This window comes from Molossus molossus, unplaced genomic scaffold (assembly GCF_014108415.1).
Source record: "Molossus molossus isolate mMolMol1 unplaced genomic scaffold, mMolMol1.p scaffold_m16_p_8, whole genome shotgun sequence".
Taxonomy (NCBI): Eukaryota; Metazoa; Chordata; class Mammalia; order Chiroptera; family Molossidae; genus Molossus; species Molossus molossus.
Genome location: NW_023425402.1, coordinates 90,623,033 through 90,695,121, shown reverse-complemented (window position 1 = coordinate 90,695,121; position 72,089 = coordinate 90,623,033). Strand labels below are relative to the sequence as shown.

At 42.9% G+C, this 72,089-nt stretch overlaps 2 protein-coding genes across 3 annotated transcripts; one reads left to right on the top strand and one right to left on the bottom strand.

Annotated features, from left to right (window-relative positions):
- The first annotated feature begins 23,639 nt into the window (after nt 1-23,639).
- LOC118620768 (40S ribosomal protein S15-like) lies at nt 23,640-23,924 on the top strand. The gene has a single exon (XM_036247771.1). The coding sequence runs from the start codon at nt 23,640-23,642 to the stop codon at nt 23,922-23,924; it is 285 nt and encodes a 94-aa protein (XP_036103664.1).
- An 8,961-nt stretch (nt 23,925-32,885) lies between these two features.
- HECA (hdc homolog, cell cycle regulator) lies at nt 32,886-71,815 on the bottom strand. 2 transcript variants are annotated; one of them, XM_036248201.1, is made up of 5 exons: nt 70,728-70,920; nt 50,077-50,200; nt 41,349-42,389; nt 35,873-36,096; nt 32,886-33,284 (listed from the first exon to the last, which is right to left on the bottom strand). In XM_036248201.1, the coding sequence occupies exons 3-5, from the start codon at nt 42,274-42,276 to the stop codon at nt 33,120-33,122; spliced, it is 1,317 nt and encodes a 438-aa protein (XP_036104094.1). In that variant the 5' UTR covers nt 42,277-42,389; nt 50,077-50,200; nt 70,728-70,920; the 3' UTR covers nt 32,886-33,119. The 2 variants fall into 2 exon arrangements, with proteins under 2 accessions (XP_036104094.1, XP_036104093.1); XM_036248200.1 differs by lacking the exons at nt 50,077-50,200; nt 70,728-70,920 and adding an exon at nt 71,495-71,815 and having other exon boundaries at nt 35,873-36,027.
- Nucleotides 71,816-72,089: the final 274 nt, after the last annotated feature.

The window sequence follows — 72,089 nt, the reverse complement described above, 5'->3', positions numbered from 1 at the left end:
CATGGAGGGACCTGGAGAGTATTATGCTAAGTGAAATAAGCCACTCAGAGAAAGAAAAATACCATATTATCTTACTTATGTGTGGAATCTAATGAACAAAATAAACAAGCAAACAAAACAGAAACAGACTCATAGATAAGTTGGGGGGGCTGAGTGAAAAAGCTGAAGAGATTAAGCAAAAAGAAAACCAAAAATCCCACGAAACTCATAGACACAGACAACAGTATGGTGATCACCAGAGGGAAAGGGGATGGGGGAGGTAGGAGAGGGTAAAGGGGGATACAGGTGATGGAGGAGACTTGACTTTGGGAGGTGAACACACAATTCAATATACAGATGATATATTATAGAATTATACACCTGGAACCTATATAATCTTATTAACCAATGTCACCCCCCAATAAATTTAATATAACTTTAAAAAAAAAAACCTAACTCTAGAGAAATACAAATATAGTAACTAACAAAACAAAATTTTAACTTTGGTTTATGAAGGGACAAAAAACATATGATAATACCATAAATCGAAGCATTGGTTAAATAAAGGTCAATGTTCTAAAACAATTCTTAACTCTTCAAAATTAGTGAAAAAGTTGGGAGTTTTGTTGTTCTAATGAAATGGTGGTCACCAGATTACCTCTGGGTAAAGAGATTCATGTTCAATCCACTTGTTTTCTTAACATTCTTATCCAGGAATTATTCTCTGGAATAAAACCAGTACGTCTAGTCGAGGTAAAAGGTACAGGAAAGCCCTAGTCTAGGAGTCTGGTTATAGGAGCCCAGTTCCTGTCCTGCTACCACATAGCCAGGTAAACTTGGAGAAATTACTTAACATCTCTGGGCCTCAGTTCACTCTATAAAATGAGAGCCTTGCACTAGATGTCTGAGGGTTTTGGAGTCTCTGATTGTTTAAGAGACTTAAAATCCTTAAGAGACTAATGAAGTTATGTAGGGGTTTCTACTTTCCAGGGAGGGTTTGTTTTATGCTGAGAGATCACCTTCTATTCTAACACATCACCTTGGTCACCTCTATTAAAAGTCAGGCATGGAGCCCTGGCCGGTTTGGCTCAGTGGTTAGAGTGTCGGTCTGTGGTCCGGAGAGACCCAAGTTTGGTTCCCGCTAAGGGCACGTACCTCAGTTGCAGTTTGTCCCCGGCCCTGGTTGGGTTGTGCGGGTGGCAGCCACTCGATGTGTCCCTTTCACATCGATGTTTCTCTCTCTCTTCCTCTCTTTACCTTCCACTCTATCTGAACAAAAAAAATGGAAAAATGTCATCGGGTGAGGATAAAAAAAAAAAAAAGTCAGGCATGGAAAAGGAAACAAGAAATGACTCAAATTTAAAAAATTTTTTTTTAATTTTAAAAATTAGATGAAAGAAGCATTAAGGGGACAGTCACAAATTTTTGGATTTTTTTCAGCAAGTCCTTCCACGCATGATGCTCTGTGCTAGCCCTTGGATGGCAGAGGTTACAAGGCTAAACAATGGGTTTCAGGACCATCCATATCTTGAACTTGATCTGCTCAGAAACAGAGTGCTTGATCCTGTCACTGGGAGCCGGGGTTCCTCCCACTTTATGCACAGGGACTCATTACCAAGAAAAAGGGCTGCAAGAGACACTGAGAGAGCCCACTTAACCACAATGTTCAACAGTGAGAAAGCAGAAAGGAAACCTTCATGAGCATTTTATTACAAATGATACCCAGATCTCTAAGTGGAAAAGCTTGCGTTCCTGGTAGAGAAGGAGGGTTTTATGAAATGCATCTGTGACTACATATGTGTGTGAGGGCACGCTTGTGTGTTAGAGTATGTATGAGTATTTGTGTGTAATATGTGCCAGTGTATGTATGTAGTTTTGTGAGTGTTGCATGGATGTAGTTCTATGTGCATGTTTGTAGTTGTGTGTGACTATATTTATGCATAATAAATTGATGCAAGCCTGTGTAAATGTGTGTAGTTTTGTGTGAGTTTATGGGGTGTGCGTGATGGGACTGGGAATGGGATAGCTGAAATGCTGCAGACGTGGTTTTAGTCCTGTGACTAGCTTGTCTTTTATAGGATCATGTCTTTTTGCAGACTTTTGTTTGCACAACTAATCCTCTTTTGCTTATAGTGTCCCAGGGCTCATTCTCTTTTGGCTGACAATCTGCCTTCAGAACGAACAGGCAGGTGGGTGAGGCTACAAGGGTAGTGGCAACTATTCATGAAATAATGGCACCTACCACCAGCGCAAGGTGACATCCACCACTGACTCACAATGCTCATCCTCAAGCAAGGCTATTGGTATGTCTTGATAAACCCTCAGGGCTATTCACATAGGATAGCTCCAGCGTGAACAAGGAATACAAGTGGTACCAAATAGGTTAATTTGATTCTGGTTTTTCTAGATGAGAAGTGCTCCTCAGGTGGCCACTGCTTCTAAAAAGTTGGCATCCTTGGAGGCAGAGTGACAGTCTGCTTAATGTCTGCTACTGTCATCTAGCTGAAGCCAAACCCCCTGAATATTGAGACCATTTCCCTGAATTAAAAGCCAAAGAGAAAGTGTCCAATCTATTTAAACTTTAATTGGTGAGTCAGAGATAGCAAACCAGAGTTGATTGCAGATGGTACCAGCCAACCAGTCAGGATCATGACTCGTTCTTTGCACAGAGAGATGTTTTGCTGTGATACAATGCATCTCCCCCAAATATCTACTATTGACTAGCTGTGCTGTCGTAGCTGAACCAAGTGGCTGCTCCCTTGCCGGTTATTAGGAAATTGGTCCAGAAGTCCTCTGATTCAGCCTGGGAGTAATTTAAAGCAACATCCAAAGGAAGGAGAGCGAGAGCTTTTTATAACAAATCAATTGCCTGCCATACAAGTAAACGGATGATCTTCGAAAGTTAAGGGAACAACTAAACATAAATAAAATTCAAAGACAAGAACAGAAGGGAGAAGATAGCCACAATAAATACAATAAAGCATGAATGTCCAGAATACAAACAGAAATCATACAAAGCTACTAAACATAAATAAAATTCAAAGACAAGAACAGAACGGAGAAGATAGCCACAATAAATACAACAAAGCATGAATGTCCAGAATACAAACAGAAATCATACAAAGCAATAAGACAAGACAATTCAAAGGAAAGTGGGGAGAGGCAGAAGGCGCAGCCCATGCAGGTGCAGGTGATGAGGGCATCAACGTCATCATTTTAAGACTCTGCAGATTCATCCTGGGTCTCTTGAGCCCTAAAACAAAATGATTCCCTGCGACTTGGTCTCCTTCAAGCTTTCGGTTTTTTAAAAAAAAACAACTATGAGAGATCTGTTTTGTTATTTCAGCTAATATTTTGACCTTTATCAATACCTAATATAATAAAAATATCAAAGATCAACCATGGTTAAAACCAGACAAATAAGTTTTATCTTGTGTGCCAAGAAGTCTGATGGTCCAGCAGACTTCTCGCTAATCCTACCTTAGAAAGAGGGATGGTGGCGACATTCCTGTCAGGCATTTGTCGGACACGCATAGGATGGTGCACAAGTGAATTCATCTCTCCGAGGAGTTACTTTCTAGCCTCTTACATTTAAAAAAGACACAGCTATTGCCTCTCTCTTTGAGGTGGACAAAAGTTCGCTAACATGACATATTCATCCCATGAATTAAAGGACTAGCAAAAACTAAATCCCAATGGCTCAAGGTTTCCCCAGCACTTGGTATAAACATTTGTGAGTTTGAAGTAGATAAAGAGAGGAGGCACACCATTGGTTGTCTTAGTCCATTTGGGCTATTACAACAAATATCATAGACCAGATGCTTGTACACAACAGCTATTTATTTCTCACAGTTCTGGAGGCTGGCAAGTCCAAGACCAAGGTGCGTACAGATTCCATGTTGGGTGAGAACCTGCTGCCTGGTTCATACGTGCCACCTTCTTACTTGTATCCTCACATGTCAGAAGGGGCAAAAAAACTCTTAGGGGAGGGGTTTTTATAAGCGCACACATCCCATCCATGGGAGCTCTACCTCATGACCTTACCACCTCCCAAAGGCCCCATCACACTGGAGGTTGGGGTTTTCACATGTGAATTTTGGGACGACACAAACATTCAAGCCATCACCTTGGTGGAGACTCAGCTGTCAGGAGATAGAGGGTAAATGTGGTGACCGTGTTTTCTAAACCCCAAGCAGAGGCACCATCTGACAAGGGCTAATACTCTTTTATCAACAACAAGACAGAACATCAGAAATTAAGACTGACCAGGAGACACCAGCACTTAGGTATAAAAATGACAGTTCTGTCACCAGTTCAAGGTATGCTCGATTTTCACTAACTTGGTTCCCAGATGGGGCTTCAGAGAGTCAGCCTCTTTGGTACTCGAACCTGAGTTACAGGAGGCAAGGGCCTGCCCGCGGCCTGGGCTCCCAGACGTGTCTGCAGGGGCCAGACAACTGACTTCTGACCAGCTCATTGTAGACCAGCGGCTGCGCAGCCTGACGTCTCCACGCTCAGTCAGAGCCCGAAGGCCTTTACTCCGACGCTGCCTGCCAGCAGGGACAGACAGCAGCAGCTGCCTCCACGCCGATGCTGGCTTCTGGCTTCGTGCTGCTGCCCGCCCCAGAAAGCTGCTGTTTGCGGAGGATCTGCTCTCCTGCCTGCCCAAACCCACAGCCTCCACGCTGCCGCGGCTTCAGCACAGAGAGAACAGGAGTGCCACCTACTGAGGCGCTAGAGACGTAGCCAGCACCTCGGCCAGCCCAGGCCTGCGTCACCCAGCAACGGGACTGAAAACCACCTTTGTACAGCAATTAAGGAGGCCTCATCTTTTGCCAACTTTAGTGATTGTTTACCACGGTTAGGCTGCAAAAGTCTCAAGGAAGTTAATTCAGCTCTGAACAAGCAAAACTAAATTGCAGTTGGGATCCAGGCTGTATTCCACTTGAGCGAGAAGTGGGCAAGCAGCGAATGCAGAGTCTAACACCGAGCACAGTTTGCAAATACGTATCCTGTACCAGACACCGGGTAGACTCTGCAGCTAGGAGTCTGAATGAGCGACACTAGAGAAACAATAGGAAAGTGATCAATCTATACCTGTATTCCACAGCTGACAAAATACACTCAAGGAAGCCAGCCACAATTTATTGCACAGGAAGCATGTCTCAAAGTATAGACTTGGGGGTCTGAATTTTCCATTTATCCCTGGGTTCTATCACCACTGTCACTAAGTTTACATTAAGAAGTCCTGAGGACTTCTTTAAATTTTTTTTTTTTTTGAGTCACCAGTGAACAAATAACATATATGGAATTTTGTGCTCAAAACAGGTGCTCTGTTGATGCCCAAAGCATCTCCTTGGCCTGCCTCTCAGAGATGTTGCCAGGACAACTCTCAAAGGGCTGAATCCTTTCCCTGTGTTCGTGAACTCCTCTACGTGTGCGAATAGCACATTCCTGACTGTGCAACAAATTACCTTTTTAAATATTTTTAGTGTCTGATGACATCAGAAAAGCTTACTTACAATCCGTACATACATACTATACAAGTTAGTAAGATAAACACCCTATCAACTCAAGAACCCATCACAGTGACTTGGTCACACATTTGCATCTGGGTAGCAGAACCTGAGCACCCCCTGGGGGTTCCCTTCCCTACGGAGAGACCCTGGTGCTTAGTCACTGTGTTTAGCCACCATGCAAACATATTCAGACGAGCTGTGCAGGTGTGTCTCCTCTCAGAGGGGAGCAGGTAATTACTAACTACAGGAAATGGGTAAAGAAGTGTCCTGTTGGGTGTGAGATTTATAGATATAAGGCAGAAAGCAATGTTCTCAAGCTAAACTAAAATTTTTTTAGCTACCACTGTCAGAATTATATTTGAGGCCTTGCTAAAGTTTTGGGCTTTTACGATGCGTTTACTCTTAAATACAGAACAGGTGGACAATAACTTAAGGATTTTGCATTAAGTATTTATGTCAGCTCATATTTTCACACATAAACATACAATCATCCTGTTTCCCATTCATTCCAACCCCCTTCTTTTCGCAAGAAGTAGTTTTGAAAAGATGTCTCCATTTGATTGTTCAGCTCTGGACTAATAGGCCTTTCCTTATGCTTTATTCTGTGATTCCCTTAGTCCAGCTCAAGGGGGCGCTGAGAGCTGCCGTCTGGGGTTACGCTCCATGGTTATCAGTTAGGTAAGCTGCTGGCGTGGTCCCACTGGACGGCTCTCAGAACCTTCCACAGACGCTAAGGCCACTCCAGCTGTCTTTGTCGCTAGAATATCAGCAGTATTCTGAGGATAGGCCTCATAGATTGTCTAGTCTCCTTCTGAGAGATACAGACTGGTAAGTACTGGCCCTGGCCGGTTTGGCTCAGCAGTTAGAGCATCAGCCTGCAGAGCAGAGTCCCGGGTTCAATTCCAGCCAAGGGTACGTACCTCGATTGCAGTTCGTCCATCCCTGGCCCTGGTTGGAGTCATATGGGTGGCAACCAATTGATGTGTCTCTCTCACATCGATGTTTCTCCCCCCACCCCCCCACACACACACACTCTGCCTGAGATGAATGTAAAAAAATATCCTCAGGTGAGGATTTAAAAAAAAAATCTGACTGGTAAGTACTGGGCAGGACACAGAAACTGAGTCTCAACTTTCATTCATCACTCCTTTCCTCTATTCCTCTCCCTCCTGCTCCATCCTTTAAGGTCAGCAAGAAACTGACCCAGTCAAAGCTGCTCAAGGCTTAGGGATAGCCTTGGTAAAAATAGACGTGAAATGAAACAAGGTAAATTAAAATAACCATAGATGCTTATATAAAAAGGAACCTTATAACCAAGTACCCACCAAGATGAGTAGATAAAAAGCTGTGGTACATTTACACAATGGAATACTACGCAGTTGTGAAAAATAGGAGGATCTTTTACCTTTTGAGACAGCTGGATGGACCTGGAGATTATTATGCTAAGTAAAATAAACCAGTCAGAGAAAGACAAATATCACCTGGTCTCACTTACTTGTGGAATCTAATGAACAAAATAAACTGACAAACAAAATAGGCCCAGAGACATGGATGCATAGAACAGACTGACAGATCTCAGAGGGAATGGGGATGGAGAAGATGGGAAGAGATTTAACAAAGAACATATATGCATATATGCATAGCCCATGGACACAGACAATAGTTCATTTAAGGCCTGGAGTGGGGCGGGGACTATGTGGAGAAGGGTGGGAGGGAGGTGGATAGGAGACATCTGTAATACTGTCAAAAATAAAAAATAAATTTAAAATAAATAAACCATAAACTATATTAGATTACCATGAAGATTTATACAACGATATAGAAAAACACAAAAAAGTAAAGTTCTATATGATCCCAACAGAGCACGCTCTCCTTGATCATAAGAAAACCAAGTAATTTTAGAAGCTAAAGCTGTTAAGTTTACAGAAGTGCAAAACACTAAAAACAAACAAACAAAACTCCCATTCAATCTCTTACTCGGAGATTCAGCTCCCACTACACTCCCTGCCGAAAAGTTATCAGCACATTAAGCACCTCTAGCGAGGGGAAGTACTAGCTCCCAAATAGTTCATTTGATGTTTAGATGATTCTTTTGCATATCAACCAGAATATGACATAATAATAATAGCTAACATTTGTTAGATATTCTATTTTGTATATATAATATTGCTTATTCTACTCAATAATGCTGTGAGGAAGATACTAATATTATCCTGTTCTCCAGATGAGGGAACAGAGGCCTAAAGAGTTTAAGCAACCTGCCCAGGGTCATCCAACAAAAATGGAGACAATGTAGAATTTGAACACAGGCTGTCTGACTCGAGAACCTCTCTAAATTATTGGGTTTGCATAGCATAGTGATTCCTGTTCCCTCTAACATCCACGGATTAGTCTTTGGTCTACCCCTTAAGCCATGAGAACATCTGATTCCTCTTCCCCATGAAAGCCTTGGTACTGAGCAGGGAGGAGGTACTGTCCCTTCCCCTAGCTAATCACCCAGGTCCTTCAACATGCGTCATGTGACATGGTTTTTATTTCCCTTGCTTTCCAGGCCCTCTGATCTGACATGCTCCATTTGGTCTATGACCCTCTAAAATGTGTTACTCCAATTCTAACACAGCCATGTGCTTGCCCAGTGCAGTGCAGAAAGAGATGCCCGCCGCCTGCATTATAGACCAGCACTGTCCGATTAACTTTCTGCGATGATGGAAACGTTCTAGAGTTGTGCTGTCCTACTCAGTAGCCACAAGCCACTTGTGGCTATTGAGTGCTTGAAATGTGACTATGACACTGAGGATCTAATTTTTATTTTACCTGATTTCATTTTACATAGCCACATATGTTAAGTGGCTACATAGTGGAGAGTGTCCTTCTAGATTCTACATTTCTACATCATGTCCTGCTCCATGTTGAATGAAATGTTCTCAATATGTATGTCATCCCCACCCAACAGGTGTGCCTCAGTGGTTGAGCATCGACCATGCACCAAGAGGTTGCCAGTTCAATTCCTGGTCGGGCACATGCCCAGGTTGTGAGCCCAATCCCTGTGGGGGCATGCAGGAGGCAGCCAATCGATATTCTCTCTCATCGATCTTTCTCTCTTTCTCCCTCTCCCTTCCTCTCTCTCTAAAATCAACAACAACAACAAAAAGTATGTCATCACCAGCCTATAATATGAAGTTGACCTTGGGGATCTCTGAGCATATTTTACATTTATCTTTGACAAATGCCACCTCATGATCATTTCAGTCTATTATGATCATTCCCAATCTGATTTTTGTCATTCAAAGTATTTAAGATCTCTCATGCTTTAGAGGTCACCTGCAAGTTGCGTAAGCATGTTGCTACATCTTTACACAACAGAGTTAATGACGTAATAGTAATAAATGTAGGTAACATTTATGAGGGCTAGGTGCCAGGGGCTGGGCTATGTACTCTAGCACTCCACCTACATCTCCACATCGAAACCCAGGGGTCTGGCTCCACCACTCACATTCATACCTATCAACTATGCTGCCTTCCACACTGAGGAATCATCCATGCATACACATGCTTACACACACACACACACACAGAACACTAGAAGCTTTCTCCCACTTAGACATCAGTTATTAATCTACACATTGTACACCATCATTCAGTCACAATTGTCCTTGCATCCAAGACAATATTATCATGTTCATAAGAATTTACTGAGACTTCCTGTCAAATCTCTCATTGAAGTCTGTATTCACAATGTCTGTAAGCACTGCCTTGAACTACATAATAACCTTTTGGAGACAGCACAGGAACTTAGTCCTGGAAGTAGAGAATACCGCATGGCCAGGAAGCCAAGTTGAGACTAGGTAGCCAGAAGAAATGCTAAATAAACTGATTCAAGAATGTCACCACCCCTCCACTCCCTACTCAAAGACACAGAGGTGGCTGATATCATCTCCCTTCCAGCTGCCGATGTTGAAATTACTGAGCTGCATTTGCAGCTGATCAATGTTTGCCGCTATGCGAACTTCCTAGGGTGGCGGTAATGAGCAGTCTGGCATCTTGTCCCCACAGTGCGGGTGTGGGACGATAGTTATCAGGCAACACAGCTGGAAAAGGAAGTCACCCAACTCCTAAATGGAAAATTCCACACGCCTGCCTTTTTCAAAAAGCCCACCCGCTTTGTCCCCAGCTTATAAAAGTGGCCAAGGGGACCTTCCTTTCAAATGTGCTGCCTCCCTTGTGCTCAGGTATAAGCTTAATAAAATCTGGAAATTTTTCTAGGGCTTCTTCTCAATTTCTATCTTGGGGAACCCAGGAACCCCAATGCCAGCAACATTTCCTGAAATAGAATGTGATCAGTGTACCCTGATTTGTTCTAGAACGCATCTTGACTGTTGGAAATACTCAACATTTATTCCTTGCTTAGTAATTCACTTGATCAAGGGCACATTGCCATGGCCATCAAGAAAAATGTAAGAAAACTAATGAAAATTTTATTTCAGCAAGCTGTCTTGCTTATCCAACAGGGTAGAGAGATGCATTTAACCTTTAGAACAAAGAACAGTTTGTAATGAAAAGACTTCGAATGAGAACATTTTAAAAAGATACACATGTCTAACAGGAATTTTTTGCCTGTTGCCCCAACTTCAACTAAAGTCTCAAGGCAGAGTATAAGTAAAAAACCACCCTCACATTATAAAGGGTGAAGTCTTTGCAGAACTTGCTCAAGGGGTGGCCTTGAACCACCATCAGTGGTCTGTCAACTACCTGTAGCCTATATTTGAGAAAATTTGAATGATAAAGGACACAATGATGGGCGAAGACATCTTTGCCGAGAGCTGTCTGCTGCAGGATTTCCTCTCCTCTCTACCAGAGAGTGTGTAGTAAGGAAGACTTAAGAGATGGCTAGAGAATGACTACTAGAGAGGTAGAAAGAAAATCAGGAGAGTGCATTGTCATGGAAACCAAGGAAAGAAAGCGTTTTAAGAAAAGGGAGTGGGCAGCTTTCTCAAGTGCTGCTGAGAGGTTAAGCTGAGGAGTGAAAGCCTTTATTGTATTTAGCAATAATGGGACATTGGCTTCTTTGATTAGAGCAATTTCCTTGGATTGTAAGGTTAGAAATGAAATTGCAGTAGGTAGAGTACTAACCAGAAAATCCAGACAGTTCTTCCAATTAGGCTGTGAAGAGGGAGAGAGAGAAACACTGGTACCTGAAGGTAAATGTAAATTCCGGAGGAGGATGTTGAAGATTTTAAATCACCAGATAAAGTGCTCAAGGAAAATAAACCCGCAGCTTTATATGCGCTACACGGAAACCACATCCTGGAGTGGAGTAAAACTATAGGTCTTGAAGAACAATATGCATATATACATAATTTTTAAATAATCTTTAAAACAAAGATCAAAGTTTATTTGTTTAAGTCCTGCTTAACAAAAAGTAAAATGAAATAGAAAAGGAGGCAAATAATTCTTTAAAATTTGACATTCCTAAAATATCTAATTTAGGCAACCATGGAAGACTCCATCAAGGTTTTTTTATTTGGTACGTGCCCCTAGCGGGAACTGAACCCAGGACTCTGGTCTGCAGGCTGACGCTCCAACTGCTGAGCCAAACCGGCCAGGGCTTTTTTTCCATCAAGGTTTCTAAGAAGTCCAGGACTGTTTCAGCTAAACCAGAGGCCACACAATTTGCACCACTGAAATGGCCTTGGGTTAGTTCAATAAAATATAATGTGCGTATAACCACATACACACGAATATGATCTCTGCTGGTTAGATTACTGATAGAGTCCATCTCAAACAGGTTTCTAACCTGTGCTAATGTCACTAAATACAATTAAGAAACTTTGAAATGAAAACTTCATATAGGGTTATTTCAATCAAAAGAAAAGAATCAAGGTAAGACCACATATCACTACTGGGCGAGAAAGCAGTGGTCTGGGACGGGTACTGAGGGCGGAGGCGGGCCATCACGCACCCGGAAAGGTTAGCTTGTGCTGAGCAGGAAGCACTTGATTTTCTATGGTGCTTTCAGCTCTGGGGCTAGTCTTAGGCCTGTCTCCAGTGTGCCTGTTCAATATTTATTCCAAAGTATTTGAGTTAGCCTGGCCAATGTGGCTCAGTGGTTGAGCATCAACCCATGCACCAAGAAGTTGCCAGTTCGATTCCCGGTCAGGGCACATGCCCAGGTTGTGGGCCAGATCCCCAGTGGGGGGCATGCAGGAGGCGGCCAGTCGATGTTCTCTTTCGTTGATGTTTCCATCTCCCTCTCCCTCTCGCTTCCTCTCTCTCTAAAATCAATAAAGGGAAAAAAAGTATTTGAGTTAGCCAAGTTGAGAGGGGGGTCATGCTTTTTGTTTTCTGTTTTTTTTTCACATAACAAAAATAAATAAATGAGTCTATGAAGAGTCAAAAGAGAGGGAAATGTGGAAGAATCAGGACTGAGAATCTGAGATTCTGCATGGAAGAAAACAACAACATAAGAAAGGTATTAACATGAGAGAGGCAAAGAGACAGATGTTTAAAGACAAGAAGGAAGGACTACAGTTACAGGTACTGTGAAGTTTGGTAATTTGGTGGCAAGAAGTTGAAGGCTTTTTCATTTATTGACTTTAATTTCTTAAAAAAAAATTTTTTCTTTATGGATTTTAAAGAAAGAGGAAGGGAGAAGGAGAGAGAGATAGAAATACCAATGAGAGAGAACATCGATTGGCCACCTCCTGCATGCCCCTCACTGGGGATTTAGCCCACAATCTGGTCATGTGCCCTGACCAGGAATCAAACCAGCGACCTCTTGGGCCACACGGGCCAGGCTAACTTTAATTTCAACGTGAAGTAAAAGGCAAGGCTGTCACCTGTGAATGAAGAGGGGTATTGTGGGGGTAGGTTTAAAGAGAATAGCCAGGAGATTTTTTTTTTTTTTTTAAGGAATAAAATCTGCCCTAGCTGGTTTGGCTCAGTGATAGAGCATCGCCCGTGGACCAATGAGTCTCGGGTACGATTCCGGCCAAGGGCACATACCTCGGTTGTGGTTCATCCCTGGCCCTGGTCAGGGTCATACAGGAGGCAAGCAGTCAATGTGTCCCTCTCACATCAATATTTCTCTCTCTCTCTCCCTCTCTCCCTTCCACTCTATCTGAAGATAAATAGAAAAATATCCTCTGGTGAGGATTAAAAAAGAATAAAACTTGCCCTGGCCGGTTTGGCTCAGCGGTTAGAGCGTCGGCCTGTGGTCCCGAGAGACCCGGGTTCGGTTCCCGCTAAGGGCATGTACCTCGGTTGCAGTTTGTCCCCGGCTCTGGTCAGTCGTGCGGATGGCAGCCACTCGATGTGTCCCTTCACGTCGATGTTTCTCTCTCTCTCTGTTCCTCTCTCCCCCTCCTACTCTACCTGAACAAAAAATGGAAAAATGTCCTCGGGTGAGGATAAGAAAAAAAAAAAAAAAAAAAGAATTAAACTTGTCATGAAGAATTGAACAGTTGAGACTGGACAGAGACCAGGAAGGTGGAATGTTCCCAAATGCATGGCTGTGGGGGTTCTGCAGCAGCTGCTCAGACCACATGAGTCACAGGGAAGGTGTAATGTCAGTGTTTTGTGAGCCAGGACACAAGGAGCAACCAGGAGAATATTGGCAAGATAGGACTTGAAGCACCAGGCTGGACTGCAGTACCCATCACTCAATAAATCCCTGTTAACAAGAACAAAAAAGAAAACTAGAAACCTCATAGTTACTCTTCTTCCCACCAAACTTAATCACCCTCTTGACTTCCCATTCTCAGTAGCTCTCCATTCTCTCCACTTCCACTCTCTCACCACATGGTCACCAGTATCCTAACTCATCTCCCACATCCGCCATTGATCACAGCAACCAGAAGTATTTTCTTAAATATCCCAATTTGCCTGTGGCCAGATCCTCCATCATCCAGGATCTTGCCAAAATGACTAACACAAAGGGAAAGAGCAAATGCACCACTGTCCGTTCTCTGGGCCTTTTAGAAAACACCAAGTTGTTCCTTTGGCCCACACATGTGAACCTAAAAGAGAGATGATGTTGTAGACATCAAGGGAATGGGAACTGCTCAAAGAAAAAGACATGGCGCACACATGTTCCCGTGGCAAAACTAGTTGAGTCTACAATGTTACCCAAAATGCTGTTGGCATGCAGTCAACAAACAAGTTAAGGGCAAGACTGTTGCCAAGAGAATTAATGTATATATAGATCATATTAAGCTCTAAGAGCTAAGATAGATTCCTGAAACATGTGAAGAAAAATGTTTAGAAAAGGAGGGAGCCAAAGAGAAAAGTATTTTGGTTCCAGTGGAAGAACCAGCCAGCTCCACCCACAGAAGCCCACATGGTGAGAATCCAGGGGAAGGGGCCTGAGCTGCTGCGCCCATTCTCTACAAATTCATGGCATAATAGGTGAGAAATAAATTTAACCAAAAAAAATCCAACACTCCTCCCCACCCCCGGAACTCATCTTGCTTCAGAATCCTTCAGTGGAGTGTTAGGATCTTTGCTAAACACCAAGATACTTCAGCCATGCTGCAGGTGACATTGTTTTCTGTTATTCCCACCATCAAAGCCCTACGTGTGACATGCTCCAATTAGTAAATGTCCCTCTTCAAATGTATGGCCCAGATCCTAGACATCAAGACAGAATTAAACATGCGAGGAAGTAATTAGGGGAAATGCCTGTGAGACACACTAGGGAAGGACACAGGGAGGCTGGCAGAGCTGTCAGACCCCCGTGCAGTCTGCCCCCGAGGGTGGAGTGCGGGAGCAAGGTGACAGAAAGGGCAGTCTCAGGAAGGTGTGGCAGGCCACAGGGGGGAAGGAGGAGGAGGTCCTCGAGCGGGAGACGGCCACGCAGGGTTCCGTGTCTCCCAGCGTGGGCCTGCCTTGACCACTGTGCTGTGGTCGGCCACTGGCTGGGTGCGACATGGCCTCAGGGCAAACACAGTGCTGGGTTTCAGCACACAGCAGCTGGGCCCTTGGCTGATTTTGCTTCCTGTCCTTGGAGGTCTGTGGGGTGCATTCTTATGACCACCACACACAGCTTCCCGTTGCCCTTTGGCGAAAGTCTCAAATTCCTAATAAAGCTTCAGAGCCCCTCTAAACTCTGACCTTCACCCACCGCCCCAGCCTTACAATACTGTTTCACTGCACCAGCTACATCAGACTTCTCTCAACTCCAGGGACACAGCAGGCTCACCTTTCCTCAGCAAGGCCTTGACCCATTCTGCATCCCCTACCAGGCCTGCTTGTCCTGACTCCGTCTCCACCTTGCCTAGTGTGTTTGTACGCAGCCCTTGTTCCCGTCTCTTCTGAAACACCATCTCGCCAACGCCCCTGTGGACAGCCTTCCGACTGGGTTACACCTCCCACGATGCACCCCTGTGGTAGTCAGTTCTCTCTTTGAGAACGGCCACATGAGCAAGCATTTGTCTAGTGTCTGAATTCTCTGTGAGATGAAGTAGCTCCATGGCAGCTGGGCCCATCTGTCTTGCTAACCACTGGACCCCAGGGCCTAACACAGAGCCATGCTCAAAAGACGGCCAAGAAAGCATCGTGACTGACCAGTAAAAGTGAGCAGGTGGGAGGTGGCTGCTAGCGAGACATCAGGGCAGTCAAGGGCCGAGAGTGCCAGGTAAGGTTGAGGGTTAGGACGAAAAATTTAGTGAAAGACCTAAAACAGGAGGATTAAAACAGAAAGTCAAATAAATTCACTTATTTTGCAAAGAGAAATTAAGGCAAAGATCATACTAACAACGTGATCATTTTGCTGAACGGAGAGTGAATCTAGGGCCTAGATTCAGATATTATTTAAAGAACATGGCCCCGGTAGACTGTGTCAGTCAGGACTAAATTTAGCTGCATATAGCAGAAAACATAAATATGAAGCTCTGTCATCTGGGATCCCAGCACGGACCAGATGGCATGGTCAAAGGGTGTCACTGAAACAAAGTTTAAGAAAGGCACCATTTCAGAGGCTGGGCAAGGTTAAGGAGCCCCACAGGCGTGGTGACGCTCCCTAGGGTTAGCAGCCGTGGGAAGCCATCACCCCCCGCAGGCCGCGGGGACAGCGAGGCAGCAGGGTGCTGGAGCCCATCAAGAGCTGGCACAGGAGGGGAGGCTCTGAAGCCCCTGGCATCCCGTTCTCCCCGGAAGGAGGAAGGACTATAGTCAATAGTAGTTACACTGAAAGTTGCTGAGAGAACTCTCGAAAGTTATCATCATCAAAAGAAAAAAAAAATTTTAACTATGTATGGTGACAGATGTTAACCAGACTGACTGTGGTCATCATTTTGCAATATACACACATATTGAATCATATTGTGCACCTGAAACTGACAGGGTATATGTCAATTTTACCTCAATTTTTAAACGAGTAGAAAGGGGGGAATGCCAAAAGGGCACATTCCAATTGAGCAGGACCCCTTTAAAGAGTCCCCAGTAGCCTCGCCCAGGCCGTCCACATATATCTTTCGTTACCCATAGCTGCAGGGAGACTAGAAAAATGTGTGCAGTATTTTGGCTGGGCATGCTGCTTCATAAAATAAAACCATGGATTTCAGTGAAGAAAGGGTAGAATGGATATTAAGTAGACCCTCCTGAAATGATTGAAGAAAGATTGCCAGGGATGGGTTTACTGAGAGACGGTGTGAGTTTTCCGATGGAAAATTGTTTTTGGCCTCATATACAGACTTCATAACCTAACAACCATTTAGGTCACATAGGTTCCTTTGATGCAGAACCTTTCTAGACTACAGGGACCATTTGCTTACATCTTGCTATTCACATAATTCTCAAGGCACTTTTTTCAATTAACGATCACATTCCTTAGTTGATTGTAATAAATCTTTCTTTTGACTGATAAAAGATGAAAACTCTTCATTCATTCGTTCAATCAGTATTTAATGAGCGCTTACTATGTGCCAGGTCTGTTCTAGATGCTGAGATACAGCAGTGAACACACTAGACCAAAGTCTGTCTTCGTGGAGATTACATGCCAGTGAAGGAAAGAGACACCTAATCTGATACATAAATACAACATATTGTATTTTAGTTGGTCTTTAGCACCTTAGAGAAAAATAAAGCTGGAAAGGGGAAAGGGAGTATTTCCATAAGAGTTTCAATTTTCAACAGTCAGAAAAGCTCTGAAAAGAAAACATGAGTAAAATCCTACAGGAGGGCATGACGCCCAGATAATTTGGCAGGGGGTGGGCAGGGGGAGGGAGTGGTTCATGAAAGAGAACAGCAACAAGTAGAAGAGGTAGTTCCCTGAAGGGTATGGCAGGCAGAAGAATATCCCCCAGATGTCCATGTTCTCATCCCCTGAACCTGTGAATACAGTGTTACATGGCAAAGGAGAATTAAGTTGGCAGATAAAATCAAGATTGCCAATCAGTTCAACTTAAAATAGGGAGAATATTCTGGGTTATTGGGTGGGCCCAATGTACTCTCAACGGTTGTTAAAAGTGGAAAAGGGAGGCAGAAAGTGATATCAGAGTGATGCGATGTGAGAAGGACCCAACCTACTATTGCCAGCTTTGAAAATGGAGCTGGGAGGGGATGCCAATGGGGGGAGAAAAAAGGGAGGGACATTTGAAATACTTTCAACATTAAAAATATATGAAAATAAATAAATAAAATAAAACGTATTCAGAAACCAAAAAGAAAAAGGAAGGAAGGAAGGGAGGGAGGGAGGGAGGGAGGGAGGGAGGGAGGGAGGGAAGAAAAGAAGGAAAAAAGGAAGAAAGGAAAAAAGGAAGGAAGGAAGGAAGAGAGGGAGGGAGGGAGGGGAAGAGAAGAGAGGAGAGAGGAGAAAAGAGAGGAGAGGAGAGGAGAGGAGAGGAGAGGAGAGGAGAGGAGAGGAGAGGAGAGGAGAGGAGAGGAGAGGAGAGGAGAGGAGAGGAGAGGAGAGGAGAGGAGAGGAGAGGAGAGGAGAGGAGAGGAGAGGAGAGGAGAGGGAAGAGAAGAGAATGGATGAAAAGGGCCATGAGGAAGGAATGTGGACAGTCCCCACAATCTGAAAGCACAAAGAACCAGATTCTCCCCAGAAAGACATGCAGCCAGCCAACACCCTGATTTCAGCTCAGTGAGACCTGTGTCAGACTTCAGCCCGACAGGATAATAAAGGTGTGTTGCTTCAAGCCACTAAGTTTTTGTCATTTGTTACAGCAGTGACAGAAAACTAAGATAAGTGGTGACACATCTGGTACACAAGGACTAGCAAGGAGACATCAGGAAACAATGAGCAAGGGAAAGAGTGGTAACACACGAGCTTAGAGAAATAACTGGGAGCCAGATCATGCAGTTTCTCATTGGCCATTTAAAGGATTTTGACTCTTGCTCTGAGAGGAAGGGGGAAGCATTACACAGATTTTAACAAGGCTCTTATGGTGAAAATACACAGTGGTCAAGGCCAAAGTAGTAAACAGCGACTCGAAGGCTACTGCAATGAGCTGAGCAAGAGAAAGCGTACCAAGAAGTAGTACTGGGTTCTGCGAAGTGACTGGGTGCTAAACATATTTTCATGGCTAAGTTCACAGGATTTCCTAGAACAGTGGACACAGAATATGAAAAACAAGAGTCCAGGATAATTACAAGGGTTTTGGTCCAACCACTTAGACTTACCAGTAATTGAAATGGAGGAATGCAGGAGGAGCAGGTTTGGAGGGAAAGATCAGGAACTAGAGGTGGACATGTGAAGTCTGAAAGGTCTGATAGGCATTCTGCTACACTGTATTGTTCTCTCCCCCATTCCAGATGAAAGAGCACACTTCCCTGTCCCATTGACCATGGTTAAGCATGGGATTTGTCAACAGAATGTGAGCAGATGTGATATGTGCCATGTTTAGGGGCATCGAAAATTTCTACCTGCCTTCTTGTTCCTGTTCTCTGCTGCAAGAGAATAGCTCAGACCAGATGGAGGTGGTACCTTCAACCTGGAGTCCAAGATAGAGAAGACAGGCAGACAAGATCCACCTATGAAACAAGGAGAAAATATGAACCCAACCCTGGCCTGGAGCTGAGATGAAGCTGAACTGCAAACTCATAAAGAAGAAATAAATGTTTGTCAGGGTAAGCCACTGAAATTTGGGGGTTATTTGTTCTTGAAGTAATCCAATCTAGAGTTTAGCAGGGAAGCCTAGAATGTCCCACTACATGGTTAGCATCTAAAGCCAGGAGACAGGATGCATCACCACGACAAAGTTTGGATGGAAGAGAAAAGTGGATCGAGAACGGGGCACTGGGGTACTCCACTGTTAAGACTGGGGAGATGAAGAACCAGTTGAAGGCCTGAGAAGGAGCTAACTGATCAGGCAGGAGGAAAAACTGGAACGACTCGTGTCCTGGCAGAGTGAGTGATCGCTGTATTAAATGCTATGAATAATTTAAGTGTGATAAAGACTGAGAAACGATGTCTGATTTTAACACAAGGAGGTCACTGGTAAACTTCACGATAGTTTTAATGGAATTATCCAATAAAAACATCACTCTTTGTGATCATATTCACCTATTCATTCATTCATTCATTCATTCATTCAATAATTATTTCTGAGCATGTACTATGTGACAAGCACTCTTCGAGATATTTGGTATATACCAGTGAAACAGACCCCCCCCCCCAAAAAAAAACAACAACTATGCTTTATAGGGCTTAGATTTTAGCGGAGAGACATACAATAAACAATAAGCATACTAAATGAGTCAGAAGGTGATAAATGCAATAAAAAATAGTTCAGGAAAACCAGGAATACCAGAAGGGCTGCTATTTTAATAGGGTAGTCAGGGTAAGCTTCATAAAGAAGATGACATTTGATTAATAAAGAGCTGACTTTCTAATCCAAGACTCTACTGCAGGGTTTTATTCCTCCTTGATGCCCTTGGTTTACAGCCCTCAGCTGACAGTAACCAATCAAGTATATCTATAAGATGTGTGACTCCAGGGCAGCGGTTCTCAACCTTCCTAACCGTGACCCTTTAACACAGTTCCTCATGCTGTGGTGGCCCCCAACCATCAAATTATTTTTGTTGCTACTTCATAACTGTAATTTTGCTACTGTTATGTCTTAGGCGACCCCTGTGAAAGGGTCGTTCAGCCCCCAAAGGGGTCGCGACCCACAGGTTGAGAACCGCTGCTCTAGAGGCTTCCCCAAATGTTAGATGAATAAATAAACCAGAAGTAAAACCCAAAATTCAGCCTCCACTGATTTCACTACCCCTCTTAGAATAATCCAATTAGCACTCTCAGAACCATTCAATACAGAAAAACCATCTTTTTTTTTTTTTTATCCTCACCGGAGGACATTTTTCCATTTTTTGTTCAGGTAGAGTGGGAGGGAGAGAGAGGAACAGAGAGAGAGAGAAACATCGATGTGAAAGGAACACATCGAGTGGCTGCCACCCGCACAACCGACCAGGGCCAGGGACAAACTGCAACCGAAGTACGTGCCCTTAGCGGGAACCGAACCCGGGTCTCTCTGGACCGCAGGCCGACGCTCTAACCGCTGAACCAAACCGGCCAGGGCCAGAAAAACCATCTTAAATTAAGTTCAATGAAGGTTCATAATGCATTAGTCACTCAAAAAAAAATAATAATCCATCAATATTAGATTGTTGGTGGGACTGAAAATTGGTGCAGCCACTATGGAAGATAGTTTGGAAGTGCCTCAAAAAATTAAAAATAAAACTACCTATGACCCAGCAATTCCAATTCTGGAAGTTCCTCAAAAAATTAAAAATAAAACTATCTATGACCCAGCAATTCCACTTCTGGGTATTTATCCAAAGAAATCCAAAACACTAATTCAAAAAGATATATGCATCCCTATGTACATTGCAGTGTTATTTAAAAACTAAATTAAGTGTAAGTTTGGCTGCTTACAGCAGAGGCTAAATTGAACTGGGTTACTAAGAATGCCACCTTTAGGAATTTATTTCACTTGACACAGACCTGAAATTAATCTTGATGGTTCACATGAGGCAGGCGAGAGCCAAATAAGCCCCTTTTCACTGCCTGGGGGATGTGGCTCTGTGAGTTCCCTTAAGGCTCCTGATGTCTGAAGGAACCACACACATTCCACGAGTCTTCTGGGTACACCTCCCTTCTAGGTCATCAAAAATGAATAATAAATAACAAAAGCATTTCACACACTGTTTCCAATTTTAAATCATTTATTTAAATATGTGACACAGTGTTAGGGGCCAATCACTAGGCACCCCTTCATTTAAGGTTCCCACAGGGGAGAGGAAAGAGCTTTGGTGAAAATGTCGAGTGTGGCGTGGTCCGATGGAACGTTCTCCAACAATGGAAATGTTTTATAATTGGTACTATTCGTGAAATGCGGCTTCTATTGAAATGTTTTATAATTTCATTTAAATGGCCACATGCGGCTAGTGCCCACCGTCCTGGCACATCTCTAGAGGCCTCGGTTCTATGCTGTCCTTGCATCTGATCTCTACAGCAAGGGAACTGAGACAGGATTTTTAAAGTGCCTTCCATTTCTAACATTCTCTAATGGTAATTTTTCCTTCTTTACTACTTTAATCATCTTAAACATTATTGCCTTTATGCTAAACACATGAGAGAGAGGTGGTTTTTACCAATGGCCCAGAACAGAGGTTAGTTCTTACAACCCAGGTATTTTCTTTACTTTTAATATTTTGATTGTTCACTTTCTAAAAGGAATCCCCCAAGGAGCAGGCATCAGAGAGCAAGACCAGGAAGCAATAGTATAATGTATACCATAGTACAAGAGATGAAAAGAAAAACTGTCTGAATTCTCCCACAACTAGCTTATTTGTGCCTCTGGTGTACAGAGCTGCCAGTCCATTCACTGAACAGATTGCTAAAGGGTAAGGCCTTGTACTAGGCATTATGAATATATATGTCACAAATATAGTCCCTCCCCTCGAGAAGAGCATAAGCAGTGGCATGTCTACATGGAATCCTATCAAGTGGTTTCCAGAGCACAACAGCCCAGTAATGTCTCTGTACCGCCCATCTGAGCAACTTCATGCCCAACAAGATCATCCTTGCTAAAGGCTGACATTGCAGTGCTGGAAACCTCTGTTTTCATCTGGCTCTCCATCCCCCCGACTTGTACCTCCCACAGCCACAAAGACAGCATTGTCTTTGAAGAGTTGAAAGCTTACTTCCTGGGACCACATTTGAAATCTAAATCAGAAGTATACATTTTCAAAACACGTACATCTCCACAGAAGAGAACTCCACTTACTTCAAGACATGATTTCCTTTCTTCTGGGTTTAAATCTTTAGACTCATCATTAATATCTTGTTAATTAAAATTATATGTTGCATGAAACCAAGAAAATTAAGTGCCAAAGTACTTGCTCCAACCTTGGCATAGCGGCAGTTCTAGTAACAAACACCTTCAACTTGACTGTTTGAAAGAGTGTCCTTCTTAGAAAAAATCATTTCTTTTGAATTTTAGAACTTAGCAATTCTGAATAAGCTTTCGCCTATAGCTTAGATGATTTGCTAGAGATATTTTCTTAAAATTTTCAACTGATGTAAATCCATGTATGCACATCAGCTTAAAGAGAAATCATAGTTTTTGGCAACAAACACAGAATATGCCTGTTACCTCCTTTGCAATGTTTTTACCCCAAAAGCTATAATAAAACATTAGTACTTCTTACACTAAGCATCATATAAATGCTTAAAGTCAAAAGCCCAATTTCAAAATAAGAACCACAGCCCATATCCTGCCTACATAGACACCAAAGACATCCAGAAAATGATTGAGATTCCAACTCAATTCTTCAAAAAGCTCTTGCTTCCCTGCACACCATGTACCACATATGCATTAATAAACCTGACAAAATGTAAATGAGAGCCATGCCACAAGTGAAATTTCTCTTCTGAATTTTTTCAATCTAATACAATTCTTAATCTAAAAACGCAAACCTTATAAAGTCAAATGCTTTGTTAGAATTTCAATTAGCTCTTTTAAAAAAGGATCTACATTTAAATTTTCATTTCAGTGTTAGGGTGGAAGATCACAGATGAACACAGTAATTTTTAGCAAGAACTATTTTAGGTGTTTATACTTCCAGGAGACTCCTCACCTCTCATGGAATGCTGACACTTCAAAAGTTGAATTTGGCAACGTTTTTAAAAGATGTTCTCAGCTATCAAAGATGATGAAGATGATCGGCCTTCTGAACAAATTATCATGGCTTCTTTTAGCTCCTACCCCTGCACATAGCATGTGCTCAATAAATGCTAAATTGACCAGCATCTAGCACATCAAGCATGACATGTGAAAGGCCGGTTTTAGTGAGACAATCACAGCTGTTTCACACCAAAGGGCAAAGGTATCTGGGATAGCTGCTGTGTTTTTAATTTGGAAATAAAGGGACTGTCACTGATTTGCTCACTTTATTAACCTCTAACGTCTATTCCTCACTGAAGAGTTTATCAGTTCATTTAGCCTATGAATTAATTAAATCTCACTTAGGAATATCAGAAAGTCCTATAGATGTTTTGATGCGATCACAAAAGCATGTCCTGAAAGGTTAAGGGATTTGCCTGAGTGTGTAAGAGGCGCAATTTAGACCCAAACCTCCTACCTGAGACCAGCACTCTCGCCAGGTACATGGCCCTGGTTGGCTGTTAGCTCAGATGCCGTCCAGGGGTTCGCCGGCGGCAGAAGCAAACAGTAACCACCAAGGGCGCCACCAGGCCAGCACCGGGTGCCGGCGCCCTGTCCCTTCCCCTGCATTCCGAGCGGTGCCCGCGGGTCCTGCCTGCCAGGACCGCGACGCCCTCCGTGCGCACAGCTGCTTGTGAAAAGCCACCCGCTCGCAACGGGGCGCAGCTGCTTGTGTCCACCACCCAGCGCGGGGGAGAGGTTATTTCCCAGCCCCAGAAGAAATACGTTTCTGAATGGAGGTCTCAATTTGAGGCTAAACCCCAGTGGGGGGAAAGCAAGTAGGGCTTTCACGAAATCTCGAAACCGCGCTGCGAAGTCCGAGCTCACCCACTTAGCCTCACGCCTTCTCCCCGCCCACTCTTACCTGCCGGCTGCTGGGGCTGGCCCCCGCTGCACACACCGCCCGTTCAGAAGCAGAATTCAGCCGAGGTTTTTAAAGGAGGCTCACAGGGCTTCCGGAAGACCCCACACGATGGTGGAAGTGGAGCAGAAGCAGCAGCGGACCTTCCGCGGGCTCCCCTGCCGCGCGTGGGTCTCCACCCTGGGTCCTGCGAGCGGCTCATCAGCGCCCGAGGCCGCGCGGCCCAACCCGGGCCTCGGGAGGAAGCAGCACAGCCGCCCAGCGCCTGCGCGCCCGGAGGCAACGCCCACGGAGGGCCCAGGTGATGAGGACGCACCTGTGGGACTTGACCGTCCTGCCGGAGATGGTGGCATCTACAATGGCAAGACCTTCAATCAGGTGGAAATCACGCCTTGAGATGATGGGCCACCTTGGTGACTTCTGCATCACCTACCACAGGCCGGTGAAGCTCCTTCATCCCCCTCAAGTAGCCAATAAAGGCAGAGACCTCTCTCAAAAATTTTAAAAAAATGTTCACAGCTATCAGATGATCAGCTTTCTGAAGAGTATGACATAAGGTCTGCAGCTCCTCCCCCAGTATGAGACTGTCCAGGTTTTTAGGAGCCTTTAGCAAGAAGCCCCTGGGAACTTCCTTAGGGTTCCGCTGGGTGAGGCTCACGATCTTCAGCCCTACATGCTGATGTGTCTTGTTGACTCATCTTCCCATCTGTAAACAAACGTGTTGAGTCAGACAATATCTAATGCCTTCCTGCCCTAACTTTATAGAGTGCTTTCTGAAATAAAATACATGATCATAATGATCATGCACCTACATTTTCAGCACTTACTCCATGCCAGGAATTGCACTAAGCACTTGACTTACATTACTTCACTTAAACCTTAATACCCATACCCAGAGGTAGTACTCTCAGCAGTGGAAAGCTCCCTCAACTGACCTTTATTTAGCCAGTCCAGCAAGTGCTCTGACTCTAATTCATTTTGTAAAACTGCGCAGTGAATGAGCTCAGTCCCTGAATGCTGGTCACTGGTACCTCACTGCTGCAGGGTCTGCATTTGGGTTTCCCAGCAGTTTGTGTGCTTACCAAAGCTTAGTCGTGTTTGTTCCCAAATTTTGCTTATGCCTGTTACACTTGTCACTGCAATAATAAAGTCAATACAAATAGTACATAAACCAATGAAATATAATTATAAAAATGAAATTATAAAAAACACCATTTCAATAACTCAGTAGGATGTTTTGGAAAGATAAGGCAACAGTAAGAATATTGTTGACTTAAATGTAAGGTGTAAAACAGTAAACAATTAGGGGACAAAAACCGCAAAATTCTAGAGTTTTTATATGCATATTGTTTCTCTTGTGTCTTTAAGTTCTCCATCTCTGTTAAAGAGAAAGTACGGTCAGAGAACGCATCATAAAAGGCGATTTTACAATAAAAGGAATGGTCCTACAATTGCAGGTATCACATGTTAAAACAAACCAAAGGACCAAACTGTCATCTGTGTATTCCTGAGTTAAATTTAAATAAAATGTTTATGGCATATAAATTATCTTGGTGGGGAGGGGGTTGTTGGTGTCACAATAGAGTCATTTGCATTTTCTCAAGTTTTACCTAAAAGGAATCATACAGGATGTACTTTCTTTTTCCTCTGGCTTCTTTCACTTCAGTGTCATTGTTTGGGATTCATACATGTTGTTGCCAGTATCAATAGTGTTGTTGTTTTTTTGTCTGTTTGTTTTCCATTTTTCTTCAGATAGAGTGGGAGAGAGAGACATTGATGTGAGAAAGACACAACCACTGGTCGCCTCCCTCTGGACCATGGCCAGGGCAGGGGACCAAACCACAACCAAGGTACGTGCCCTTGACTGGAACCGAACCTGAGACTCTTTGGTCTGCAGGCAAACGCTCTAACCGCTGAGCCAAACCAGCCAGTGCAATGGGTTTTTTTTGTTTTGTTTTGTTTTTGCTGAGTAGTATCATTCTGTATAGCTATTCCACAAATTGTTCATCCATTGTTCTGCTGATGGGCAAATAAAGCTGCTACAAACATTCATGAACAAGTCTTCCTGAGACACACTTTGACTTTTTTCCAGGTGAATACACAGAAGTGGAACAGCTGGGTCATATGATAGGTATATGTTTAACTTTTTGTGAAAATGCCAAACTATTTCCTATGGGCAGCGTATGACAGTTTGTTACTTCACATCTGTGCCAGCAATTGGTATTTTTTTTACTTTTTAGTCATCCTAATAGGTGTGTAGTGGTATTGCATTGTGGTTTTAATTTAATTTCCTTAATGACTGATGATGAGTATCTTATCATGTGTTCATCTTTTTTTTTTTTAGTGAAGTGTCAGTTCAAATATTTTGCCCATTTTTTAAGTGGGTCATTTGTTCTCTTATTACAATCCAATGTGTCCATTTTTAGATTTCACATTTAGATCTGTGATCTACTTTGTTGCTAATTTTTTGAAATATGGTGTGAGCATGGATCCAGGTTAGGTTGGTTGCTTTAGATTTTGCATATGGATGTCAAATTGTCCCAGCTCCATTTGTTATTCCATCCTTTCTTCACTGAATCCTCTTTACACCTTTGTCAAAAATCAGTTGACCACCTTTGTAAGTGTGCATCTGCTTATGGTCTCTATCTTTCCATTCATCAACTCATCTGTTCCAACTGTAGGCATTTTTTTTTTAATTAACTTTTTTGATTTATTGACCAACTCAGGTTTGAGTCTGCCAGGGACTTTTACTGTATTCTAGTGGCTAAGAAACTTGATGCAACAGAAAAGGCAGGAGAGGCAGGAGAACAAGGTGGGAACGAGAGATGGGCAGGTACAGAAAAGATAGGCAAAAGTATCACAGGTAAAAAGGATTAGAAAAAGTATGTACTTTTAAAAAAAAAAAAATGGCATTTTCCCAACTCTGTCATCACCAAAGACCACCACTTCCACCTAATATGACCCTAACTGGTTTTGAAAGGTTATGTCTATAAAATAAACAGCATTTATTAGGTCATAATTCATTTGTGTTCTCATGTACTATTCATCAAAGGCATATGTTAGTGCTAGTGTTTCTGAGCAGTATGAGATAACCAAGGTTGCTAGAACTCCTGCCAAAAATAAACTGACCTTTTAGATATCCTGTGCAGCCTTGTGGTGGGCAATGTTACAATCTCCATTAAGCTTTCTGAAATATTCACAACAGCCCCCAGGACGCCTGCCATTCGCTCTCGGCCCAAACCACTCTCCTTTCAGAACCAGGGTTTTCTGGAGCCTCAAACTGTAGCCTAGGGGCTTCACCTGGCCTTACTTCCTTCATCAACCACTTGCTGTGTCATCAGAGCTTCAGAAAAATATGTGAATTGTTAAAGTGATGAAAATAACAAGAAGGTGTAAGGCACTGATTGCCAACCCATGGTTTTGCAATAACTGGGAATACTGCTAATTATTAGTTCAAAAGATAGCTCCTACAAGCCATGAAAAAGTTTACTTCTCTAAAAGAAACCTGTAACCAGCACTTTTCCCCCCTAAGGTTGTGTGGAATTCAAATAAACAACAATCAGATTTAACAACTCAAAAAGAGCTTTAGACAAGATAGTGAGCAATTGAAAATGAAACACACCAAGAGAAACTGTTTGAAAAGCTAGTCAAAAAAGAAAACCCTGCCCAAATTAGATAGATCAATGCTATCAAATATGGCAGTTTGGCATGCTTGAATCCAAAATCATCTCAGAGTTAGATCCCAAAGTGAATAAAATGATGGATTCTTAGTGTAGACTGTTGAAATGTCACCTTGCACCCAGACACGGCTCTCCTCAAGCTTTGATCTATCTTAACAAAAGGGAACAGATGTCAACACATTAATGTATGAAAAATCAGGATAGAGGACACAATTATTGATTTCAAATACTATTTTTCTCTCTTAGTTGATTTGTTGTTTATTTTTCCTAAAACTAGGGGATGCTTTCAAATGGGCTTATCACACTTATACAGGGGCCTCAGCAAGGGCTCTCAGAATTACTTCCATTTCAGCACCTAGTCTGCTGAATCGAGGGCTACCACACCTTTTAAATCTGTTGCCTTGTCAAAACAAGCCCAAAGCCATCTCTCAATGGAAAACAACGTTCTTATTCACTGATCTCATTTTGAAGACTAGGAGACGAAATCTAGACTTAATTCTCAGCTAGCCAATAACTATGTGAACTTACTATTTAGATTGAAGTTCTCTAGGACTCAGTTTCTCTCTAAAAAGAGTTTTTCAATGAAATTTAACAAACATATATTTTTATGAATACAACCACCACAGCCCTTGTTCTAAATTCGAGCATCTCTAAATCCTATGACTATTATGGTGATGACTTTTCCACTTTTAGGTTTACGAGGAATATAATTAGGTTGTTCTAAACTTGATTTTAAGATAAGATCTAAATTTTCAATCGAGTGTATCATAACCACTTGGCATGGTGTCCATCACCAGGAAATGGTGCTGTGGTGGCCGATCCCATTTGAACCCTGACAAATGCAGTCAGTGTTGTTCCACTGAACTCCATAAGATAAAGTGCTCTGTTGCCCGGCTGTTGTGGCTCTGTGGTTGAACATCGACCCATGCACCAAGAGGTTCCTGGTTCTATTCCGGGTCAGACCACATGCCCAGGTTGTGGGCCCGATCCCCAGTGGGGGGGCATGCACGAAGCAGCCAATGAATGTTCTCTTTCATCGATGTTTCTATCTTTCTCTCTCTTTCCCCTCTCTCTAAAAATCAATAAAGAAAAAGTATTTTTTTAAAAAAAAGTGCTTTGTTAATTTTCATTTTTGCTGTCCCTAAGGCAAATCAATATCAGATCAAGCTTATACAAAATAATTATCACAATGCTAATGGCTGCCATTAGACGAAAACATGCTTTACAAATACATTATTTCAAATAGTACCACTGTACAGCACTTTACTGTCTTCAAAGATATTTCATATTCATTGGACAAGGTTTATCCCAGGTATGGAGAGCTGAGAACATGAAACAAACCAAAGCTCAACGCAAGTTTTTTTCCTTCCAAAATGTAACTCATTACTAGAGAAACAGCCTACATAATTAGCAATCCAATTGCTGCCAAATTTAAGTCAAAACAATATAGGCAAGATTTAAAGAAATGGAAACTACTAACAAAAGATTTTTCTTCAATTAAACTTAATTCTTAACAATCACTGTATAACTTTGGTTTTTTCCTCTTCACTACAGTAAGAACTATACTTTCCTTACCATTGCAAAGGAATTCTGTTGACATAAACTACACTAGTAGAAATCACAATATCCCAAGACTTGAGCCTTTAAACAAAATAAAACGCGTGCCTCGGCGGTCTGCAGTAAATACGTGGTAAGACAGGCTCTGAAGCGCTGGCAGACTGGACTCTTCCCTCTCCCACATTTCCACATCTTACCCTGTGTTCTAATGCTTCTGTGGGTTTCAATACGCTGGCTGAGAATATCTGAAATGAAGGGCAACAACATGGACGAACTTAGACGGTGTTGTGGAAATAAAGTCAGCCAGCCCGAGAAAGGCAAATAACATATGATTTCACTTATGTGTGGAATCTGAATTAGAAAAACAAATGAACAAACAAAATAAAACAGACAGACCCAAAGATACAGATAAAAGGCTGATGGTTGCCAGGGGAGATGGGGAGAGGGGAATGGCCAAAAAGAAAAACCCACCAACCAACCAAAACTTTCTGAGCATATATCTAGGCTTTAAAATATACTTACTAAATGTTACTGAATGTTTTAATAACTGAGCAGGGCTCAAAAAAGAGGAGAGAAGTGAGGGGACAAGGAGATTTTAAAGATAAACTACACTTGATCAAAGTGCATAAAATCAGCAAGAAGTTTAATTACAACTCAGTTTCCATTTTCTTGTAATGAAGACGCATATGACCAAATCTTTTCATTATGAAAAATGTTACAGGCCTAGGAACCAAAGCAAACATCTGTTGAATAGGATTATCTATCCATTCGATAGAATTCCCTATAACCAGAACAACAATTTTAGATTATTCACAGGGAATCAACTGTTATACAGAATGCTTATTTTGTTGCAAAGGAAGTTTACATGTGACAAACCGCAGTTTCAAACAGCATAAAAAGTTCCGTTTTTATTAGCTTCATAGTGACTTGGAAATGGTCACCTGAATGGTGAACAAAACCTCAGACAGTCCTTTCCACTATCTTTCCTGTTAACAATGCCAAGCTCAAAAAATAAAGTGACACACTGAAGAGAGTAGAATGTTAGTTTCTGAAATTTTATTATTTTTATTACATATATTTCACAAACAGAAACCTTCTAACACCATACACAATTCCATAACCAAATGTTTCAATTTTATCAACATTCTTGAGTTATTTACACAGTCTTCCCTCCACAAAAGTGCAATCCAAGACATCTTGACAAGAAATCTTTAATGACAAGAATACATTTTTGAACTGGTTTTAAAGAGGCCCATCCATTACATTTTCTTTCAATTACCTGTAATAGTAATTAAGTTGACAGGACATGGAAATGAGCTGAGTTAGGCAGCATCTGGTTGTAGGAACCAAAACAAGAGCACTTTCTCCTTAGTGCCTCCCAAGTCTCCAGCTAAAATTACTCAACAGCTGCACCATGAGACTAAAGAGAAGAGCAAACTGGAGTTACTGGCCCTGGCACAGGAGAGCACTGTAGGTTAAGGATTGGTCTTATAGGACAAAATGAAAAATTTCAGCAGTTAGTTTTGGTGGTCTAATAAGTTATGTATAAGTACATCTGTTAGTTTTAGGGCTTAAGCACCTAATAATGTTCTTTTCTGATTAATTTCCCCCAAACAGATATAAAAATACTTTTTACTCTGAAAATGAACTTCTTTTACAAAAACTACAAAATAAAGACTGGGGAAAGCTCTTTCTTAATTAGAATGGAATAAGTGACCCCACTCCCCAATGTCATGGCCAATGTCTATCTTTTCAGGTATAAACCCGGTACATTAGCTGCTTCAGATGCAACCAGAAGAAAGTGGAGAACTGAGTTGGCTGAAGAGAACTGAAGAGAAAATGATGAGACCATCAGAAATTGTCTTCTCACTAAACTAGTAATTTTATTTGTTCAAGGTATATAACTCTTTAAAATAATTGATAAAAAAGTTAGAGTAGATGAAAAATCACTTTGAAATTATAAGTCACTTATGAGTGGTTCTACTATTGAGCACTAGTCATCAGAAAAACAAAAAAATCGATCTCTTGGGGGGACTAATATCTTTTAATATCCAAACTACAACAAAAATAATCATCTTTTTTGACATATTCCAATTTCCATCAAGGTACTTAGGAGCAAAGTACTTTGAGAATGCATGGGGGAAAATATTAAGGTCAGCATATTTCCAAAACAAGTTTCATTCTTCACATTACTATATAATCAATTACATTTTATTCTCAAATCAGCCAAATTTTCCATTTTAGACAAGAATGCAATGCCTTGAAGGCAAAAGATATTCTCAGATATGATATGCCTCTCCTTTTATGTACCTGCAGCATCCATAGGATCCTAACTTTTTCATCAAAATAAAGGCCAAAAGCATTTTACCTACTTACAGTGAATCTGCATCATACTTATGTTTCAGGGAGTAGAAAACAACATAAGGAGAAAACACTGAATGCATCAGACACGACACTCAGAGCGGTTTTAGACGAGGAGCTTGCTGAATGTGATCTATGTGTAAACCTGAAGCTTGAGAACAACACAAGCAGGCTTCTCTACAGAAATGGAGGGGGAGAAAGAACAGCACTACACATATTTTTACCATTCATTTTAAATTCAGAAGTAAAATCCAAATGGTGCTCCAAAGACAAGAGAAATCTTGTACCTGGGTACATGAGAGAATCAACAAGGAAACAGTTAACGCACAATTACGGCTCTGCGTATCAAAGACAGATTTGCAAAGGTTGTGTCCTAGAGACCTCTTTCAGTTGCATCAAATACTGTCAGTCCAATAATGCTTTTCTGCTTCTTATTGGCATAGAGCATTTCCCCCACCGTGGGAAACATTTTTCAGGTCATTAAACACCAAACCAGATGTGGTGAACCAAATTACAATCATCCCAACTGAAAGATGAAGAATATGAATATAGGGGTTCTAAAGGATGTGTTATTTCAAACAAAACCTCAAATAGTTCATGTAGAACTGAAGCTAATGCCTAAACACTTCTGAAAAGAAAAACAACTGTTTTTCTGAGGGGAAAAAATGGTATAAACCAAGTCAGTAATATAAATGTTCACGTAACCCCAAATTTGGTTACCCATAAAATAATTATATTTTAAGCATTCATTTAGCATGTATGTATATCATATTTGAAATGACCAAATTCATTTTTGAGAAATGATTTTCCAATTCCAGTTCTATAAGGGCACAGGGTATATGTCTATTTAAACCACCAAGATCTAATGAAAAGAAAGCTGTATTTTGGAAAGCCCAATGCTCAGACAAAATAAAAATTTACGTTATCTTTTTTCACCAACGGAAAGTATCGTGGAGATCTTTAGAATGATCTGTTTTCAAACATATTGTTATTATACCTTACAATCTGATTTTTCCAAAATGAAATACACTTAAAACAGAACTATGAAAAGTATTCTTTTCCTCATATCCTCAAAAATATTTTTTTCCTTCCTTCCTTGGGTCAAATCTCTGGTTGTGGAAACTGAGCCTTACACGGGGAAAACGTCGCTGTAAGCAACTTGGGGGAAGGTAGGCGTGGCCATGCCTGCTCCGCACCCACCCGTCTGCGGCTGTGAGGCGGGCCGTGGGGAGGGGCTGACGGAAATGGCACGTCCACGGGGCAGCCTCCATAGATCGCTGCCGCCCAAATCGTGTTGTTCATGGGTTTTCCGGAGGAGCTAATGTGACCAAATGCAACTCTCCATGTTCTGCCTTTCTGCTCTCCTGAATCAGTGCGTCGGTTCCGAGTCCAGGGGTAGATTCTCTCCGTGAAAGGTCAGCTTACCTCCAACGATTGCGACACCAAGAGCTTGCGCAGGCCGCACTTGGAAGTCAGTTTCAGTTCAATGACGCGCTGGGACAGCCCTCGGGCTCGCGGTGAGCGCTGAGTGCCCCTGGGCAGCGGCAGGCGGACGAGCCGGCGCAGCCGCCAGCCCTGGGGCACAGGCTTACATTCACTGGTCACGGGCTCCCCGAGCCCAGGGAACACCTGGAGTGGTCTTTAGGGGGTCAGGGATCGGTGAGAGTGTGCCCGCCTCCTTCACGCTTAGTGTGCAGCCACGCGTGCCTCGCCAATGCCCCCACCCCCACCCCCACCCCCTCCGAGGCTGCGTGCCCGCTCTGTGCGGTGACCCCACGCCGCAGTCATGGACTGCCCACCGGGCTCTGCCGCGACCGCAGACTGACCCTCGGCAGCCAGCAGAGGCCGCGGTGGCCCCGTGCGTGGCCACGCACCCGAAGGAACTCTCCTTCACGTTAGAAAAGAAATGAGCATCACAGAATGTTTCCCTAGAAAAGATACGTAATAAAGTAACAGGATCAATAAAATAGCTATTACCAAAGCAAAGCTTTCATCAATAAGCTTCCAGAACTTTGAAGGAGGAAAATGGCTTCACAAAATGGTAGTCCAGGTTCCCGCAGTGAGGACACTGCTGCACGTTGCTGTACTCGGAGAAGTACTGCATCCCGATGCGCACGTCGATCACCGGCTTCCCGCAGTGCTTGCAGTTCAGCCGGGCCTGGGGACACACAGCCGCGTGAACGCCCGCCGCCCAGAGGCCCACCTCCCTGAACCCAAACGCCAGGCTGTTAGAGCCGGGAGCTGAGCCGGGGTTCCCTCAAGCATCCGTTTTACGACCGAAAACAGAGCAGACAGAGCAGAGGGTAAGTGAGATGTATATTCAAGCATTAATCGTTAGTCTGAAAGAGTAACTCCTCATTTCTCTCCTGAGGTGCAGCACCCAAACCGGTCTAAACTTCTTTGAAGATTCTGAGTTTCTTTTAAAAATTCATACGTTTTCATTCTACTCCTCACTACGTGTGTTTTCTTTGTGTAAAAATAAAATTTCCCTCGAGTGCTCCAGTGAAATGAACAATCAGGAAGCAGTGCTGTCTGTCCCTGGGGCTTCTGGGACCCAGGAGCACAGTATCTTCCTTCATGGCCGGGCCTCTCTAATGGAGAGACTAGGTCTTCACCAATAGGCCTAAGTGAGTAGCCAGAAATGATAAATACAACAGACTCAATTTAGATTCACTCCAAAAATCTAATAAAAATGTATAACCTCATTTTGTCCCCAAACACTTCTGGTGAGGTGTGGATGTGCAGATGATGAAACAGGCATACAGGGATAAAGTGACACACCCAAGACCACACAGCTAGGAAGCAAAGGGCTGAGACCTGAACCAAAGTCGCTTCCTCCCGAGCCGAGGCTCCTAGCCTTCCTCTAACCTGAGATAACCTGCCTTTAAACTGACTCATCTCTTTGAGCAACAGAAAAAGTGAGATGCTGAGCAAACACCTCTCTTTAACTTGTTATTCCTTTCTAATAACTGATTGGTGCTTACTTTGGGTTCCAGCTTTTATTGGAAGACTTCCCTGGATTCCTTTAGCTATGTCTAACGCTTACTTACGCCCTCACAGTCAAGTTCATGGGTGTCTATAAAGCTAAACAGCAGTCAAATATGTTTTCCATTTCACTAGGGAGGGGGCAAAAAATAAAGGTCTGGGCTTAAAGTTGTTTCAAGGAAGAAAGATATAATAAGTCCAATAGGTTGGGTGTGCAGGGTGCCATTCTGCTTTTTTCTCTAAGGTAAGGAAATAACCCCATTGCCTTTCAGTGGTGTAGGAGAGACCACCAGCCTGGCAGTTACAGGTTTCAGATGGCTATGACTCAGCTGTGTAGAGTAGTTGCATTTTCTAGGCCTCCACTATGTGTGGGAAACGAGGAGGGACTCCACCTCCCAGGTCCTGCCAGGTGCTAACACTCTACGAGTTACAGGCCCAAACATTCTCATTTTCTTGTTTCTCTGAAAGCTCATCCTCTCTGGTGTGTGTGTGAAGAGAGGGGCCACTTCCTTTTGTTCCTCTCACCTGTGAGCTGGCGCTTGCAGGCACAGTGCATGGTAGAAAATGCCACAGTGAGTAACTGAAGGGCTGTGACATCTCAAGGCCAAGCTTTAGAATGGAAAGGTGGCCCACGTATTAGAAGAGCGTAAAAGGAGCCGATCCTGGAACCAAACAACAGGCTCTGGATGGCCATTAGGTCTCTCACGGCTCTACTGCACCTTTAAGATCACGAGCATAGACAACGTATGGCTGAAAAACTGACTCCGCCAACATCTTAATTCATCCAACAGAGGGTTTCCTCTGAAAAAACTGAATAGTAAGGATATCCTCTTCACACAAATCACACCATGATGCTAACGATGCAAAATTATGTAGTGCACTAATAAAGTGTTTATCACTTTATTAAAAGCCAGACTTGGCCACTGAGGAGCAAAACAAAAACAAAAACCTCTCTCCTACCCACGAAGATCAAGGAATTATATAACAAGGTCTTGCTTTTTCAGAGCACTTGGAAATAAACCAACACATTTCCAAGGATGTTGTCGTCTGTGTTTCTATGGACTTATTTAACATTTTCGGATGTTACTATTTCCCTCTTTTGCTGGTGACAGCTAAGTATCAGGTGCTCTCTCCGCAGTGCTAAATGCCTCTTTCGTGTCGACCTCACACACCTGACGAGCCAGCAGTTCCTGGGGAACTGTCCCGTCCCACAGGAAGGAAACCAAAAAGAAATCTTATCTATTAAAGAAAGTGAAGCTTTCTTCTTCCTTTTAAATAATAACTTTTGCTTATTAGAAGCTCAGTATATGTTAAGCATATAAAACGTTAGAAAATATAAGTAAGCAAAAAGAAAATTGAAGAACCGCTCAGCATCCCACATCTGAAACCACCTGATAACTGGAAAGCAGATCCCTTTTGATGTTTTTTTTCCACAAATGGAAGCATTTATAATCCATTTATATGCCATATAGAATCATTTTTTACTTAAAATACTGAAAGTATTTCCCACATAATTAATCATTATTCTACAATATCCCTTTTTGCGACTGCACGGTAGTCCAGTGACAGCTACACCACACTGTAGTAAATCCACCATCAATGCTGGACTTGGGGGAGTTTCACCAATGTTCACTCCCAAAGCACCTCCCCCAGGCCCGCCGCCTCCCCACCATAACTACAGTGCTGACTAACTCCTCTAAGTTCGCTTGGGGAGAGCAGCCTCATGTCACCCACTGCACACTCTGGGGGGCCAATACCAACCTGACAGCACGGAGAGGCAGCCAGGATGTCGTAGGTGTACATGGTGCCCAGCTGGTGCCAGCTGCCATCCCACCGCGACTTGCACTTGATGCAGATGATCTTGTGCACTCCTTCCAAGCAGTCCACGCACACCGCGTACAGATGCATGAGTCTCCCTGTGCACAGAGACACAATGCTGAGAGTGGCCATCAGGGAAATCACCTTTAGTCTCCAAATTAGCTCATCTATCAATTGTAAGAAAAGATGATATCATTTGGATAAATATAAAAAGCAGAACAGATATCATATCCCCAAGTTGTCCTTTTAGAATAATGATAAATTACAACTATTGTCAATGGAACATGTACCTTAAGTTCAATCTTATTAAACATCGCTTCAATTCACTGTTCTAAAAAGTGCTGCCAGGTTTCTAGTGCAGACATCCAAACTCAAATGACCAAGCCTCAGGTGTTCAGAACCAGCCTGTGACCACGTGGGACCTTCTACTTCGAAGCCTATGTGTGGCATACAGAGACTGAACCAGCAACACTGGTCTGTCCTCGTGGGATCTCTCATCTGCTAACAAGTCCCATGATAAAGTCAAAAGTCTGTCCTGGTATTGGTAGCCCAGAATTATACCACAGCCAAAATTACTATGTTAACTGTCCTTGTCTCCAAAATTGCTCAGCCATCACCACATCTAATTTAGGAACCAGAATTATATCTTACTTGTAAGTGGCATCTTAAAAGGAGTCCAATGTCTTGTTATTTATTAGTCTCTTGAAAGTCACATCCCCATTCCTCCATTATTTATTAACACCTAAGAAGCAATGCCGCCCAGTTTATATGGCAGGGTCGGGGTCGAATCACTGGGAAGGACCAGAATGCTCAGCATCCGCCGGGCACCGCGGAGCAGCAGTGCTGCGGGGGCAGGAGGGCCAGTGCTGCGAACTGCTACCAGGAGAACAGCTCTCAGGGCTTCTCGTTCAGCATGGGCTGCTCGCCGCCGTCAGCCGGACCACGGCTCCTCACTCTGCGGTGCTAAAAGCCAACGCGCTCCTTACACTGGAGAAGGGCATGCAGTGCTCCAGAGACCTGTTCGAGCATGTTCCTTCCTCTTGAGGACTGGGTCTTACTCACCCTTGTAGGCTCAGAATCTAGCAGTGTCCGCAATGTGGAAAGCACTCCAAAACTGTGTTGAATGAATGGATGAGGTATGTGAGTAGCCAAAGACAATATAACCTCGGGGGTCTCTATGTCAAGGTTGGGGGCAGGGTGACAAGAGTTTCTTGCCCTGGTCTATCTCTGCTCTAGGGGACTGAAAATAAAAGCTCTCTCACACCATCCCCACTCAGAGTGGCCCGGGGACATTTCAGTATGTCAATTCAAGCATCTAGAAGACCGAACATTTCACTTCCAATCCCCCTCCTGGACTGACTTACCACCGCTCTCAGCTATTCCGACATCCCGGCAGCTGCTAGGGTGGGTTGGGGCTGGGACACACAGAGGCCAGGCGTTGGCAGCAATGACTATAATGATGAGGTTGACAGGGAAGGTTTACAGAGGGCTTACCAAGGGCTTGGCACTGCGCTGTGAGGCTGCGTGAAGCATCTCTCTTACCCCTCACAGCAGCTCTATAAAGTAGGTATTGTCATTCCCACGCCGGATAGGAGGAAGTGGAACAGAGAGTGTGAGCAGCTTGCCCAAGTTCATAAAGATAATGAAGAGCAAAGTCCAGACTTCAACTCATACCTGCCTGACTCTTAACCTCTAGACGAACTCATGGGAACCCCTGGTGTGGGCTGAGTCTCGAGATTTGTTTCAGTTACTGTTACACATTGTCCTAAACACAGAGAAATTTAAATTTCTGAACTCCAGGGTTGTGAGATCAAACAAAAAGCAGCAATTCCTGAGAACTGTCCCCTGTAGTTCCAAGTGGAAAAGAAGTACAATAAACACTTTCTTGTTCGATCAATCTCAATACATCATTCAAGTTAAACCAACACATCCTATCAGAGGAAGAGTCTGAGAGCAGAGGCTGGAGCTGGAGGCTGGAGGGCAGTGAAGGGTTAGGGAATGGCCAGGGAGCGACAACCCAGGGGCCAGCACTGGAAATACGGTATTTCAGCAGCATATAATCAGCTGCAGCCTGGAATCTGTGGCCTGGAACGTGGCCTGTCTATTGGAGTTGAAAATGCTTTAATGAATACATGGCTGGGACTCTGTGATGGAAGAAGTGATTTACCCTAGCTTGTTATAAAAAAGATTGCGTCAACTTCTCCGAGATGAGACTATAAAAACACTGGCACATGTCGAAGCCCCATAAAGAACATGGCAAAGCTCTTTACAATGGTTTCAAAGTGCACCTACAACCTGGTCTCCATCTACGCCACTCATTCTCCACTCTGCAATCTCTGCTCAACCAAAGGTTCTCTCCAGCTCCCTCTCTCTCCCCTGACTTTTTAAAACCACTATTCTTTTGCACACTGTTCTCTCTCCTTAGCAACAAACACCTGGTGTGGCTAGAACCTCTGCTGGAAACCAGCCTGCCTTTGATACAGGCCTGTGCGTTGCCTCCGACTGCCCAGGCCAAAGTGGCCCCTACCTCCTTGGAAATGATAGGATGCTTAATATACATAATTGGATAGATATTACTAGGTCCCCGGGCAGTACTAGGGCCATAGGCCTGGCAGTTAGTTACATTCTTATAAAAGCATCATACATCCTAAGATTATAAACTGATGAAAAGCAAGGACTAAGCTTACCCAGCACATGAAATTTGTAAGTTTGACTGGTTGATGAATGAATTATATGAAAAGAATTTGTCCATCATGAATGGAAAAAGAACACTACTCTCATGTAGCCTCTACCCTTGACCCTCACTCACCTTCAGAAAGAGTATTTCCAGTCTAAAAATGGTGAACTAAAGGTGTTTCAACTTACTACCCTCTAAAATCATCCCTAAACAGTACAAAGAACAAGGAAAAAAAACCCCACAGACTCCATCTTTTATGAAACCATGAGGTACCTCAAACGTGAACCAGAACATGAGGTCAGAAACCGGGTGGGGGAACAGCAAACGGGAACCTCTCAAACAGGACGGCAGGCACAGGGGAGAGTGGGGAGTAGAGCTGCAAGGGGACAGGTAGGGTACACGAGGAACCACATGTTCTAGGCAACTTTTTCCACCAAGGAGCAGTCTGTTTAATCATCCCCGGAATCTGGGCTAGTCTTACAACTTATTTTGAGGAGCAAAATGTGATAGAAGTGATGTTACTCGGGTCCAAGCTTCAGTGTCCACAGGGAGCAGCTCTCGCCCTCTTGAACGGGGTCCTGAGACTGTGGAAGGCCCGGCTAGCCCACTGGGAGATGAAAGGTCACACATAACAGGGATGAGCAATTCTAGTTGAGACTCCTGAGGCCAAGTAGCCTGCCAACTGCTAGACATGTGAGAGAGGCCATCCTACCCAAACAATGCATAGAACCGTGAGTATTTATAAATTATCACTGTTTTAAACCACTAACTTTTGTTATAACAAAGGCACATCATGCAACTTCAGCTGCCTCTCCTTGCTGAGAAAGAATTGCATCCATGAAACAAGACCAGAACACTATTAAAAAGAGCTCTTAGAAATTATAAATATGAGAACACAATCTTTAAACTCAATAAAATATTGGAATAAGAGTCAAGAAAATCTTCCGGAAAGCAGAATTAAAATAGAGATGCACAATAGGGCCAATATATATATATTGGTAAACCAAAAGGAAATTTCCCCAAACTTAAGACCGTGAGATTACAAAGTCAAAAAGCCATGAAAGCACCCTATACAATGAACGAGAAGATAAAAAAAAGACCCATATCATGGTGAAACTTCAGAATACTAGGGAGAAAGAAAGAAATCTTGAAACCCTCCAAGGATAGGTGATAAAAGGAGACAGGAATAACATCAGACTTCCCAAAGCAACACTGGAAGACAGGAGACAGTGAAGAAACACCTTTGAAAGTCCAAGGGGAAAAATAACTAACTTAGAAGAGTATCCCCAACCAAACAACAATCGAGTGTGAAGATAAACTTAAGATATTATTAGACTTTCAAGCTCTTAAAACATCTATTTACATGCTCCCCTTCTCAGAAAGCTCATAGAGGATGTTTAATAAATTGAAGAAATAAACCAAGGACAAAGAAATGTGGAGTCTAGGAAACAGAAGGTAAAACATAGGAAAGAACCGGGAGATCCCAGGAGGGCACTGGGCAGCACAGCAGGCATGGAGGGCGCCAGGACAGACAGGAGCAGGAGGACGGAGGCTCCACGAGGGAAAGGTCTGGAAAAAAGTTCAGAAAGTGTCACAGGTACATGGGGAGGATTTTGAAAGGTGGTTTGTATTGCTGCTGCAGAGTGAGGACAACCAGCCAAAGATTCACAAGAGGCTAAGCAAATGACACGTGAAGCAGTTATTAACTTCACTTCACTTACAAAAGGTACTTACATAGGAAATAGATGTAACTGTACTTCCTGGCTCAATGCTAAATAGTTCCATACTGAGAGTAAAAAAACATGAAGGCTTATCCGAGAATGATGATAGAAAGACAGCGAGCACAGGGAAGATCCTGAAAACATACTCATCCACCTTAAAGGTTAAGTCAGTAGGTAATATCTAAAATTGGAGAATGAAGATAAGTCTTTAAATTATGATGGTAAAAACCTGAAGAACCACTTAAGACTTAATAACCCTGGGAACGGAGACAGCAGGGGTCAGGTGGGGGTGTACCATTTTCGCCACAGGCCTTTCTAGCACACTTTTAAAGTTATAAAGGTATATAACAGCCGTCATTACAGATTCAACAGAGTCACATGCATTGACAGACTGCTCACCCTCTGTCATTCAACTTACCGTTGAAATGTCCAAGTCCCTGCATGTCATCCACAGCATTAATAAGCTCCTAACCCTCACTACCAAGGTAATATGTGAGTTTTTAATAATCCTCCATTTTCCTTTTGTTGCTATCAAGAAAGTCTCATCTTTCAAAAATGTCAAGATTAATTCAAAGAATCTAAGAACACCTTGGCAGTTTCTGACCCTACTTTCATGTGCTTACAAGGATCAGAGAGAATACATAGCTTGCTGGGTACACTGACACAGGTCTCAAAGGCCACTACTTTACAGTGAGTGACATTTTTTGCAATTCCTTCTCTAAATTTTCTCCCAATTATGAAAATCTATACACCAGGAATCCTCTCTTCAAATTACAGTAAAACAAAATCATAAAATTACCCACCAGGACAACTGTACTATTGGTACAGTGACGACGACAGAGTAGAACAGGCCACCCCCCACCCCCTCCCCAGGCAAAGCTGAAATATTCACATGTTACCCAGGACCTGACTAGAACAAAAAGCACCACCAGTTAAAACTGAGCCAGAACAGAGGCATCCCATCATTTGCTTTCCAGCTCTCAACAAATGTAAAGCAGGCAAGGTGAATCAACACCTGTACCTTGAAGGTGACAAGGAACATCATATTCGATCTCATCATGTCTCGAGGGGCTTAAGAACAGAGTTCCATCCACCAGTGGGAACTGTTCAAACACCGGGAGCGCCCGGTGACACAGGGCACAGTTTACGACGTTCCTGTGGCTGGCACTGAGGGCCGCGAGAATGAACTTGCGCAGATCCTCGCCCTGGCCCATCTGGGCGTCGTCTTCCATCCTCACGTGGAAAGTGTTCAGCTTATGCCTGGGGATGTGAGTGAGGAGCTCGGAGAGGTCCAGCCGCCGCAGGAACTGCACGGGCGTGTCGAAGTGGCCGCCCCTGTGAACCGATAACCCCGCCGGGCTGTAGTCGAAGTGGGCGTTTCGGAACACGTGGCCCCCGGCCATGGCCTTTTTGTGAGGCTCGAGATGGATGGCGTTCTTTAAGAATTCCCCAAGGTACCTGGAGGAGCGGGGGCCACTGAAGTGGGCAGGGGAGAGGATGGAGTAGCCAGTGGGTGGGGACTGGCCGGGGGAGGCGCAGGGGGAGCGGCCCCCGTAGGCCCCGGCGCTGACCGCCTTCTCCTGGGAGTTCTGCCGGTCCATGGAATGCCGGCGCGGGAGGTCATGGTTCAGGCCTTTTTGGGGCTTGTTTGGGGGCCTGCACTTTTTTGCCTCCTCCACCACCTCACCAGGGGGCCTCCCTGTGTTCTTCTCGGACCCTGACTTCTTCTTCTTCTCATCCTGCATCCGCTTCACCTGGTACCAGTCTGTGTCCTTCTTCAGGTGGCCCTGCCCACAGCGGCAGGAACAGAAGCGGAAGGCCAGGTCGTAGCCCTTCTTGGTCCACATGTTCTGGCGGCACTGCTTCTCATTCCAGCTGCGGGCGCGGCCGATGCAGTTGAACTGGACCAGGATGCTGCTCTCCCACTCGTAGAAGCACTGCAGGTGCATCCAGGTGCTGTGGGGGCAGTGCTCGTTGTTGCAGACCACCTTCTGGTAGTCGTCCTTCTCCAGGTCCACCGGCCTCCCGAAGCTGCAGATCAAGGGCGTGGCACAGGGGGCTTCTGTGGAGAACACAAGAGAGAGAAATTCAGCTCAGGACGTGGGGTTCCAGCCAACAACACGTCAAAGGTCAAAGCTACCATCCCACAGGAGCCCATTCAGGCCAAAGGTCCAATCTGTCTGGTGTTGAGACTTCCACCACCGGAATAACATGCTTAGAAAACATTTGCTCTTTTTCTCCTGGTATGATGTTGTACCGAGGGAATTTATTTTCTGACATTTGTTGTATGCTGAAAAACACACCAATAAGCTTCAGAAAGTCCACACCCTTCCCAGTGCCACCAGCTGTATGTCAGCACTGGCAACAGGTAGCATGAGGTTTCCTGAGACGTGGGTGTAATGACAGGCAGTTCCAGGTGCTTTTAAAAGTAATCACTCAGTGAACTAGGGGATGATATGATGAAGCTGCTTCACCAACCAGTCCACATTGTAGCTCCAAAGGGCCCTCGGAGCCCATAATCACAGGGTTTAGGTTATCCTGACCACCACAGAGGAACCAGAGAACAGACTGGCCTCACTCACCCCCAATCTCTTCCAGAATGGTCTGACACCTAATGGCAGGGGTGTTTGATCAAACTAATTGTGGTTCTAACAGAATTCATGTCAGGTCATGAAGGAAAAACAGAATTCTCCAAAACTATCAAGACAAAGTGGAAACACCAAGATTTTCCTACCCCATTTAACCACATGCCCCACAGGTGTCCAAAAAGCCAAGCAGGTTCCCAAAGGAGAGAAGGCTTGGTGACACAGTAGGACTCGTTTCTGAAGAAGTCAGTAGGGTTTACGGAGACTGGAATTCCACTGGGTTCCTGTCACTTCAGTGTTTTCAAAAGGCCCCTTTGCAGGCTAGTTCTTCTCCCAGCTGGGAACCACTGGGCTTAATCACAAAGATCCACATGCCAAGCTCAGGTTAGACTCTATCTGCTGACGCTGACAAGCTAGATGAGGACTATAAGCCACAGACCCCCCCAGTGCCAGGTGTTTTAGAAATCTCACCCTGGTGGCAGTGTGGGACATGAGGCTGGAAGTGGGCAGGGGCCACAGTAACCGGGTGGGCGATGACGAGTGCCTGGCTGCTGAAGGTGGGCAGACGCTGTGGACTGCGAGGGGCACGTTCGGAAGAAGGCTCTGGGCTGGCCCTACTTTGCACCTGCTGACCTGGGAGTGCCTGGGCACCGCCGAGGTGGAGAAAGACGTGTGCAGCCCAGAGAGCTGGGGTCGGACTCGCAGATCTGGAACCACGCAGAATGTGAAGGGAGGGAAAGAGTCCTGGGACACGACATTAAAAGGCTGGAGAAGAGCCCAGCCGGTGTGGCTCAGTGGTTGAGCACTGACCCAGGCACCAAGAGGCCGCCAGTTAGATTCCCGGTCAGGGCATGTGCCCAGGTTGTGGGCCCGATCCCCAGTGGGGGGCATGCAGGAGACGGCCAATAGATAATCTCTCTCATCGATGTTCCTCTCTCTTTCCCTCTCCCTTTCTCTCTCTAAAATCAATAAAGGAGAAAAAAATGTTTTGAAAAGGCTGGAGGAGAGTTTTCCACGGAGACTGATAAGGAGTGAACTGAGAAGTCACTGGACGACAAGTCAGGAGAGAATTCTACCAAGGCAGTCGGAAACGTGAGAACAGAGGACCTGGAATGTCCGAGTGCCAGGTGGGATCTGTGTTCCTCAGTCACTGCACTGCTGATATTTTGGGCTGGACAGTTCTCTGTTGTGGGAGTGTCCTGTGTACGACTGATGTTTTTAGCAGCACCCCTGCTAGATGCCAGTAACGCCACCCCCCTCAATTGTGACACCCCAAAAGATCTCCAGTCATTGTCAGATATCCCCTGGTGGCAAAATCGCCCCTGGTTGGGAACTGCTGGGTAAGACAAAGACTGAGAAGTCTTCACTAGAACGACCAGTGAGCCAGTCACTGACACCTTAGTCAGGACTGTTCCAGTGGGGTGACGGGGGACAGGTGGGGTAAAAAGTAGAAGCAGTACAGATGACCCTCCAGAAAAGCCTTAACCAAAAGCATAACTGTAGATGGAAGGAAAGATAATAGGCAGACGACTCAAAGGCTGAGGCATAAGCATGTTTGTCACCTGTGGGAATGAAAGCCGAAAACTCAGGTCAGCTTGCAGATGCGGGAGAGGGAACAAGCTACCCCAAAACCTTCACAACCTCTCCGCTGGCCCCGAGTTACCAATACTGTTCCACTGTCATCCCCTTCAGGGTGGGATTCCAGGACCTCAGCAGAATGGCCCTAACCACTTGTCTCCCTCCATGCCTGTGATCACTGTGACCTCCTCATCTACCTCCTGGGAATCCACACTGCTTAATCTTGGTCTGTCCGAATCCCACTGGGCCTAGGGTGGCAATTCACAGCATGGGCTCTGCAACCAGACTGCCTGAGTTGGAATCCCAACAGCACCACTGATGAGCTGTGAGCTCTTAGACAAGTTACTTAACTTCTCTTTGTGTCAATTTTCTGTGTGAAAAATGCATGTACCTTACATGGTGGTCAGAAAGATGAAATATACCAACACAGGTGGTACTCAGAGCTTTCCATCCTCTGAGGCCCACCTCTAGACACCAACTTCACCAGGACTCCCCTCTTCCCCCGCATCCTGGACCCCTCCAGGACAGCCTGGTCTGAAATGTATTTGAGTCCCCATTCTGGCTCCCACCAGGTGATGACTCAGGAGAGGACGCCTCTTACTCGTCTTTGTGTTCCTGGTACCATGGCCCAGGCCTGGCACCCACCTGGTGCTAAATACAGATGCAATAAAAGGATACTGGCACATGAAAGCCACATGTGACAAGCAAAGCAGAAGAGAGAGATCTGTAATCCTGACAAAGAGAGAAGACCTGAACGCACAGAAAAGAAATAGGAGAATGGTTTGTAAACTGAGTAAATTAACTACAGTCATCTGGTCTATGACCTTTAGTGTCCTTTAAAATGTTAATTAGTCAATTAAACAAAGATCAATTGCTTCTATCTTCAGTTCTTCAGAGGAACAGCATTGAAGAGATATCTCTGAACTATAATGGCAGTAACCAAAGTGATATTAACCCATAACTAGTAAAATCACATTAAAGAATGCCCTAACTATAACTTTGCATTCACAATATCCAAAATTTAAAAAGCTAAAATTGACTTGATATTTCTTTAAAAAGTTTTTTCACATTAAAAAAAGGTTGACTAATAAGGAAAAAATCCTGTTTATACCTTTCCAAAAAAGCTGCAAATGTATCACTAAACCAATACTACGCTCTTCCTGTGTACCAGGTCTGAGCTGGAAAGATGGCAAATCCTTGCTAAGAGCTCTAACAGAGACATATGCCTGGATCACAGAGGAGGTAGCGCTCCAAGTCCCCGCCCTTGAGCCTTGTCTATAATCGGCACAGCCATCCTCAGCTGCTCTCCCCCCTCCAAAACTCACAAGGAAGAGCCCTGCCCCGCCCCGCCCCCGGCCCTGCTTGTTTACAGCTCAGCCACTTTGATGTGGCCTTGTGGCTAGGCCTCAAACACAAAGTCAAGGGCTTGTTTAATACAAATACTGTGTGCAGCAGACACCTCCCCAGTCACACACCTCCAGGCTGAGGGCAAGGCTCCTAGGAACAGGTGAGTCACAGGGTGGGCCTTGGGAACAGAGAAGGACTTCTGACAAGGCATCTATGTCTCACACAGCCTTCTGAGTGGTAGGCAGCCTCTACAGTCAGACATGGTTTCCTTAAGCTTGGTTCAAACTCATCCCCTCTGCCTGGCTCCCGCCTCACCCACTGGAAAGGCACTGAGGAGGTGCCAGTTCTGCTGACCAGCTGTTTGACATGGAGCAGTTTCCTCACCTATGAAGGGAGGATGAAAAGGCTTGCCCTCATGCACTTCAAATACAAGGGTGGGCAAAAACAGGTTTACAGTGTAATATAAACAACGTAGGAAGTAATAATACAAGAATAAACTGTGTTGCACATACTCAAAACTGTAAACCTACTTGTGCCTAGCCCTAAATATGTGGAAGGGCCCTGTAAACTATCAAGTTGCATAAAAACTTCTCTCTGTGCCCGGCCGGTGTGGCTCAGTGGTTGAGCATGGACCCATGCATCAAGAGGTCACCAGTTTGATTCCCAATCAGGACACATGCCCAGGTTGTGGGCCCAATCCCCAGTGGGGGCATGCAGAAGGCAGCCAATCAATGTTCTCTCTCATCAATGTTTCTCTCTCTCTCTCCCTCTTCCTTCCTCTCTCTCTAAAAGAAATAAAGAAAAAATATTTAAAATAAATAAAAAAACTTCCCTATGAGATTTTTACCATAACTTTATACCTATATATCTGGTTCCGCACTAAATACAAATTTATATTTCAACATATTTCCTACTTTTTCTATCTAATGTTTTGACACTCAATAGGTGTTTAGAAAGTGAGTAAATAAATGAATAATGCCATGCCTCTTTTTTAATTTCCTAAGTCCTACAATTAACCAAAACAGAGAGGGAAAGATTTCATAACTATAAGGAACAGCAATAGTGGCATTCAAAATGACACCTGTAAGAAATTAGCAGTATATTGTAGAAACATTTGATTGCTTCCTGAAAGTTGTCTCTAACTTTACAAAACCTTAGCTCTTTTTTTTTTTATCCTCACTCAAGGACACTTTTCCATATTTTGTTCAGATAGAGCAGGAGGGAGAGGGAGAGAAAGAGAGAGAGAGAGAGAGAGAGAGAGAGAGAGAGAGAGAGAGAGAGAGAAACATCGACGTGAAAGGGACACATCAAATGGTTGCCACCCACACGACCCAACCAGGGCCAGGGACAAACTGCAACCGAAGTACGTGCCCTTAGCGGGAACCGAACCCGGGTCTCTCTGGACCGCAGGACAATGCTTTAACCACTGAGCCAAACCAGCCAGGGCCAAAATCCTTGGCTCTTAAGACTAGCTCCCCCACAGTGGTATAAATGGAATACAGGTTGATATGATACAACTAAACCTTTAATGGGGGAGACGGGAGAGGGGAGAAGGGAATCCCACATTCGGGAGGGCCTGTGTCACGCACATCTCTTGAGACATTAGTCTAAGCTGTGACAGTATGACTGACAAGCAACATGGGAAAATGTTCCTTTATGCAGAGTCAACATTGTTTTAAATAACGTATATAAGCCCTCCAGTGCCTGTTTTTACAGCTTCATCATCAAATATTTAGTATTCAGCTTCTATTTCTCTCTGCTCCTTTGAAAATAATCAGTGCTCACCTCACCCTGGCCAACAATCTCAACAGGAAAACTAGGCTGAGGTCACTAGGGCAAAGTCCGTCACTGTCCCCAGTCTTCACATCCTCTCCCCCCACACTCAGGTCTACGTGCCCCATCTATTAAAAGGGATATATCTGACAATAATAATTTACACTGGCTGCCCAACAAACCCAAACCCCCTGACAAACTCATCCACATAACATGCACCCCGTAAACCAGGCGCTGCCATCTTCAACTTTTTACCTGTAAAATTAAGTGTTTTCACCCCTCTTAAAATAGTTGCAATTATCACAAGCAGGTGGGGAGTTTGGCGGGGAAGAAGGGTGAGGTAGAGACTTCCTATTCATCATCCTTGCAAACGGACTACTGTGAAAATCATACTCGTGTTTAATAAATGTCTTGTTGAAGGAAAGCGCGGCGCAGATTCCGTAGCCAGGTGACCCAGTGCTGAGGACAGAGCGCTCCACCCCACTACTCGGGTCCAGAGAGCTCTCAACAGATCTACACTCAACCCTGGACTTCCCTTTGGGGCAGACCTGGCCCTCATTCTCACTTCCTCAAACAAAATAATCTAGTCCATCCCCCTTTGGTATCCAATTACCAAAGGCAAATATTATGGGTTCTGCACAACTATTTTATGACATGGATCTTTTCCATACAGTAATTCCTCTGGCATGGGAACGCGCCCCCTTGTCTACTGAGTTCCCCTCGGAGAATGAAGTTCGACAAAAGGCTCTTCACCTCCAGCTTCCTGAGAGGCCACACATGGTGACTGAGGACACAGACACTGGACCCAGCCAGCCTAGATTTGACTCTCAGCTCTGCAACTTATTCGTCCTCAGATTTTGGCAAGTCGACCTCCCTGTGCTTCTGTTGTCTATCCTGTACGATGGCAGAGAGAACAGTGCCTACCTCGACAGGCTGCCATGAGGATTAAGGGAATAAGGCCCTTCGAATAGTACCTGGCATGTAATAAGCACCACTAAAATATAAGCAATTTTTAAAAGCCCTATCACTTGATGTGGAAACCAAATGACTTTGAGTGCATTTAGAGTAAAGCCTCACCAGCAAGTGACCATCCTATTTCCATACATAAATAGGTGCAAGAAATATATTTCTTCCCCACAACAAGCAAGCACAAAATAATTCACTAAGAGTTACTGACAAGTTTGAAAGAAACAGAAGCAGAATTCTCTTCTTCTAACCCCTCCAAGATGTTCTACTCAATGTCAAATAAGTACGTTGTTATACATATTTTCCAACCTAAGTGATCTTTTCCAAGCCTAGGTAACAGGGATTCATAAAGCATGGTTGCATTTGATTCATGGGACGTGTTCCTGAAGTATAATTCAAGACATCAGCCCACAGTCTGGGAGTAGAGCGTGGGGAAGGCATCCTCAGAACACATAAATCTGCAGTCGTGTGCTGTCTGTTGCTTTACTGATGTTTATATTCCCAGCATTAGCTCTAACGGTTCTCAGTTGCATCTCATGAGTTGACAACATGGCTTATTATCCTGTGTTTGGTCACATTTCTGTTCGAAAGTTACTAATTTTCAGGATGGTTTTCAACACCACTATTAGCACATTTGGATATTTTGAAAGCTCTAATAATGATGTAAATTATACCAGTTAATTTTTAAATAACACAGATTTCATCAAAATCCTTGAAGTTCTAAAAAAAAACACAAGAGTTCACATAATATTGCCAAGAGTTAGTAGGATTTTTCTAAGAAAAGATGATGCCACTGAGTAACAAAGCATTTTTACAATTCAGTTGACCTGCTAGTTTTGAAAATACGAGCTGGCTTAATGCATAATTTGGGGAAATGTGTCCACTGAAATTATGTACATAACGTGAAGCTTCTATTAGTATTATTTATGTCATTAGTTGAAATCTGCATAATCAATTTGCATATAATGGGTTTCCACTGTACTGGGAAATAAATTAACAGGCTGCATTTTCTCTTGCCAAGCCTGAGCTTGAGGGTGCTGGGTCAGGGAAAAACTACTTCACACCCTGGCATTACCTGCACTGCATGCACTCACCCTGAAGGAGAGGAAGGTCTAGAAGCTCTCAGAACCAAATCACCATCTCTTAAGATGGGAACAGAATTCCAAATACATCGTGTTTTTAAAGACTTCATGTCATCCTGCAGTACTATTTTCTGCCTTCAGTACTATATTCTAATTTTAAAGTGTTTTCCTTGCTTCTTCTGAAACACTGCAGAATTTGATTTATTACCCTTGTCAATGTCCTCCCCTTTGCCAGCACAAATATTCAAAATGTGGCCATAATAAAAACTCCTAAATCATATTTTCTTATGTGATCCCTATTTACCACCTAGGCATTAACACAGCATCCCCAGAACGTTGGCCTGCTTCCTCTCTCTTGCTGGGCCCAAAATGGTACCTGGAGACCGAAGGCCATGTGAACTGCAGCCCCTCTCCTTACCTCTGATTGCCAGTGGCCTCTGCTGAAAAGACCAGTGACTTTACCTCTTCCCTAGTCTGTCCAACAGGTAAAACATATGGCTGCATGATTAACTGGCAACATGGGTCATCTGCAGACCAGGCACCTGTCACAGAATACAAGCCATAATTCACTGCTGTTCAATACCTTCCAAAAGCTCAACTGAGAGACAACTTTTAAGAAAGATTTCATAGATGATGTCCACACACTCCTCTAGATCAGAGTTCCAGTGGGGAGATTTGACCTGCAGTATATCTTACTAAAACAGTACAAGGTACTTTTGTTATGAAATGTAAACCCAAATTCCTTTTGGGTGCATCATGGCCTCCACTCCAGTAAGTCTCCCACCCCAAATTCGTTAAGGGGCTCTGTTTGCGTGTTGGGGCACACCCTCAATGCTTCAACAGTTTGCAACTCAGTTTTAACCATTACTTTCCTACTTCTGCAGAGCCTCACGGTAGTCCAGAGGAGAGAATGAGGGCCTCCTCAGGTCTTTTCTGGGCATGCACACTGGTCCTCCAAACCGCCCAGAGTATGTCAGAGCTTTTCAAAGGCCCTATCTCATTCCCAAGATAATTTCTTTAAGGTTTTAGCCCACTTCTTGTTTGACCCAATTGGTGTCACTGCTGCAGGCAGTTGCCACATTAAACAATTACTGTTGATTGTTTTCAACAGACACCCAAGGATATGGCTTTTACCACTGCGTGATCTCTGAGTCAGGTCAAATACAGACAAGCCCTCAGAATGAGGCTTTCTTAGAGAGCTTCCAGGCAGGTCAAACAGTGAGTTCTCTGGGTCTAGGGATTTGGGGGAGCTCCTAACCTATTCTTCCCCCTCCAATGACTACTATGCTGTTTATTTTAGAGCTACCAGAAGCAAGGGAGTGGGAATAGATCAAGTTAAAATACAACAAAATTCACTGTTCTTTACAATTCAGTCATTTCCCTTGAATGAACACTCCTAGAATTATTGGTTAATTTCTAGAGTTATGAAAAAGTTTATTATGATCATTTTTGCCAGTGTTCATTGCCTTTATGGAGAAGCAGACTCCTAGAGGTGCTTACTCTGACATTCAAAGCAGATTAGAAGGCAGAGTGAATACAGGCTGGTTAGAAGACTAACTGCCACCCTCTGGTGCCCCAACTCACATCTCAAATTCAGTTTAAAAATCAGTTCTTGATTAACTGGTGAATATTTTTTAACTTAAAACTAAAGAGGTTTTCAATGGACATAGTCAACAATGCTTGGTAGAGGGCAGGATAGGGAGAAGGGTGTCTGCAGGGGAAGAGGAGAAACATCTGTAACAAAAATTAATTAATAAAGAAAAGAACTAGAGGTTTGAAAATAAATTTTATCAAATATTTTGACACCTCTTCTTCTAAAAATTTTAAAAGACACTAAGTCTGATATGTAAAGGAAAGTTAAAACAAAAATAGTTTTTCAACGTGTTTCAATTAGCATAGGGGCTACAGTAAACTCACTTAAGCATATCTATTCTATCCTCCAATGTAGTTTATCCTCCCTCATGTTAGTTTGGTGTAAGACTGCTCCAAAATGGGTAGCACACTGACTACATGGTGATTACATTCGGTTAAACATGTTTCAATGCTTAGAGCAGGGTTTAAACACACGGCTTTTACCCAGACAAACCACTCTATCCAAATAAACATGGAGCCCTTCAACTGTATTTAACAACTTCGGTTTTTACCGTTCACTCAGTGCATTTAGTTTATTCTCCTAGACCACTCTTTCCTTACTTTTCAGTGAAAACCTACAAGCCTACCCAGCCTCGAATTCAAACTAAACAGAAAGCTATAAGCTCCTGGCCTCAACACTCTGACAATGATATATCAATATCAATATATAAATATATCATTATTAACTATAAAGTAGGAATTCACATTTTCCTTGTCTAACAGAAGCCATGTCAGGACCCAAAATAAGCCTAATTTAGGCTAAAAATCAGGATGAGGATAATGATTTCATAGTTATTCCTGAATGTTTCCTAAAAATACCCAAGTTCCACAAACAGAAATAAGGCAATTCCTTGGTTCAGGTTCTACAAACTCTTCCTGAGCCCACTCTTCCAGGTGACCGTTTAGTGATCTGCCCAAGGTCATTCAGCTAGTAGGTGGCCTTCCTTTTCCATTCTCACCCAAACTATACACAGATCAGTAAAGAGCACAGAGCCAGTTTGTAAGGAGAGGCAGTGCCCAATAGCTTTGTAAAACTAGATCATAGTAAGTAGTTCTATAATTTTGAACAGTGTCTTATTTCAAATTATAGAACTGCTATGATCTGGTTATATAAAAGTTTATTCAAAATGTTCAATGCCCATATTAATCCTCAGAATTACTGAAAAACTATGTATAAGGAAAACCAAATTAAAGAAACAAATGCTTAAACACAACTACAGTATAAAGGTTTCCTGACCCCAGTCTTTGCACTCTTTAAAAACAAAGATAACATCAATAATGAACACTCAGAAAGGTAAACTAAAAAAAAAATCCCATTTACCATTGCAACAAAAAATTAAGATACCTAGGAATAAATTTAACCAAGAAGGTAAAAGACCTGCTCTCAGAAAATTACAGAACATTGAAAAAAGAAATAGAGTACAATATAAAAACATGGAAACATATACCATGTTTACAAATTGGAAGAATCAACATCATTAAAATGTCCATAATATCAAAGTAATCTATAGATTCAATGCAATCCCTATTAAAGTACCAATGGCATACTTCACAGATCTACAACAAATACTCCATAAGTTTATATGGAACCAAAAAAGATCCTGAATAGCCACAGCAATCTTGAAAAAGAAGAACAAATTTGGAGGGATCACAACACCCAATATCAAGTTATACTACAAAGCCATCGCAATCAAAACAGCCTGCTACTGGCATAGGAGAAAGTATATAGATCAATGGACCAGAACAGAGAACTCAGAAATCAATCCAAGACATTATGCACAATTAATACTCAACAAAGGAGGCAAGAACATACAATGACAAAAAGACAGTCTCTTCAAGAAATGGTGTTGGGAAAATTGGACAAGTACATGCAAAATAATGACACCAGACCACAAACTTACACCATACACAAGAATAAATTAAAAATGGATAAAAGATAAATGTAAATTGTGAAACCATAAAAATCTTAGAGGAAAATGTAGGCAGCAAAATATCAGTCATCACATGTAGCAGAATTTTTACCGATACATCATTGCCTAGGGCAAGAGAAACAAAGAAAAAAATTAATAAATGGGACTATACCAAACTAAAAAGCTTCTGTACAACAAAAGAAACCGGCATCAAAATGAAGAGGGAACCCACTCTTTGGGAGAACATATTTGCCATTGATACATTGGATAAAGGGTTAATATCCAAAATATATAAAGTACTCATACAGCTCAACAAAAGTAAGACAAACAATATGATTAAAAAATGGGCAGAGGACCTGAACAGACACTTCTCCAAATAGGACATACAAATGGCCAAGAGACATATGAAAATATGCTCAATGTCACTAATCATCAGACAGATGAAAATTAAAACAACTATGAGGTCTCACCTCACACTTGGCAGAATGGCTGCCATCAACAAATCATCAAACAACAAGTGCTGGCGAGGGTATGGAGAAAAGGGGACTCTAGTCCACTGCTGGTGGGAATGCAGACGGGTGCAGCCACTATGAAAATCAATATGGTGCTTCCTCAAAAATTAAAAATGGGACTGCCATTTGACCCAGTGATCTTTTCAGAATATATCCTAAGAAGCCTGAAACACAAATCAGAAAGAATATAAGCACCCTTAAGTTCATAGCAGCACTATTTACAATAGCTAAGATCTGGAAACAGCCCAAGTGTCCATCAGTAGACAAGTGGATAAACAAGTTGTGGTACGTCCTGGCCAATTTGGCTCAAAGTCGGAGCGTCGACCCATGGACCAAAGAACCATGGGACCAAAGAATTCTGGTCAAAGGCATGTCGTACCTCGGTTGCGGTTCAATCCATAGCCCTGGTCAGGGACATGCGGGAAGCAACTAATTGATGTGTCTCTCACAACGATGTTTCTCTCCATCTCTCTCCCTCCCTCTCACTCTATCTGAAGAAACATGAAAAAGTATCCCCTAGTGAGGATTAAAAATATATATATATTTCAAAAAGCTGTGGTAAATTTACACAATGGAATACTCTGCAGCTGTAAGAAAGAAAGATCTCTTACCCTTTGCGACGACATGGAGGGACCTGGAGATTATTATGCTGAGCGAAATAAGCCAGTCAGAGAAAGACAGGTACCACATGATCTCACTTATTTATGGAATATAATGAACAAAATAAACTGATGATCAAAATAGATCCAGAAACATGGAAGTAGGAAACAGACTGACAAACCTCAGAGACAAAGGGGATTGGGGCGGCGGGAAGATAAACCAAAGAACTTATACGCATATATACATAACCAATGGACATGGACTATAGTGTGGGGAAGGCAGGAGGGGGTTGGGAGCAGAAAGAGGAGATCAATGGGGGAAAAATGAGGGACATCTGTAATACTTTCAACAATAAAGATAAAAACAAAAAACAAAGATAGACAATGAGGTAAATTTACTCTAGCTAATACAATTGCTAAACTAAAAAATAAGTCATGAGCAAAGGTCTACTTGTCAGTCAATGAGAATAAAGCAAATTTCCTTGGAAAGAATGTAAAGAAAAAGTACTCTATCAATATAGAGACTATCAAACTGGGCTGCAGAATAAGTACTGACATTGAGAAACAGAAGCTCAGTCTGCCTTTCCTGGACCCTGTTTGGGTCAACAGACTGGATCAACATACCAACTCCCAGGATGATTTTAAGACTACAGTATTTAATAAAACCCCAGCACAAAATGCTCAATTCATTTCCCGACCTCTGTCTTCCATGTACCTTTTCTGCACTGCTGAACTCCCTGAAAAATACACTCTTTCTGCTCCTCTGCATTCCCTTCAAAATAAACCTGGAAAAGTGTTTTATAGTAATCCCTCCCAACCTGGCAGTCACTCTGCTGGGACTCAGGCAGAAAGACAAAGCTTTTGCCTGGGGGCCACACTGCAGGCCTCTGCATCAGCGACCAACAAACAAGCTACAGAATCTGTTGCAACAGGGAAAGACTTGTCAAAGGAGAAGGTGTGTCTACGTCTTATACATACCTCAGTAAAAATAAAAACTAGACTCAAGAATCAGTCATGTCTACTTATATAGCCACTATGGAAAACAATATGGTGTTACCTCAAAAAATTTAAAATTGAACTGCCATTTGACTCAGTGATCCCACTGCTAGGAATATACCCTAAGAAGCCTGAAACACTAATCAGAAAGAATATATGTATCCCCATGTTCGTAGCAGTACTATTTACAATAGCTAAGATCTGGAAACAGCCCAAATGTCCATCAGTAGATGAATGGATAAAAAAGCAGTGGTACATATACACAATGGAGTACTATGCAGCGGTAAGAAAGACCTCTTATCCTTTGAGATGACATGGAGGGACCTGGAAAGTATTATCCTAAGTGAAACAAGCCAAACAGAGAAAGACAAGTATTATATGATCTCACTTATTTGTGGAATATAATGAACATAACAGTCTGAGGAATGGGGTAGACCCAGAGACGTGGAAGTGGGGTACAGAGTGAGAATCCCCAGAAGAGGGGGTGAGGGGGAGAGATAAACCACAGAACTTATATGCATGTATGCATGAACAATAGACATGGACAACAAAGCTGGGGACAGGGTGGGGAGGGAGGGGGAAGGGGGAATCAGTGGGGGGAAAAGGAGAAACGTGTAACAAAAATAAATACATAAATAAATAAAGAATCAGTCATGTCTGTGTCCTGGCCCAGCAGTGCACCAGGTAAGTACACTCAACACAGCATGTTATAATATGACTTATTTTCAAGAGAGTATTTCATAACATTTCCCACTGCAAAGTAAACTCAAAGTTTAGACCCCACTGATATATTATTAAGCTAATGATGTTCTTTTAACTAGATTTTCATTCCTTTCCCAATTACTAACTCTTATGAACACATACAATTTTATAGTATGACCATTCTCAAAGACTCAAAACTACTCCTTTCTAAATTAGAGGGGGAAAGTAATGTATCATTTATAAAGCAGTTACCCAAAATATCTAGAAATTTTGCCATAAAAAAATCTGTCATATTACATAACATTCTATTAAAATATGTAAATATATACAAATGTATATATGATTATATTTCAAATGAATTCTAAATAGTATTTCCAAATCTGTCAAGAGAAAAGCATTTCAAATTAATTCTTTAAAAATTCTTCTAAGTAATCCTTAGATTATATATCTCACAGAATGTTAAAAAATAAGTTATGAGGAAAACTTATTTGTTCCAAAGTCAAAATTTTCAAATCTGAGTATCTCAAAGATGAAGCTTACAAATTGTTTTTAATCAACCAAATCCCAAGAAAAACAATGATCAGATTTAAACATTGACACATTTACATATACACTAATACATATGCATACCAAGTATCACAAGCCTACAGAAATTACTTTGAATAACTCCAGAACACAGTTTAGTATATTCACAATTCTTTTAATTTTTTTTGAGGTGACCATTGGTTAAAACATTATGTAAGTTCCAGGTGTGCAACATTATAAATGACATCTGCATGTACTCGATCATGCTCGCTCACCACCAAGGCTAGTGTCCACCTGTCACCATACAAGTGACTCCCTTTACTCATTTCACCCTCTCTCCACCCTTGCTCCCTCTGGTAACCACCAATCTGCTGTATGCCTCTATAAGTTATTGTTTTGTTTTCTTTCTTCTTTGCTCTGTTGTTTTCTTTAACCTAATTTAAAATGCAAAATCTAAAAGGGCAATAAGAGTCCTGGCCAGGATTGCTCAGTGGTTAGAGCATTGGCCTGCGGACCAAAGGGTCTTGGGTTCATTTCCTGGTCAAGGTCACGTACCTGGGTTGCAGGTTCAATCCCCAACCCTGACTGTACCGCAGGCAACCAATCAATGTGTCTCTCTCACATAGATGTTTCTCTCTCTTTCTCCCTCCCTCCCTTCCACTCTATCTAAAAATCAATGGAAAAATATCCTTGAGTGAGGATTAACAAAAAACAAATAAAATAAAAGGGAAGGAAACAAATTAAAGTTATGTGTAAGCATGTCGATGCTTTTACAATAACACTTAAACTCCCACTTCATAAGACCCTAGAGGAAGATAAAGAGCAGAAAGCAGAAAGGCCTGAAGTGAATCAAAAGAAACTATGTGAGTCATGATTGCAAATACAGGCACCTACTAGAAAACCCTGTAGTACAATAGGCCAAGAGCAGGGCTCTGTTAATCAAATGGTTAAAACCATAGTGGCATCTGCAGTTAAAATGAAACCTGGGGCAGGATGATTCACTGATCACAACAAAACGATCAAAGTCAGCTACTTACACTGGTGGTAAAAGAACCCTCCTCAAAGCTTCAGCTGCCACAGTCCTTCCCCACTCAGGGGTCACTAAGGTCTTTTGCAGAAACTCCAGAAGAGCTCAACTCACTCAAGGAGCGGGGCTTGTTCTGAGACCAGCAGGCAAGCATGTTGAGTCTCTGGGAAAATCCACATCGCAAGAGCTCCCGGATATGAACATAAAGAGAAACTAAAGGCTCCCCCAAGGAAGCGGAATAAGTATTTCAGGAGAGCATTCACTGCAAACTCCACTGGGGAAAGCAACGGTCTGCTCGGGTTCTTCCAACTGATCGGAGTGTGCATTCCATTACTAGCTGGGAACCAGCCACACTACGACATGACAAACTAAAAACCAGAAAACACTAAAAACCTCAAATGTGGACACAGCTTTTTGCTTTTTCAAATAGCTCTATGGTTTGTTTGCAATGATTTAGTCACAAACAATATCATGTTATCCTCACTTTCTAAAGATAAGAACATTTAAACTCAGAACGGTTCATTGGCCTTGCAAAATAGCAGATCTCAAGCTATAACCAAATCTCAAATCTCACACTCTTCAGAACAAGCAGTTTGGGAACCTTTTCCAAATTTCAGACACCTGAGAAGGCTCAAGGGCTGACCAACTCAGCATGATGTATGGGGCGCAAAGACACTCTTGTTTCAATTGAGAGCTATGTTCCCATTTAATTAACATACAAGTGTAATTTCAATCCAACTGCCAGAATTAGAAAAATCAGAACTTTCTTATGACTCAGCATTTCAGTTTGCTATCACCAGGAGGTTATGGGCAATGTATCTTATAAGAGGTCTCAGTTTGCAGCTTGGTTCTTGGGAAGAGGTGATAAGAAAATAATGGGCCTTTATGTACACATTTCAAAGTCCTTGGAACTGGCTGGCATAAAAACTGCAAGGGGTTTTAGAACTGTACAAAAAGTGATAAGTGTTGAGCACTGAAGCTTGGCTCTCAACTGGACATTAGTGGTCTGGGAAGCTGAGGGTCAGGAAGGAGGTCAAGGATGGTGCAGGGGTCACAACCAGCTCTGTGAGAGTCTCTAAAATTAAATACGAAAAGGAAACAGATCCTCACAAGAGTAATGGCATTACTGTGTACTGATACTCAAATGCACTCGGTCCCTAACTTTATGCCATGCCCAACCACTTCTCCTACAAGCAGTTTCCCTGACAACCTGCTTCGCTCTCCCCTATCTTCCTCTCCAGGTTCTCTCTACCTGGACAGTCTATGATCACACAAAAAGGTTGCATTTCTAACCAGTGAAAACATCTTAAACAGCAAAAAGACAAACCATAGAGCAGGGAAAAATGTATATCAGAAAGTATCCTGGCCCTGGCCGGTTTGGCTCATCAGTTAGAGCGTTGGCCTGCAGACCAGTGTCTCAGGTTCGATTCTGGTCAACGGAAAGTACCGCAACCAAATGTTCCCCAGCTCTGATCGGGGTCATGCCAGAGGCAATCAATCGATGCGTCTCTCTCAAATAGATGTTTCTCTCTCTCCTCCTCCTCCCCTCTCTCCCACTCTATCTGAAAATCAAAGAAAAACGTCCTCGGGTGAGGATTAAAAAAATAAAGTATCCTGAATATACAAAGACTGCAAATCAATAAGAACCCAAAATCCCATTAATAAAATGGACAAAAATGCAAATGAGCAGTATACATGTAATCCAACAAATGCAAATAAATTAACAATGGATGTGGATTTTTTTTCTTCATCTGAAAATGGTTATCGAAATCTGTGCTGAGGAGTGTGAAGATAGGAACACTCCATGCAGGGCCAGCGATAGCATAAAGAGGTTAAACCTTCTCTGGAAAATGGTTTGGCCACCAAAGCCTGAAAAACCACAGGCCTCGTGATCAGTGATCCCTCTCTGAGGACTTTGGCCTAATGAAGATAATCAGTTCTTAGTTATGAAATGTGACCCATTAAGAACAGAAAGTGTCAGTTCAGATGTTCACAATCTCCACAATTACAAGAGCAGGAAGTCCTATCAGGAGAAGGAATCAGATCAGCATGAGTGTACAAGGTGTAGGCCAAGTGCTTCCTTGCTCAGATGTTTTCTCATATTACACACTTAATTTCAGTTCAAGTGCCAGAACTGAGACCTTTTAAAATTTAAATGGCTGTACTGCTTCCTTGATATTTTTATACTAAATTTAAGTCCTCTACTTGAAAATTTGTTCATATTTTATGCACATGTGTGTGTCAGTCAAGATGACTCCAACATCAAGTAGGATCCAACTGTGGCATCGGGTGGGGTCCATCACCCTAATCCAAGCGTGCCTTTCCTGCAGAAGAGGAGGTTGTCTTGGGAGCTTAGTGTCCTTGTCCTCAAACGCAGACTGTAGACTGCTGGGTGTCACACCTGGTCTCAGTAAGCTCTCAATAAAGGGCAGGGGTATATCATCATCATTCCGATCACTGGGAACAGCCACTTCTCCTTTCTTTTGATTCTATGAGTTTTGCAGCCCCAATACACCTAATCACCCAGGAATCTAACTTCTTTTGCTTCTGTACTGCAAAACATCACCTGCACCTCTAAAACTGAAGAAGGCCTAATACAGTCAGACGAGATCATTACAGGGCTAATGTTACTGCAATGTGTAAGTACTACCCAATAAGAGATCTGAGGAGTTGAAAACAAATTGGGAGAATTCTTGGAACTGCCCATGTTAGGTGTGCATGTTCTTGCCTCCACCACTGGGGAACACTTTCTATTCTCAGTGCCAGGCTCTCTCCGTGGCTTCTGGCAGCATTGTGTCTGTTCATTAACAACCATCGCCAACCAGCCCAGGCCCAGTCTCTCAGATTACAAACTGCACCTGCTGCCAATCAAAAATAGCCAGAACTTGCTTCTGTACATTCCCCAGTTTCCATTTCTGCCCAGACACTGAGTTTTGTCAGGCATAACAAGGAGAGTGTCACTTTAATACTAATTTGTAAAATAACAGAGTTCTAGTAAATATTATAGAAATAATCATCACATTCAGGAGTGCTGATTTAGAAACCTAAAATAGTTTGTGACTCAGTTTCAACATGCATGTCAGAAGATTCTCCTGAGTACTTTAACTTGAAGAGACATGATCTAAAGCATCAACAAACTCAGGCTTACCCTTAGGGGAAAACACACACTTTAAAGCCAGCAAATATCTCCCTTACTTATACGAGCAATTCAATATCTTGCTTTTGTCTAAATTCATTCTCTTTCTCAGTTTTATAGTCACATGTGTAAGGCTGTCTATTTGTAATAAATTTCCAATAAAATGAAAAATAAAAATCCTTAACTATGATGCAGTCTTTTGCTATCTGACTATCTATAATTGCTATTATGAGGGTAATGTGATTTGAGCTGTAATCTATTTTGAAGGGTCCATAATATGCCACTAAGGCCTAAAAATTATTTTGAGCTGAAGTCATTTGAGTTCCTGAGTTTTTGAGTATCTGTCAAAAAGCAGAGTCTCTTTAAAGAACTCAATTTTCGCCCTGGCCGGTTTGGCTCAGCGGTTAGAGCGTCAGCCTGCGGTCCACAGAGACCCGGGTTCGGTTCCCGCTAAGGGCATGTACCTTGGCTGCAGTTTGTCCCCGGCCCTGGTTGGGTCGTGTGGGTGGCGGTCACTCGATGTGTCCCTTTCACATCGATGTTTCTCTCTCTTCCTCTCTCTCCTTCCCGCTCTATCTGAGTAAAAAATGGAAAAATGTCCTCAGGTGAGGATAAAATAAATAAATAAATAAAAAATAAAGAACTCAATTTTCATTAATCCCCTCCCTAGGAGCAACCAGGGAAGACTGACTCTTATCACCAGAGTTATGAAACACACATCGTCACAAAACTATCATATCTCCCATCTATTCTCTAAGAACCCACTAATCTTTCCAAAAAGTTACTTGTTTTCCTATAGGTGCCCTTTCTCCCCCTTCCCTTCTCCTATTATGATAGTACATAAACCACAAATTCTAGCCACTAGCCCCTTTGAGTCACATTTTTTCTGTTATTAAATCTGACTTCTAACTCCCTCTAATTTATCTTTTGGCAATTTAATTTGCAGACCTCAAATACTGAACCTAAGAGGCTAGAGAAAAATTTTTTCTTCTCTGACAACTTAAATCCATGAAACACACTGTATTATGAATGTATATGAGAACATACCAACTGTCTTATTAACTGCAGCCTAAACAACTACATGATTAACTTTTAGCACTTCCTCTTTAAGTCTTCCTCTTTCCTCAGTTTTCTTTAAAACTTCCTCTTAACTTTCTAACTTTAATTTCTATAATTGTTTTCAAGTATTATCCTCATAAGTGTAATTTAGCAGAAATAACTTGTTTTCCCGTTCTACTTCTGATAAAGCAGAACATGTAATTATTAAGTATTAAAAATGCTACTCACTTTTTGCCAGTTTATAAAAACTCTCAAGTACAATCAAGCTAAAACATCCTATTAATTAAATAAAGTAAGTTGCTATTTCACCAACTACTGAAAACTGGAAGCTTTCTAAAACATGCAGAATTAAAACACACTCAGCCACTGCACAAAACAATGATATCCCCCTCACCAGTTTACTATTTTAAAACTGATTTGATGATGATAAAAACAAAATGATAAACCAAGATAATTAGTCCAACCTGGCCCAGAGATATAAACTTTGTACCAAAGTATGAAAAATAAACCATAGGGACAGCCCCTCTCCCTCCAGAGAAAAGCCTTTCTGCTCAGATGGCCCACCCTTCCCTTGGCATTTGGTACTCTGAAGTTAATCTCAATTAGCTAACCCTCTATGTCTCGGAAGCACAGGGATGCTGGTGCCCACAATTAAGACAGACTTTTCACACACAGCAGCCTTGGGAGCTGCGACACTATCATCCTGCTATGCAAAAACAGCAGAGTGTGCAGCCTGTTTACTACTGCTTTACTAAAAAATCACAACCAGGGGTCCATGGCAGGCTGAACTGCCAATCCTTGACTAGCTGTTATCGAAAGTAAAACTGCCAAGATACCCATTCTACTAAAATGCACAGTAACTTTACAAGCTGGTCCACAATCTATGTTTATTTCCTTTTGCAAGTGAAGCTGACCTTGACCCTGCTGACAAACCTCAAGGATAGCTCTGCACTGCCTGGCTCCCTCCCTTTCCAGTCTCCTGTCCTACCACGCCACCGTGAACCAGCCATAACTCCTCACAGCAGAACTCAAGGCTCTTTCCCACTTCCCTGATTGAAACATCCTTCCTCTGTTTTCAGGGCTAACTGCTTCTCTTTCTGCAAGACTCAGCTCAACTGTCCCTCCTCCAGGAAACAAATTATTTTTTTCCCCTGGGCACCCATAGCACATTATCATGGCTCCCAGTGTTTACAAACATGTTTCTAGCCTAGCTTCACCAGGATGTAGATTTTGATACCTACAAGTCAATGCAACATTATACTTCCAGTCATAGAAGACAGTAAGCACATAATAAATGTTTAGTAAATGGATGAATGCATAGATGAACAAAACAATGAATAAGTGAACAAATAAACAAATGAACTAATGAATGAATTTTCTAATTGTTGCCTGAGGATGGGAGGGTATTTGTTTAATTCTCAATAATATTAAGCCCTGGATGATCCCTAAAGAACACACTGGGCTCCTTAACTCCTTTTCAACTCCACATGCTCACTTCACTTCTCCATATCTTCAAACTTAATTCCATCCCCACACTTAATCCAATATTTTACCTTCAGAAGGGTAAAATATGCACTTTGTTTCATACTTGCCCTTGAGTAGCAATGGAATTACCTACTTGCCCTTGTTTCTATAAAGACTCCCAACTAGACCAAACACCCATGGGCCAAATTAATTTGCCTTGTTATCCCAGAGCCTAGCAGAGTGTCTGACAAATAGCAGACACAATACGTACGAGATGGATAAGTGATTAAATGAAGAAATGAAGATGTAACAATTTTTACACTTTGTTTTTTACGTTTACTTTTCTTTTTTAACTAAATCATCTGATTTTTCCAGGTAAACTATGATCACAGAGAGATCATGAGGAAAGAACAGATCATTTATGGTTAAATCAGTACTTAAATAAAAACTTCTATATACCTATCTTTTACTATAATAATATTCACAGACCCTTCTTCACCACTACCTTATTGTCTCTCAGTGTCTTTTCTCAACAGCATAATGGTTTAACAACTTTTGTTATTGAATAAGGTTGAAAAAAATCATGAAACTTACAACGCTGTTGTTAATAGATAACCACATCTGTCAGGTCTTGTGCCCACATCTTTCACATATATTTTTCTTAATCTTCAAAAACATTCCAAAGGGTTGCATTAAGAAAATGGAAACCTACAAATGGCTGCTAAGGGACATATGAAGAAATACTCAACATCACTAATCATCAGAGAGATGCAAATTAAAACAACAATGAGGTATCATCTCACACCTGTCAGAATGGCCACCATCAACAAATCATCAAACAACAAGTGTTGGCGAGGATATGGAGAAAAGGGGACTCTAGTACACTGCTGGTGGAAATGCAGACTGGTGCAGCCACTATGGGAAACAATATGGTGTTACCTCAAAAAATTTAAAATTGAACTGCCATTTGACCCAGTGATCCTACTTCTAGGAATATACCCTAAGAAGCCTGAAACACCAATCAGAAAGAATATATGTACCCCCATGTTTGTAGCAGCACTATTTACAATAGCTAAAATCTGGAAACAGCCCAAATGTCCATCAGTAGACGAATGGATAAGAAAGCTTGGTACATATACACAATGGAGTACTATGCAGCGGTAAGAAAGAAAGACCTCTTATCCTTTGAGATGACACAGAGGGACCTGGAAAGTATCATCCTAAGCGAAACAAGCCAAACAGAGAAAGACAAATATCATATGATCTCACTTATTTGTGGAATATAATGAACATAACAGTCTGAAGAATAGGGTAGTCCCAGAGACGTGGAAGTGGGGTACAGAGTGAGAATCCCCAGAAGAGGGGGTGGTGGGGGAGAGATAAACCACAGAACTTATATGCATGTGTGCATGAACAACAGACATGGACAACAAAGCTGGGGATAGGGCGGGGAGGAGGGGAGGGGGGAATTAGTGAGGGGAAAAGGAGAAACATCTGTAACAAAAATAAATTAATTAATTAAATAAAAATAAATAAATAAAAATGGAAACCAAAAAAAGGTTAAATAACTTGCCCCAAAGTCACTTTGTCAGTGAGTTGCAGCACCTGTAAGTAAGGTTTACACCCAGGTTGGTTCAAGCCACATGCTTTTTGACTAAAACTTTAAAAATACTATTTCTGAAGATTAGAATAATGCTACAAATAGAATTTCAAAAGCCTGTACTTTTATCTTCACAGTTACCAGCTGCTAAAAGAGCATTCACCATTATTAGATATTTTGTTGAATCTGCTAGCCACCAAATCACTAAAGACCACAGAAGTCCCCAAGCAGAAATAAATGCAGCCTTGGAAAGTCCCCTTAAATGCGGCAGCATCTGCTCCAGGCCATTGGTCCAAATGGGGCCCTCCTACTGCTGAGACATTTTGGGGTACTAGCAATTCTCCATCATGCCTTAAAATAATAAGAACCAGGGGCTAGTGAGGCCATGAGGAAAGCGCATGCTAACCACAGCAGGGTACAACTGCTACAAACTTTCTATGGGGCAATCTATCAGCTTGTATTAAAAGTCATAATAATATGTATGTCCTTCGACATAGCATGTCCACAGGTAAGAATTTATCCTAAGGAAGTAATTGGGTAATACTCAGATGTATGAATAAGAACCTAAAGATCAAACAATAGCAAAAGGATCAAATTATCCAACATGTGGACATGATGGCATATTATGCACTCATTAAAAGTGGTGTTGCGCCCTGGCCGGTTTGGCTCAGTGGTTAGAGCGTCAGTCTGCGGTCCTGAGAGACGGGGGGTTCGGTTCCCGGGCACGTACCTTGGTTGCAGTTTGTCCCCGGCCCTGGTTGGGTCATGCAGGTGGCAATCACTCAATGTGTCCCTTTCACGTCGATGTTTCTCTCTCTCTCTCTCTCTCTCCCCCTCCCACTCTATCTGAAAAAAAAAATGTCCTCAGGTGAGGATAAAAAAAAAGTGGTGATGCCCTTGTAAATTTACTGCTCTGCTAAAATGCCCACAAAATATTGTACATGTACAAAGCAGATTATAAAACATATAATCTTTTTTTCAAAAACTGTAAGAAAAAAAATGAAATATTATAAGAATATATATCAAAATGTTAACAATGGTGATCTAACTGGTAGGATTATGTGTTTGACTAGCAAGTCAAAAAGAACTTTGCCTAACCTCTTTATTTATTCTTTTTAATTTTCTTCCAGAATCCCCATTTTATGACTGGTAAAATAATGAAATGACAAAATAGCTTTAAAAAATCAATCCCTTAAAAATACGAAAGAGTTGGTGATCAAAATCAATCAGGACAGTTTTTTTCCCCTAAAGTGTTTCCTTTCAATATTTTCAAGTTCTTTACATTGTTCTTCAGAAGATTGAGCTGCAAAGTTTTCCCAGTTTTATCTCCTGTTTTCAGTTTTTTACAGAATGACATATATTCTTGGATTTGAAGGAAAGCTAATATCAAAAGTTTAGTTTCTAGAATTTCAGCTCAGGTCCTGCAACAGTAAAGAGAGAAAGAGTAGGTCGGTGCATAAAAAGCCATTAGCAGAGCACAGAATAGTTCTTACTGTAACATACAAAGTGTACAAGATGAATCTTTGATGGATGAGGCAATATCTTCTACCAATGCCTATTACAAAGGTGTTCAAAGATCCAAAAGTAGCCGATATGTTTAAAGATCTGACAAAAGTAATTTCCAGATAAGGCAAGAAAATGTCTTCAAAGACCACAATGGAGCTCTACATACTTTAGACCCTCAATAAATATTCCTTGATTCGAAAATAAATGGCAGGCAAATGCTCTTCATTTTCCTTCCAGTCGAAATAGGCCTAAGTATGCCCCCCAAAAAACCACAAATCTTGTTTATAGGAAATAGGTGGTGTTCCAAAAATCCATTTGTACACAGATGTATGGAATTCAAAACACATATTCTCATCAAAACAATGTTATGATGGTGAGTAACTCCCAGCCTGGCCCATAAAGCCTATCTAGTCATTAATGAGAACTAACCCACACCTGTGTTTTAGGGGCATGGCACTAGTGGTCTAAGTGAAGAAACCCGTAATACTAGGGGAGTAAGAGAGGCTCTCCTTTACTTGGAACCAAAGGCTCTCAGTTCAGTCCCTCTCCACAGAGGTTTTCCAGCTAAGAGAACTCTCCACGTCATATTTTCTTCCCAGGGGCAATCCAGGTCCAAATAACCAGTCAGTAGAGGAGGGAAGGTTTAAAGACCCTGCCTCCGTGCCTCCAGGTTAGATAACTCTGCAGGGCCGTCTCAGCTCCAGAACTCCACTATAACTGTATCACAGTTCAACTCCTCCCCCTGCCCAAAACTGCTTCCCTTACTCTTTCACAAGTAATAATGCCAAGAGCAGTCCCAATAAACCTCCTGCACATGAATCTCCATCTCAGAGACTATTTCCCAGACCTAGCACAAACAGCTAACACTTAGTATGCTCATTTTATAACGCAGATACTGTTTATATACATACATACATGTATGTATATTTAATATGTATGCAATATATATTACATATAAAATAGGTAGAGATAGATATCTTACTATTTATGTATGGATAGGTACAATAATTCCAGTTTAAATATGCAGAAACTGAGGCTCAGAGAAGTCAAATGACTTGTTCTAGACCATATGGTAAGCAATTTGAGGAGCCAGAATGTGAATCTAGGTCTACCCAATGCAAAGCTAACACTATGTAAACTAGCTTTATCTCCTAGAAAGAATTGTTGAATGAGTTAAGGCAGACTCGGCAGCACAGGATTATGGTGGCAATCAGGAATGAGTGGCGTGGTGACCCATGGTCATCCAGAAAACAAGAGATTTATAAAAGGACTTGGGATTCAGGCCCATTGAAAACTGGATACTATGATCAAGGGTTCATATATTTTTAGACCTGAAGCAAAAAAAAAAAGTTCTAATGGAACCAGAATTCCAGAATGCAACTACATAGTTATAATCAACTGCATGATTACTAGATCCTAAAAATAATGATTGGCAAATCTTATCCACCTACAATCAAAATGCTACAATATGTGCAGACAGATGTTTACTATGTAGGAGGTAGTGCTTCCATATATTTTACTCCAATCCCTGCAAAAAGCTTCATAAACAACATAAACAGTATCTAAAAACATACTAATAGCCCTGGCCACCATGGATCAGTTGGTTGGAGCATCGTCCTGTACACCAAAGGGTCATGGGTTAGATGCGCAGTAAGGGCACATACCCAGGTTGCGGGTTCAATCCTCTGTCAGGATGTGTATGGGAGACAACAGATCCATGTTTCTCACATTGATGTTTCTTTCTTTCCTCCTTTCTCTCTCTCTCCCTCTCTCTCTAAAATCAATGAATCAATGAAAACACATCCTTAGGTGCCCTGGCTGGTTTAACTCAGCAGTTAGAGGGTCAGCCTATGGACAAAAGAGTCTCGGGTTTGATTCCAGTCAAGGGCAAATACCTTGGTTAGGTCCCCCAGCCCTGGTCAGGGTCGTTTGGGAGGCAACCAATCAATGTGTCTCTCTCACAACGATGTTTCTCTTTCTCTGTCTCTCCCCCAGCCCACTCTATCTCAAGATAGATGGAAAAATATCCTTGGGTGAGGATACACACACACACACACACACACACACACACACACACACATATATATATATATCCATCCTCAGGTAAGGATTTAAATAAATAAATAAAAACAAAAATGTGCTAATAAATTTCTTATTCAGGTGCGAAGTCCTTACCATTAATATTCAACTTACCCAAGATGCACAACTGCAACCAGTTCAATTTCTTTAACTACAACCAGAGCAAGCTTCCCCAAGCTAGTAATCTGCTTTATAAGTAGTTATTTATACCTACTAACAAACAGTGGACAACTAAGAACTGATATTACCCTGCCCTGGTGCCCACCTGCCCTGGTGTCCACCCTACGCTGGTGGCCACAGTGCCCAAGAACTTACAAGACATGAAATCATTCTATAAACTCCAAACAACTACAAATAAATACTATTAACTTTAAGTGAACTCATTAAATTTACATGCTTGCAACATAGAGCACAACTGACTCAAACAGTGAGAACAAGCTTTCTAAAGTTTAACAGAATGTAGATTTACTACATCCTTGGAAGAATTGTTTGATTTTTAATATTCATAATCACAAAAATCTAATATCACCATTAAGTAAAAAACTGAAATATACTTAGAAATTCTATAATAGCCCCCTTAATGTCATTTTACAATTCAAAACAATTGGGCCTTCTCAGTTGTTTCTGAGAGTTGGCACATACCTGTTGCCCCTTCCTTTAAAAATTCACCAATGTCCTGGCCAGTTTGGCTCAGCGGTCAGAGTGTCGGCCCGCAGACCAAATGGTAATGAGTTTGATTTCCAGTCAAGGGCAGGTTCGATCCCTGGCTCTGGTTGGGGATGTAAGAGAGGCAACCAATCGATGTGTCTCTCACACATCAATGTTTCTCTCTCTCTCTCTTCCTTCCACTCCCTTTCACTCTGTCTAAAAATCAATGGAAAAATATCCTCGGGTAAGGATTAACAACAACAACAATAAAAAGTCACCAATGCCACTTATGATGCACAGCTTTAAATGGTAAAACCAAAAGCATCTGCAATTTTCTCATTTATCCATTTTGCACACAGGAGACCTTAGCATCCAATTCATTTATCATCAACTGCAGTAAGAGTTCTTCGAATTAAGGTGGACCATTCACTGAACTTTCACACCATGTCAGTACCAAGAATTTGGCATCATAAACTTCAGTTCACTACTTTAATACAAGTTAAGTCTGTAGCTTTTCTTACCTTGACTATGGCAATGTTTGGCCCATTTCTTCCCTTTTCCCCTACTCAATTACTAAAACAAGCTCAAACCAGAAATACATAACTTCACATAGATACATACAGAACTGCTAAATATACCTGAGTCTGCCATTTCAGAGGAGAGTAATAATGGGAACACCATAACCATTTTAATGCTTACAAATAAGAAGATACCACCAGCCTAAGAAAAACATTTCCTCACACCACCTTAAAGTGGTCTAATCTTTTGGACAAACAAAGAAGAAAAGGCAATGGCCAATTGAAGCTTCCATATAGACAAATATAGCAGGGTAAGCCACAACCACCCCCAGATCAGGAATGCAAGTTCCCTGAGGACCAGGACGCCCTTTCTCTTGATTAGCACAGTATCCTTTAATACTTAACATACTCGTAACACTGCAAATGCTTAATATTTTTTGAATGAATGAATGATTGCTATCATTGTTCATCACTTACTTTTCTTGAGGAACTTTACTAAAGCTCTTACAAATGTAACAAGCCTTTAAAACCACATGAACTAGGGACTGGGTAGGGAAAGAGCCTCTCAATAAACCTATGAGGAGGGCAATAATCAGAATATTTCTTTTTTTCAATTTTATAGGCAAGAAAATTGAGGCTCAGAAAGACTGACCTTCCCAAGATGACAAAGTTCTAAATGGCTGAGCTAGGAGTCTGTCTTCCTTCCTCTCTGTCACATCAAAACCAAAATGATGTTTAGAGTTAGGCAAACAAAAGGACATGGAGAAGACAGTCTGGCCAAACGCTGTAATATCAAACATTCACATATGTGGTAAATTTGGGAAACTTCGAATTTCCATACTGCAGGCACACAGCCAATGAGGACTACCGTTCTGTTTTTAACAGGTACCACTGTCTACGGGGTTCTTCTAAGAGCAGGTGTCCTGTGTTAACAAGTGACTGAGCTACATAAAGAATGGATTCAAAAGCTCAAAGCTACAAGTTAAAAAGTCAGAAATAAAGATCTTAATCTCCTTCCATTAAAAGCTACCTATATTCCCTTCCCTGAAAAACTGGCTGAACAGAGGAATTCGAAGGAACTGTCCAGGTAAGTCAAGTGCTTGCACCCTGCAACAAGAACCGCGTCTCTGTAGTGACATCAGCAATCCTGTCTCACCTTCACTATTCCGTGTGCTCCTCAAAGGGTGCGTTCAAGCACTACCTAAGTTTATTAGGCTTCCCTCTAAAAATGTAAAGCAGAATTAAACAGAGGATGATTTTTTTTTAACTCTGTGCTGAGAACGGAAGTCAAGTTCAGATTCTCTTCCTTCCTCAAGCGAGGAACAGAATTAAGAGCACCCCCACCACACACACACACACACACACACACACACACACACACCCTACAGGAAAAATGTCTCTGGGGCCTCTCACCTGTGGCAATCGACAATCGACACAACCAGCCCAGATTTGCTGGGATTTAAGGCTTTTCATTTGGGGGGAGAGGGGGCACAGGGAAGAACAAACTGGAGCCTAAGTTTTCAATCGGATCATTCTTCTCAACTTGGGCAGCTCTCTCCCTCCTTGCCCCCGCCTCCCCTCCCACGGGCCCCGCGCACGCACTTGGCTCCGCCGGCGCGGGCACCGCGGCAGGGCCGAGGGCAGCGCCGCTGCAGGCTGGCACCCGGGCGCCCCTCGTAGTCTGCGCGCAGGCTGCCCAGGGCGCGCGAGCGGAGCGCGGACGCCGGGCCGGGGCCGCAGATCCCTGGTCGCCGGCAGGGCCCGCGTGGGGAGCGCGAGGGGCAGCCGCGGCGGGGCGGAGGGGCGGGGTGAGCACTTCCTGACTCTCGCATTGTCCACGCATCGCCCGCACCGCCCAGGGCCCTGCCACCGCGCTGTCGCCGTCGGGGAGGAAGTTGGCGCTCGCCCGTCACCCGGTCTTACCGTTCTTAGAGTCGCCCGCGGCTGCGGCTCCCACGGCGGCTGTGGCGTTGGCGGCGCCAGTCCCTGCGCCTCCGGTGCCCGCCGCAGCCCCGGTGCCCGGCGAGCCCGCCGCCGCCGCTCCGCAGCCCGCCGCCGCCGCCAGGGCCCCCCCGGCCGCCGCGCCCGCCGCGCCCGCCGCTGCCAGGGCCCCGGCTCCATTTTCCTGCTCGTCTCCGCTGCTGTTGGCGCGTTTGTTTTTGCGGCCGCCTTTACTGTTCTTGGGGTTGGGCATCTCGGGAGTGTCCAGGTGCCGGCGTCAGCGAAGGCGGCTCCCGCGGGCGGCCGGCCGGCCCCTGAGCGCGCCGGCTCCGGGACGAGAGAATGGAGGGCGCGGGCCGGTGGCTCCTTCGGCGCCCGTCTAGCCGCGCGGCCGGCGCCGCGCCATCCCGGCCGCTCCCTGCCCGGCTTCCTGGAGCCGCGCGGCCACCCGAGGCTCGCAGCCGCGCGGCGCCGCAGGTTCGGGGCGCGAGCGAGACGCTCGGAGCAGGAGGGAAAAGGCGGGTCTCCGGCTTGTTTTGATTCGGCTTCACTGACACGCTCTGGCCCCGCCCTCGCC

Bases quoted from the DNA above. Each gene is read 5' to 3' on its own strand.
- LOC118620768 (XM_036247771.1), top strand. From the start codon at position 23,640: ATGGTGGAAGTGGAGCAGAAGCAGCAGCGGACCTTCCGCGGGCTCCCC.
- HECA (XM_036248200.1), bottom strand. From the start codon at position 71,765: ATGCCCAACCCCAAGAACAGTAAAGGCGGCCGCAAAAACAAACGCGCC. The intron at 36,028-41,348 runs GTACAGGTGTTG...CTCTGTGCACAG, and splicing joins TGTTCCTTGTCACCTTCAAG to GGAGACTCATGCATCTGTAC. The intron at 33,285-35,872 runs GTTGGTATTGGC...GTGTGTCCCCAG, and splicing joins CTGCCTCTCCGTGCTGTCAG to GCCCGGCTGAACTGCAAGCA.